At 38.8% G+C, this 72089-nt stretch overlaps 1 long non-coding RNA gene across 2 annotated transcripts; it reads left to right on the top strand.

Moving 5' to 3' along the window:
• Positions 1-36384: 36384 nt before the first annotated feature.
• On the top strand, positions 36385-64288 carry LOC108881551 (uncharacterized). 2 transcript variants are annotated; one of them, XR_001960640.2, is made up of 4 exons: positions 36385-36612; positions 36756-36861; positions 37002-37076; positions 64191-64288. It is a non-coding gene; the product is annotated as an uncharacterized LOC108881551 (long non-coding RNA). The 2 variants fall into 2 exon arrangements; XR_001960639.2 differs by lacking the exon at positions 36756-36861.
• Positions 64289-72089: the final 7801 nt, after the last annotated feature.

Below are 72089 nucleotides of genomic sequence, written 5' to 3'. Positions count from 1 at the left end.
TGATACAAATAAAAGGCAGACAAAGGATGTGAGATGTCCATGCCACATTACCCATGGTTTCCAGGAAATGGTGTTCTGTACACCTATGAATCACCACGCAAAATGAAATGTAAAAGTTTCTCCTGATGTTTTTAGTGGAAAGGTCATAAGGTTGTTAAAATCAGCAGGGTTTATTATTTTGGAAGCCACCATTTTTTTCAGTAAATTTTATTTGATTGACAGTTTGTTTGCAAAGTTGGCTTTCTGGCCTGAAGGTACATTTCACAGTAATCTGTCAATTGCGTTGTTTGGGTACAAGGGTAGATCTTGGCCTATTGTTGCCACTAGAAAAAGCCAATGGGTTATTAAAATTATTAATGATTATCATTTAGTGAGGCCATTTAGCTATTATGGTTTCAGGCTCTCAAAAATAGCTAAAGCTCCGGATTTGAAAGACTGAGTAAATGCAATGGTACAATAAAGCAATAAGCCCGGAGAGGCAAATAAGGAGTGTTCTTAGGCATGCAAAGTGGTGCCTAAAACCTCTTTTGTTGTTCTAACATTACTGCAAATCACAGACTCAAGGGGCTTATTGCTTTCCCAAAATGGTTACTACATATATCTGGCAAGGTTTCATAAATGACTGAATAAGAATAAGATTAAGATAAGAATGATTATTTATATCAAATAATCATTCTTCCACCATCCCATTTAACAGAATGGTTGCCAAGCAACAGATGTAACAACACAAAGATGCAGTGGAAAGCATGCCTAAAGATTGTGGCCATTATTAACATTAATGGTGCAACTGTTGAAGTAGTGTTCAGTCATGTTAGTACTCCTCTTTGCTGGTACAGGGGTGTGCTATTGCTCTGACGTGCTCTGACGTGCTCTGGCGTGGTGCCAGTATCAGTAACGTACTATAGATCACTGGTGTAGTTTCTCCAGGTTGGATGGAGGTGAAAGGCTGTTGGATTAGGGGCAGCAACAAGAGGTATTTCTCCACAAAGAGACAGGACACACCAGCTTCCCTGGCCGCTCAGACTGATATCCCCATAGGCTCCCACTGCTTTCACTGGTGGTATCATTGTGTTTTTTTGTGCATTTATTGAATGAATGAATGACACAATAATGTATTGATGTGATGCAGTCACAGGTGTGTCTTTAATGAGTGTTTTACAATTGCTTCGAACCCAGGTCAGCCAATCATAATCAAGGAGAGGAACAATCAGTTTTATAAGCAGTATTTTATGAGTCTGTTCTCAGTAGATTGAAGGATGGGATTTCCTCATGGGACATACATGAAAATCACCAAAGTTTTAGAATAAAATTTCCTGTGAATGTGAGAGGTTTTCTTTTCATTTCACATCATATTTAGTTGGATATCTTTGTATTTCTATTTTACTGTTTACTGTATCTTTGCTGCAAACACGTGTTGCCTGCATTGATGAATTGAGACACTGAAAGTCCACAAACAGATTAAGTGTGGAAAAAAGGCAGCAGTAATGGGGTCCTCATGATGACATAAGGATTGTGTTGGATTGGGCTCAGAGACTTTGTTACAAACTGGGAGTGTCAAGTTTGAAAGATTAGGGCACAGAGTCTAACAAAGAGATGCTATTGGTTAGCCTCACACTGAATTGCTATCTTGTTTTCATTTAATTATTCAATCTGACATGTAAGCCAATTTCTGTTTGGGAAAGGGGGTATTTTGCATTGACCATTCAGTATTGACTGATTGCTCCTATTATTATCTGGAAGTGCTAGCAGCAGTTGCCTCAGTGTTTGTCAACTCAATGGAAGAAATATGATTCTTTAAAGAATTAATTCAACATTTTACACTTACTTACTCTCTTTACAGTGAAACAGTAGGCTTAGGCTTAGCATAAAGAATGAAAGTATGGGAAAACACAGAGCCTGTCTCTGTCTATATGACATTTGACACTGTAGGGTTTTTTGTTTCAGATTTTCTTAGGTTTTGACTAAGCCAGACGAGCCATTTCCTTGTTTTCAGTCATTATGCTAAGATAACTAGCTGTAAGATATTTATGCTACAGACATAAGAGTGATATCAGTAGCCTCACATAACTTTAAACAAGAAAGCAAATCAATGCATTTTCCAAAATATTTAACTACTCATTTGTTGGATTATGGGAAATTATAGGGTTTAAAGGATTTAGACTCATACTATAAATCAGGATATCATGACCTCTGCTGCTTTAGTTTGGTCCATGATTTTCATAATATGAATATATTATATGTCTCTTGTAAATCCTCCTAACTATGTAAGTAAGTGCAGTTTTAACTTGCTGTGAGACCTTGCTTGAAAACTCATGGAGATGTGACACTTTAGGCTAACAGAGACGCTTTTTAAAGCTGTCTTGCTGTGAACCAAATAAGACATGACATGTTATTGTTCTTTCAAGGCTGATCCGGTGATGGCAGTTCAGCCACAAACCACAACCATGATTTTAACAAAATAAGTACCTCCCTTCTCTTCAAATCAGTGTGCATTTGCTGCTAAGCATCTCTCTGTGTTCTCTGCTATATGTGTCTGACTACCCTCCTGCGAAGCCCACAGCTACCACTTAGCCTGTCCACAAGAGCAGAATATCTATCAGTATTATGAAACCAAACCTTTGATCAAAGGATTTGGGATTATCAAGAACTTGCAATTTAGAGTTAAAAAGAGGCAGCTGATAGGTTGAACTGCTAAAACCGTTTCGGCTGACAAAGTAGATAAGGCTCAAGAGGAGTGCTGGGAAGAAATACACAATACCAATTCCATAGTATTAGTGTGTGTGTGTGTGCGTGTGTGTGCCTTGAGCCATTTCTGCAATAAGACAGACTGTCTCTTCTTTTCTCCATTTAACACATCCCAGTGTCTTCCAGCAAACAGGCAAAATGAGTAATTTCCATGAAGATTTGCTCCAACTGTAATTGGTAGGAAAGCTTATCAAGATCCAGATGATGTCTCTTTCTCTTTGGTTATTGCCCAAACACAACCTCTTGCTGAGCTTATAAATATCCACAGAGATCAAAGAAGCTGTTAAAAGGGCTCAGAAAGACATAAGGAGCACGCTCACTTTTCTAAATGCCATATTTTAAGGCGTAGTAATAGAGAGTAGTAATAGAGAGGATCTTGACACCTGTCGCCGTGGGGGATGGAAGCATGAAAGAGCAGTCCTCTTATTTATTGATTGCCTTAAACTGTGCAAACTGGGAAGAAATGCAAATGGAGCTCCAGCTCCAGTCCATCCTTCATTAGATGTTTGGGCACAGCATCTTCTGAAGGGTGTGCTGGCTGACTCGATGCCCTTCTCTCCTGGGGCCAGTCATCCTCACACCTTCCTCATGACGTCTCTGACTCCTGCTAGTCTTGGTTCTGACGTGTCAAACTCCACTCACGTTCCAGGGGGTTTAGGAGCTGATTATAGTCTACAGATCTTGATCCCTTAATTGGTCACTGAATGAGTCTCCTGGTTTTGGACACTGTGTGTTCCTCTTATCTCCCAGCAAACTGGTGGTGAACTTATAGGGGTTTGATGTAAACTCTGCCCTTTTCCTGCTTGCTCCCTCGTGGTTCTCGGCTTGCCTGAGGGTAGCCAGTTGTTTTCTCAGTGGTTCTCTAAGCTCGGCGAGATCTTGCTTTTCCTCAGCCTTGTGGTAGCTTTTGCTGAGCCTCCCGAGGTCTTCCCTAATGGCCTTTATCCTCTGCTCTCCCTTGCTCGGCTGTTTGACTGCAGGGCATGAGCTCTGTTGATGTAGCCCAATTTTTTCACAGCCCATGTTGTAAATGATGGCCAATAAAGCCTCCAGCTCCTTTCCTGCTCCCCCTGCCAGTGTGCTTTCCAGCACAGTATCAAACTCTCTGCTGAATTGGGTCCATTTCTGTTTCTCTGCAGCTTTGGGCCACGTCACCTTCTCTCTCCTCCCTGCTGTGTTGTGGTGTGTTGTGGCCCACCATTGTCTGAGACTGTCGTGTTCTGGCTTGGGCTTCCATCCTGCATGGTTTTTTGGACCATCTGCGTTCACCTCAACCAGCTCCTGGAGGCTCCTTGCTCCATGGTTTGTTGTAGCTTAGCTCTTGCTCCATCTTGTGCATGTAGCTGATCAGTGTGTCCCCAATTCAGGAGAGTTTAACGAGTTTGTTTATGAAAAAGAGAATTACGTCCTAAGCCAGGGGTGCCACAATAGCTCATTAGGACAGGTAACAAAGTTTATACTTATGCTTTATTTTTCATATATTCATATGTTTTTCATTTCACTAACAGAAAATGCTTAAAGGATGAAGACTAACAAGTGAATTTGGGAAATGTAACACTATCTTGGATAACGCTGTCTGAAGTGTAGTCTGATATAGGGCACAACAAACACATTAATATTACTCTAAACTTTGTTTTAGCCTCTGAGTTGCCACACACTGGATGCTCCAGTCCAGTTAGTTAATGATAAGCTCTTGGTTTTGGAAGTAGGTTACTACTGTGGCTTCTAGCATGTCATGTAAGAGCAAACACATATTTAAATACAATCCGTAAAATGATGTTTGTGTTTGGTTGTGGAAATGTTAAAACCACCCTCCAGACTCTTGGTGTACCATCTCTTTTGCTGCCACTTGTGAAAGTATAGCTATGACTGGACAGTTCTGGGGAGTACTGGTCAGTCGGGCCAGTGGCATCAGGAAAAATATTTCCGCACTTAGAGCAGGATGGGTGGGCAGGTGAGCATTTGTTTAGCTTCTGTCCTTAGATGCAGCACCTTGATACTCTTATCACAGCAGTGTTAGAACATCCACTCCTTCTGTGGCTACCCAGCTGGGAAAAGTAATGAAAAATATAATGCAGATCCTTAAAATAAATAGACATGACAGTTGAACCTGGAAGAAATACATCTGCCTCCTGCTGAGATCTCTTTGCAAATGTGTTGAGGTACACTGATGATGCACCACGATAAACACTTCATCAAAACAGGCTTTGTTTGAATGTGTACGTGATGACGCCTGTTTCAACATGGTGCAAGGAATGCCTGTTGTCTTTTAGCCAGACTGCTGATGATATGGATTAGCTGTCCCTTTCTCTGTGCCCAGCTTTCTCTCTCCTCCCATCTTTCTTGCTCGCACACACACACCTCAGTTTTCTGCCTGCTTTCTTCCCAGCGCATGCGGCCCTCTGGCTCAGCTCGCCAGTGTGGATTATAGCTCTCTCACGGCTATCATGATCTTACACAAACAACATTTGTCAGCTCATTTATCACTGTTCCCCCCCGGTTGTCCACTCTCGTCTATTCATCTGCGCTCTATTTCTGCATCCCTGCCTCCAGGGTGAAATTCCATGTTACCTCCAACTGAAAATAACCCCCAAAAGTCCCCTTTGATATTTGCGCAAATCTGCAATTGATGCTTGACTGACTCGCTAACACCCATTGTATTTCTTGGTAACTAGACAGGGCGCGAGCACCTTGCAGAAGCTTTGATGCATTTTCATCATATAACAGTTGCAGTGTCACTTTTGCAAATGATTATCCACCTGTGATCAAATGTAATAAAATGCTGAGGCAGCAGAGGGATTTAGCATCAAGAGACAGGGAGTCTGGGGCTCACATGGACAACAAGGTGAATGTGAGCCATAGAAACGATTTGATACGTGCATCAGTTAGATAAGTAAGATAAGTTACTGTAAACTATAAAGTGTACTGCATGCAGCTTTTATGGGTAAGGATGGTTTCTTTACCAAGTTGTCCAAATACTTTTTAAATAGTAAGAGATGTTGCATTTGTTCATTAGCAAAAGCCTGAAAAGTAAATTAATTTGATTTTCATTGTGTTTTGGTTAAGGTTATTAAAATTCAGTTTTTGAAATTCCATGAATAAAGAGTCTGGTTACTTTGGGGTTTACGGCCTCTCTAATCCTCTGACTGCACAACATGAATATGCGATGGTGGACTAGAGCTATCAGGTGGAAGCTGGAACCTCTCGGTTTAATGTCCTCAAACATCCTGAAGAGTTGGCAGGGATGATAGTAGGCCTGACAGACAAGACAACAGGATTGCTGTGATATTATTATAACAGATGTGTCCAACTGGCTACATCAACTGGCTCAAGGAATGTGGGCAGGCAGATGATTGGCTAGATATGGTGATGTAAGAATTTGTGAATGCAAGGAACTGTTACAGCATAAAAAAAACTTGAGATGACAAAGAAGATTAGAGAAATTGGATCAGAAGTGTCTTAAAGGGAAGTGCTGGAAACAGCCTCTTTTCCCATCATTCTTTTCAGTAATAAGAACATTGCACTCACAAAGTAATTGCTGAGATCTAGGAACATGCAGCAAAAGGAAGCTTGACAGAGCAAGAGACATAAGCAGCCAGATGATCAGAACAAGCCTTTAGAAAATGGACACTTTGTAACAGACCAAGAACCTTCTTTTCCAAGTGGTCTTGGTCCAGTTGTTTCATCCAAACCAGGGTTCCACTGACAGCTTTCACACTAACCCAAATTAACACAGTAAATAGGCAGATGCACCACTTTTAATCAAACCAAACTGGGTAGGTGTGAGGGGATCCCAAGAGACTGGGGATCAGACACTGATGGATAATTAGAGTCAGAAACTTCTAGGAGAAAACACAAGCAGCCCAAGCAGACTGACCGACAGCTTGTGTAGTGAGAGAAAAAGGCTAGGCTTGTGTCCAACAGTTGTATAGAAGAAGACTCACTGTATGTACACTGTATCTGTGACAAGGGAGCTGACAAAGAGAAGCAGCACATTTCTTCATCCTGCATCAGCTCCTTTGGGCAAGAAATGGAACAACCTGGGTCTGACAATTAAAGCACACAATGTTCACCTCTAGTTCTAATTAAGTAACAGTATGCTTTTAGATACTAAGGAAGATGAGCAAAAACCTGAAGTGCTTATGTTCTGTGCTGTTGAGTATCAGGCTTATGTAAGTGCTGACATCATGCCCACAGTGAAATACTGTGCGTCTGTGGAAGTGAGGAAGCTGCTAATTCATAAAGACTGTTGGACTAATCTCCTGAAAGGAGGGAATAATAGATCTTTCACATATCATCGTGATGGAACAGTGTAGAGACAGACTTGCATCTCATTTGTCCTTCCCACCTGAAGTGATCGAACAGATATTACAGTTCCCTTTTGAGAACTTGTGTCCTTCACTATGAGACAGCCGCTAAGATAACTGAAACCTCTTGATACCTCGATAAGAGAGATGAAACTTTATTGATCCCTGCGGGGAAATTGGATCATTGCAGCAGCAATACAGGGATAAGGTGCAGCATGGGAATAAGATAAGTGGACGACAAGCACACAAAGAGAATATAGAACAGGCAATACAAACAGTAAGGATAATACAAACAAACATATGAGGTAGTTTAAGTGGAATGTATTGATTGGAATATGGATTGACATGTATGCTTCAAGTTACAGTTAGTGTTGCACATAGCTCATATTTTGAAACACAGAAATACATGTGACCAAACATCCAAACAAATTTTAAAACACGAAACTGATACACAAAGTTACATCAAAGGAACAATAAAAACAAATAAGTGGCAAGCAGGGTCAACGGTCTACAGCCATGCTAACACCTCTTTGTAGCTTTAATAACTAATAAACATTTGCTAATTAGTACTAAACAGATTGCAGGTGAGGTTGATAGGAATGTCATTAGTTTTGCAGGTATTTGGTCATAAACCAAAGTATTGGAGACATTAAAAAATTCCATTTATTAGTTAATTCATCCTAAATAGTAGCATGAATAGCTGTAACAACTGGCAATCCATCCAATAATTGTTTAGAGATTTACATTAAAATCACAAAAGTGAACCTGCTAGTGACACACAAGAAAAAAATCCTCAGAGGATCATTACAAAATTCCAAGGTAATAACTAATAACTTCATACACTATCACCTAAAAAATCATATAAAAATTGAAACCGCTAGCTGATGCAAATTATGATCAATGTAGCATTTTGACTGCCCTACTCAAATACATTGTCAGAAGCATTTAAAACACTACCATAAAGAATGGACATAAGGAAGTAGCATAATTTGAATGTGAGAAGATGAAGCATGAATAACACACAATTTGGTTAGTATCCTCACCAAAAGCCAAAGGTAATATTATGGAAAAAAATCACACCAGTACAAGATGACCACATCAACCCCATTCTGAATGAAGATCAGCCAATGTCTCAGTCTGTTTTTACAGTAATTTCTTCTCTTCTTCTCTGTGTCTACCTTCTTACTATTTCAGTCAGTGGTGTGTGGGTGGCAGGAGTCATCCCAGCACGCCCTGCTGCGCTGGTATTTTCAGATTTCAGGTTTTGTGGCAATCTGTAGAATGTCAGAGGATTAATATAGGAGGTAGATAGATGCTATGCGATGCATCCTAATCACCGGCCAAGCCTACTGGCAAGAGTACTTTAGTTTCTGAAGCTCCCCGCCATATTAAGGAGTCACAGATGGAATAATTTCATTTGCGATGCCTGCTCCAAGTTTGAAACCTTGTTCATTACAGAGTGGGGGATGTGTTATGTGGGGCCAATTCATTTTCACACTGTTAAATTAATATGGAGTTTAGAGGAGGTTCTATTATATAAAAGCAGGGTGGTCAGTACTTTTAATTTCATGAGAGCAAAAAGAAGAATTTGACAGATTTTTTTACCTTTATTTGTTTTGTCCACTTTTCGACTGATTGCTCTCTTATTGTACAAGTTTCACAGTACCAATAGCCTAAACTAAAATGGATACAGAAACCTCATTAGTCATGTGACCCTCATCTTGCACATTAGAAGAGGTTCTTTGAGATAAGCCTCTGAAATCCTCTGAGTGTTACCCAACATGATCTTTTCCCAAGCCCTGCATTTCCTTACGTAATTTCTTTCATTGTCAGTGTCACTGCCACTTCTCTGCTTCTCTTGGCTGCACTTGAGGATGGTTGGCATCCTTTTAGTGCAACACACTGGCCAGTTTGTACAGCATTATGTCACTTGGCATATATAGCACACCATACTGATACATTGCACAGACAAAAATAGTCAATGTATAGTGGCAGTCTGAGGGGAGTGAATGTGATAAAATCGCTTAAAGTGACACTAGGACGCAGAATAGGGGTGTATCTGTGGCTGCACATCTAGCCACGGCTGCTCTTAAAACTTCTATTATATTTGCAGTTCCTGGGTCTACAATTTAATCCATCATTTACAAACAAATATTCACAACTGCACAGGAGAACAAGAGAATGTAATGTGTAAGGACCTACCAGTGTGAACAGGAGGCAGATACTCTAGCTACCAACCAAGAATCTATCTACATAACTCAACCCTAGTCTTCATGGGGTGTGGCAGTGGGTACTAGCAGCCAGCTGGCCCCAAGAGAGAAGACCTGAGAGGGGGAAAAAAGAGAAAAAGGAAGCTTGAACCACTGCACCCTAGCACTACATACACCCCCCCCAGATGGAACCAGTCCTTCAGAAAATGCACACACACCGAGATCAACACCCTCCCATGCCTCTGCCAGTGTCTGCAGCCAGACACAACTGCTGCAGAACAAAAACATGTCTCTGAACTCACCACCACCAAGAACAAATGTATTTCCTGTGCATCTCTCAGGGCACAACAAACGTACCATATATGACTTTCTACATAACAGAAACAAGAGGGAATCTCTCACCAGGTGACAATTACACAAGAGCCCAGTCTCCATATCAAAGGCATTTCACCTCTCACAGCCAATTTAACAGCAATATGTGCCCTCGTGCAAAAAATACATTTAACTAAACCAGATTTACTCAACGGAAAATGACACAGCACATGAAACAGCACATTACCCCCGTCAAAATCTAACTGCCAAATTCCCAGCTTTTCCATTGAAATTGAAATGGATGAGGATTCAGTTTGGTGTGACTGGCTTATGGGCCCCAACAAAGAAAGAAGATGTATCTCAAATTTCTCAAACTTTGTCAAAATTGTCTGTGCCCTGCGCACAGACCTTGTTAATATTTATTTCCCAAACTGCAACTCTGTTGCAATATCCTGTATCATATTATACTATGATTGTAAAAACTGAATGTTACCCAGTCTGAGACTGGATGTAATCATGGATTTAGGTAGTCTTATAATCAACACAAGTCTGAAACCTGAAACCAATGAATACACAAGGAGCACAAACTTCAGCGTGTATTTGTAGTCACAACACATATTAATGACTAAGACATACACTGAGTTATTCATTTATTTTCTATACCTGAAAAATCTAACGTAATCTAACATCCCTATAATAGTCTTACCTTTGTGACACTTCTAACATTCAGTTCATGCCGACAGTGTTTTGTAGACTGTGGAACTGGGAAGTGAATGTTGTCAGGAATCATGAAATATCAGAAGTACATTAGCCAGGAATAACACTGCATGAAGAGACAGGATAAGGATGCATTCGCAGGTCAAGATGACCTGCTAGGAATGGGGGCAGGGAGACAATTGGTCAGCAACAAGAACAAAGGAAAACAGGGAACTAACAAAACTAATACAGAAAGATGAGAGAGGATAGGATTCATGGAGTCTTCCATGCAGACTGTTTCAAAGGTCAGATCACATGTCAGAGAAGTCACATATGCCTGTGGTCTACTGATGTGGAGTGCTACTGGATCAATCTCTGGGAAGAATATTAATGATCAAGTTACTGGGTACATGGTAACGGTAGCCAGGTCATCATAAGATAGGAACATGTATAGTGTATGTCTAACTTAAATAATTTGTATATAGATATAGAGCAACACAAAGTGTGTAACTCTGTAACTCTGGCCATATGTGTATGTGCGTGTGTGTTCCCTTCGACTCTCTCAGACCCTGCTGGTATCTCAAGCATTGAACATCTCTGTGACCCACACTGCAGCTCACTTCACACACAGTGGGACGACCCTGTGTGACATGATCATGATTATTGCAAGGTGGGAAAAGATTTGCAGGATGAGATGAGCAAGTGTGATGAGATTGGCTACTCCAAAATGACACAGCTTTGTGTAGAGCAAAGCGTCTGATATAACCTTAGAGTCATTTAACATCCTTGTGTCAACAGTTGAAGGATATGCTAGCAATACCTGGCCTGTGTGAAATTACATTCCTATGACACCTGACATGACACAGCCATGTGATAGGTGTTCTGAGCAGACAGTTTCATACATCACGGCACATGACTCGCAAGATGGTCTCATGTTGGATTAACAAATTGGAGAAAATTCTGGGACCTCCTCTGTGACTTCCAAAAGGAACTATTCAGGGAACTGTCTGAAGTCTTTTAAGAACTTATTCACATAATACAGGAAATACCTGGTAACTGTTGCCCTATGTGGATTAATCATGTTTATCTCTGCAGTATATAGATGACGATGCAGTGATAAATTCATAACCATGGACTCAGGAATATTGGACTACTCAATGCCTAGAGATAAGGTCGTGGCAGAATGAGGCTTTACCATGAAAGATTTGCTGTTTTAGAGAAGGGTTAAATTGGTAATGGCCTTTACAATCAAATGTTTCAAACTTAAAAAATACAAACTATTATCTCTTTGTGTGCTGCTCTTGTCAATTTAATGGACAATCTCATTCATAATTCAAACTAATTTAGCATGAGATAAACACAAGTGAACTACATTTACATGGCTATCAAGACCATTAAAGGGGACCATCAAAAGAAATTATGCAGTAATGAGACTGAAGTGTGTAGTGTTGAAAAATCGTTAAGGACAAAGCATGTTGGAAGTTGTGGACTTAATGTGAACAGTGTTTGTTCTGTTGTAGAAAATGTGAATACTTGCATGCATGCATTACATTTACATAATATAAACATCATACATTTACTGCCATCACTTGATGAAATCCTTTTCACCTGTCATGTTTACATGGAATCTATTTAAACTCTGACAGCTTGTTTGGAACATGTAACCAAGTCATTAGCTCTTTAAATATGACATAGTGATGTATAAATGTTTTGTAAAAGGTATCAGATGTGTTATTCTGATTGTCTTGTATGGTAAGTATTTATGGTCATGCAACATGTGCAGATATGTTAATGAATATTGTTAAATTACAAAGAGATTTAGATGCAGTTACCCCTTTGTAATGATAACAGAGGGAGACATAAAAAAAGCATAAGACAGTGTACTGAGAATAACTGCCCCATTTTATCTAATATTTTAACCCTAACACTGGTAGAGATTCTCTAAAGCTGTGTGTATATGTGTGTGTGTGTGTGTGTGTGTGTTGCTTGCAGCCATAATTTTCTCAGAAAAAGGCGGAATACACCGACAACACCAAAATACAGTATGTGGACATGATCCACAAGTGCTGATCCACACTCCCTCCAGCAAGAGAACTAGGACCCACTTAATTTGGATTTCTGCTTAGGATTTGTATTTTTCCAACAAAAAATTATCCAGGTCATTGAATTGTTAGCAGTACACTAACTTAGTAGTCACACATCCTGAGGTATTTTTATTCATTTTTTCATCTTTTTTTTCCCCCAACTCTGTGTTATATACTTGAAATTGAAATTTTCATTGGGCCTTAAAAGCACAGTCACACCTTCTTTTTTCTCTAACTAAGTCCATATTTAATGTCTTTGTAAACCAGATCAGCTGTGCTCTTAAACACTTTGCACATGGCATTAAGCATTTACAAGCACTATATAAATGTTCACTAGTTTATTAACAATACACCATAATGTAGCTGTAAGCAGATATAAGGACATTTTGAGTTTCTGAGTGCACCAACTACTTAATGGACTGCTAATGCCCTACAAGATGATCCATTATCGCTTAACACTGCTCAAGTACTCGCCTGACAGGGTTAACAGAAGCACTTTTACAACTGAGTGTTCTGAGACTTACTCCTTTACCAATAGACTGTCGATAAGCTCTCAAGAAGGCACTATTGCTTCAACACCAGATCATAGAATTAAGCCATCACAGCATATACATCATTCTGAAGTGTTTCCGTAATGTCTTCCAATTAAGAGCTCCATGAGCAACAGTTTCAAATTAGCTTCTCCAACACTGACCACAACCATGACCAATATTCACTATGCTTTAGTTGAAGGGAAGAGATAAAGGTGTAAGTTTCCAACAGAGTATTCCTTTAACAAATCAACTGTGAAACGTAGCAGCAGGCAGCTTTTTTTCCTTCTTCTTCTTCTTGAAATAAAAAAGCCCTAAAACCAACTGTACACTACCTGCTGACCATCAAACAATAGAATAAAAATTCCCTCAGGAGTTGGTAGAGACCAAAAACAGGTTGACACAAACACCACTCCAAATGAATGAGAATGGCGCTCCACGACTACATGTGTGAAAAGGCAACTGTTTGCTAAATTCAACTTAAAAGGTGATGATATTGTTTCTGCTGCCCCCAAGTGGCCAAAATCTGTTATTTCGTCAATCTCTTAAAGAATTAATTTTTTACAAAAATGATTTTTTTTTCCTAAATCATCTCCTCATGATGCTGGCCACCTCTGGTAAAATTGCCTACATCCTCAGTTAAACAGATCATGCCATTCTACCCCTTTAGTATAATTGCCTATGTCAAGAGTGTGACTTTTTTAGTTTTAATTTGCCTAAGTTATTAAATTCTCTCATGTTCCATGTTTGACTGACGTTCTGGTTTGTATGTCAATATGCATCTGTTGTTATAACTGTTTTGATTAAAATTGTTAGTAAATATCATATATTCAACAAGTGGTTCAGTTTTTTGTGTTTCCTGAAAAATCTGAAAAAATGACTTAGGCAATTATTTTAAGAGGGTGACGATTTCAGATTTCAGCTTAATTAATCACGGGTGGGTTTCAGTTTGTATGAATGCATTCAAAACCCATGAAGACATCTGAAGCTTGAGGTGTTTTTTTTTTCTTTTCTTTTTTTTGGTTTGTTTTTTCAGGCACTGAAATTTAAACTGCATTAATCTGTACTGTCTCAGGAACTGTATTCTAACTAAATCACAAAATTAACATAGTCACACCCCATTAATATCACAGTCAAATACTAGTTCTAATCAAGTGTGGTCGATGGTAGCAAAATAGTATTTATTATTACTCTGAGGAAAATACCTGTACCTAAAAATATTAACTTCTATTAAAAACATTAACATTTCACCTATTGCTATAGGCATGATGGGTTTTTACTCCAAGCAAAACACAAGAGACTTTCCAGTCTGACCTGCGGTGAGACTCACTGTGGTGGCTGGGTGCTGGTAGGGGAGTGTTGGTAATAATTGCACCCATCTATCAAACCCCAGGTCAGTGTCACTATTTCAAATGACAAGATCCTATGGTGCAGCTGCTGACTAGGGCATTGTCAGCAATGTTATCATGCAGTGTTCTCGGATCGCTGTGCTGGAATTGGCAGTGGGGAAGAAACAGGCCAACATCAGAGGTCTGGAGTTTGACCCAATGCTGTCACAAAGCTAGAGACCGCAAGAGCAGCCATGAGGTTAAAGATAAGGCAAGGAGGTGGGAGGCATGGGGGAAAAAAAAGACACAGAATTAGCATAGGATATTACAGATTTTTGAAATGGTGTTTCAAAATAAATGAAAAACCAGAGGCCTAGAGCAGACTTCATATATTCAGGTTATGAAATGCAAAAACTGCCCTGCAGCCTCAAAGTTAAAATGTGGTAAATGCAACATACTAAATCTTAGCAAAGATACTGCTTTTGAAAAAGAGGGTAAATAACACAAAATATATTGTAGCCACTGGTGATTTCTTGATGCTGCAGTCTTGGACTTAATCTTAGGTGGTGTTGATATGCCTGACCGGCTTGTATTCATATTCTCGTAAGACGATAAATCATAGCCTGTCATAAATCGCTGTAGACTTATTGTAAATTTATTAAATAAAGTTCTAATCAGATACTGTGATAATAATGTCATCTTATTTGTCACTATGAAGAATGTGAAATACTATTATTTCTCCTAAGGCTTAAGTAGTCCAGATGATGGAATAATAATTAATTTTATTTTTCATTTTTTTAAGCAACCAGTACCCAGGAACCAAGAACAGATTCTATATATTTGCATTCTTTTATGCACAAAAATATACTAATGGTAGTTTACTGTGGGCTGTGAAAAACTATGCACCCTAATGTTTCCCTTTCTCCTTATGTCCCCTCGTGTGTCCTCCTCCTTGTTTGTCTGGTGTGTGTGTGAGTGTGGAGGTGTGGCACTGTTACCTGTCACCTGGCTCACCTGTGCACCTGCAGCCTATTACTCATCACTGGCAGTGTAAGAACGCTGTCCTTCCAACCACTCATCATCTGATTGTTCCACCTGGCTTATGGTATCGGAACTCTGCCGCTCAGCCTCTAGTGAATTTGAATATTATCTCTAGTGTATCTTATGTGCTTTTGCTCTCACGTTTCCCCGTTCTCCAGTGTTTGCCATTTCTGCCCATCTGCCTCACCTCCCTCAGCTTCCCCTAACTCACCTGCTTGTCTGCTGTAGTCTCTGTCATTCATGGCATACAGTAGCTTAAGTGGCAGACTGAACAACCAACATTGCCACCCACAGAATCATACAGTTAGAATGGTTTAAAAAAATAATAACAAGATAAAATAAAATCACTCATTTACAAAACTGCCTGTATGTAGTTATAGGAGAATAATCATTTTCACATGACTACAAGAGCAATGGGGCCCAAGGCACATGTCATAGCAACTACTGGAAAAATTGCCTTGGAGTCTATGATCCCCATACTATGGTTTTCATATATAGATAACCTTAGCACCTTATGTCTAGTACTATCGCCATGATACAGTGTCTTGAAATTAGTAGTAAAAATTTCTATGACATCTGTTAAGGACTTTCATGGCCCCAAGGGATATATTAGAACTGTCTAAAACACCAGGAAAACTCTAGCTTTAGGCCCATGGGGCTTTTATCTCTGGAGCTTTTAGTCTATTTTATATGCATATGGGCCTTTCCTAACCCACAACCCTGTGCCCCTGCATTGCTGGCTGGTGGTAATAGCAACTACTGCAGAATTATGTTAACTTTTAGACTATAGTGGCAGTTGAATGCCTAATAACTCTAACCTAATAATAAAATTGAATCTAAAAGGGAGGGCTTTATTTTTTACATGTACTTACCATGTTGACTAATGTCATTGAGTTAAAAGAGTTGGTCAATAGAGGCTTTTGGACTTGATGTACTGTTGGTGATGATGTCTCCATTTAAAGAACACTGATCTCACAGTGATTTCCCAATTTTGTTGTTTTCTCTGGGGAAAAAAAAAAAAACATCTTTGGAATCTGACTCATAAGAAAAATCTCAGACAGTTTGTCTCACTTCAAGAACTAATGCTCTGACACTAATTGTATTCATCTGTAGTTAAAAAAAAATGACAGCAGAAAATAATCAGAAAGACTTTGCTTGACTTGTGAAGGAAGACGCTAATCAGAGAGACACAGTATCTAATACAGTTGATTTCTGGAGACCATCATATGATCTGCAAGTAATTGCAAATTGTGCAGTATTTAATAATTGGAGCTAAGGTTTGCAATGTTAAACGAATGACTTATTACTGTCTGTACAGGACTGTATGTTTCTGAAGATAAATGTAACTTGTGATTATGTTCTTTACTACGGTTTTATTTGGTAGTAGTTCTGGCAAAAAGTGACCAAATAAATCTTTTCTACTGACACTTTTTCAAGTTCTGTGTGTACTAGGTCTGGACTGGTACTGCACAAGATAGTTATGACTGAATCTACACTAGTTGTTTGACTATTTAACAATTACTTTATTGCAAACTCTTCAAGTCATCAAAGTAGTCCTATATTATGGGCATGAGACTTTCTCTCTCACAGGACACAGAGGAGCTACACAAAAGGGTGTGTGTCTTAGAAACTCATAATTAGCACTGCAGAACCACGGGGCTTTTATGTCCTAACCTTCTGTATATACCACTTGAATTATGATACAAGACACAATTTATGGTTAATACAATTATGCAGACGATATGGTCTTTACTGGCCTTTTATGTAAGGGCGAAGTGACTGCAGCAGAAGTGTACCTTAACCAGTACTACTCCACCCATTTACGATAATGCTGCTGTAACACTGTCAGACTCACTGACAATTTTTGGACAATTTTAGAAAAGCATCAAAATCGATGCAGCAGAACCAGAGAGATCATCTTTTTCACTTCACACATTCCTCATCCTTAAAAACTTGTGCCTACATTATCCACATTATGTATGTAGTATTCATGATGTCAGTGTTGTTGCCTTGTGGTGGATGCATATGTCTAATGTTGTTAAATAAATAGGCCAAAAACAATTTCAGTCCTTGGAGGACGACATAATCATATGCTGTTCTAATTTATGCTATGCTATTATCATTGAAGGTAAATCACTTGGTCATAAATTATCAGGTGAATGAATAATTAGACTGTAGTGTGTATTTTCTCTTCAAATTCTCCTTTTGAAACATCAGTGAACAGCATTCTATTGTGCTTCTGGTTCTGTACCTGACTGTTACGTAATATTTTTTGGTGGCAGTCAGTCCTTTACTGACCAACACTGAGTTTTTCTTGTGGTGGTTTTCATCTTTCAACACCACTATAGCAAGACAGTTTGTGGCTCTCCATCCATCAAACCTGCGTAGATGACATTTCAGAGCAGTAATAGCAGTGTCAGAGTTCACTGGCCCTTTTGACACTGGGTGGAGGGGGAGGGGTTGGGCTTTGTTGTTTTTCTCAAACACTGCATAAAACTTTTTTTTTTATGAGAGAGGGAGTGCAATACATTATTTTACATGAGCAATTACTTTTCGTCTTAGATTGATTATTACAAATGGCCACGTTGAGACTAATCACCAAGCACATATCATTCATAAACACAGTTCACAACATCACAAATATTACATTCATATTCAGAATGAATTTTCTTCTCTTCCTCTGAGTGTAATATGTATTGCTGAAATATGATTTGCCTGCAGTTTATTTAATAAGGTAGGGCCTAAACATATTCAGATACTGAAGCTAAAACATATTTATGTTGGCACTTCAATATTTTAAAAGCTTAAGCATATTCAGTATATTTAATCACAGGGCACTGAATACTATTAACTTTTTAGCACCTGTTTATTGAGGTGTGTGTGTGTGTGTGTGTGTGTGTGTGTGTGTGTGTCCGTGTGCACTGCACAACTTCATGCAAATGGCCACAGCATGGCTACTTCAGTATCCTGCTCTCACTTTTTCTTGTACTCTTGTTTGATCAATAGAAAAAAGATGTTCAGCTGCAGGGACCATATTCTTCATCTCATTTATCTTAAAATTATACAGCCCTCCTCTTTTTTAATGCTTTACATTAAGGGTCACTATAACAGTGATAATGGGTTAGAAATTAAAAGAGCTAATGGACTCCTGGGTGCACTTCAAGTTGAATTGAGGTATGAGCAGATGATTACCAATTCACATAATTGCTTTATTGGAATTTTAATCATTGGGATTTCCAGAGTGAAGTTGAACTCGGACAGAGATTATGGAATTTGAGCTATTGACTTGTTTTAAATCAGACTCAGTGAGGAAGTTTGAATAATTAAGAAATAATGGTCATAAATTAAACATGTTTTATTGTTACACTATCCAGAAGACAAGAAATGGGAATTTACAGTGGGGAAAAATACTTTGAAACCAGCAGCCCACCCCCCTTTGGCAGCTCTATTGTGCATACTGTCTCTTAGGCCTGGCTTACTGGGAAACTTCAAGGATAAGTCTGGTAATATTCTTCATTTACCTAATTGTGAGCAAAGCCCATGTATAAACTCAGTGAATTGACCCTACTAACAAGTATTGTCCATGTGTTAAAAGCTTGATATATCATATTCCTCCGAGCCATAGAGCTCCATTATCATCTCTTAAAAATATCAATGAATGATTGACCCACTCCCACATAGACCATCCTGCTGCACAGTACACTCACCAGAGCACCAAATGTATATTAGTCCGCTGCTGAAAACAGTCCTCGTTTCCTCCTGTCTAGTAACATTCATTAAAAACTGCAGTGCAGCATGTTAGCATGTTCTAAGTTTGAGTGGAGGGTTGACTTTGATACACAAAACTGCAATCCAGAATTTTGCAAACCTAAACCTAGTAGTTTAAGTTGCTTCTCGTAATGCTTTTCTGAGCCATCTGGAAAGGCAATAACAAACCTCACAGGGCGAGTTATCGAGGTATAAGAATTTGTTGCACAAACTGGAGTCAGTATGAGAGGAGGGAAGGCAAGTTTACTTGTATAGCAGATTTCATACAAAAAGCCAATTCAAAGAGTTCTGCATAATGCATTAAATACATTTTTAAAAAAAGAAGGAAAACTGCATAAAAACAATGAAACATTAATTAAAAGAATTTTTTAAGGTGGTGGAATGCAGAATGTGTAATTGATTTGATTAAATCGTTTAAATCTCAGTCCAAGATTACAGCACAATTTCTGACTTGCTTTTTGGTTTTCTTAGACAGAAAGTCAAGGTAGGAGGTAACTCTGAACTTTCCTTCTTTTGTAATAAAGACAGTTATTTCAGTTTCAATTTTTTGATGATTGAGCCTAAGAATCCCACACTGTTCCATTCTATTCAGTAATGCTGCATGGTCAACTATGTCAAAGGCAGCACGTACTGTATATCTAATAAAACTAAAACCAAACTCTTGCCTTAATCAGTTTCTAAGCAAATATCATTTAGAACCTTAATCATGTGTCAATATTGTAGTCAGATTTGTTGACAGGATATTATTTTGCATGACATTGCACTTTTAATGGCTGATATAATACCTTTCATTTTATTGCTGAAGAAGTCTGCAAATGCAGATGGCAGTCCAGCCTATTAATGGTACCAAAAAGAGTTAGTGCAGTATTGGCATTACTGCTGATGTTAGAGATGAAGGATGAAGGCTCTATGGTTTCTAGAGTTTTTCTTTAAATATGCAAGGATGAATTACGTGTTTTATTTTTCACCATCTGTGCTCAGTTTTTCAACATTCCACTCTCTGGATCTTTATGGATTTGGCGAATCTTCATGGTGGTTTTTGTTTAACAGAGGATAATTTAATTATAGCAAGTGCTGGGACCCATTCTCCATTCCTCAATTTCTGTGATCAAAGTTTTCTCATTAAGATAATTAAGAACAATATACAGTTTACATTACGACAACTGCAGTCTAACTGACTTTTTAAAAGGATAATGGTTATGTTAACTCTTCAGAAAGAGTCGCTGGAAACTTTTTCATGCTGATTATATTTAAAAAGGGGTCCAAACACTGCACCATGTAACCCTTCTAATAAATAGGGAGCTGTCTGTTCACCAGACCCTCTGTTACACACACCAATGACAGTCAATTAGTCTGCCTCTCTCTGCTGGTGTTCCTACCCACAGACACATCTGTAGGTGGCCCTTCAAAACACACACACCTCCAGGAATGTTGACATGATATAATCAGAAGGTTTTCATGATAGAGATACAATTCATCACACATCACCTGATGGCTAGATAAGGTAAAAATAATCAAACAATCCCCTGTCAGTGGAGGGGGGGGGGGGGGCTTCATTTGTAATTGACCCATGTGATGAGACTAATAAGCTCCCTTGTGAACTCATCAAAGAACAAGGGAGGGATAATGAGACTGTTTCTCTTTTTATATAACTCATAATCAGTTCGCCTTTTTTTTTGTTTTTTTCTTTTGTGCATTAACCTTCAGCCTCTCCTCTCGCTCGTCTGCATAAAATCTGAGCGAGGTGCTACATGCACTTGCTAACTGATGTGTTATAAAGAATTACTCTTATTTTCAATATCAGTCAGTGACCTTCATAGTGGTTCATACCCATGATTCTTTGAGCTGGTTTCATGTCAGATTGTCTTATCAGCAGTGCTAAGAAACACTAATAGGGAAACTGTAAATGACACCGTTGTTAAATGCCAATTAAACACTCTATTTGACTTTATATGTTTTTCTCTGATGGCACAAAGTGACAAACTGAATATTTACCCTACATCCATACTGTAAGCAGTGTGTGATTGATTAGTCTTTGGTTGTTGGCTAGTAATCTGATGATTCTGGTGCCTGAGCCTTTGTTTTTTGTCTGTTGCAAAGGGTAAATCTTAGCCATCCCAGAAGTGTCTTTGCCCCATTAAAACAAACTAGCATTGATCTTGTTGGGCCAGGATACTACAGTGCATGAGAGAACTGCTTTGAATTAGTGAAAATGTACTCAACTTGGTATTCCGCAGTAGAGGCCCTGTTGCCCGCTTCTTATCTAACCTAACTGGCAACAGTGAGCTGCAGTGTAGGTGATGCATGCATCAGGTTTTGACAAGGAATCAAAAAGACAATATCTTTGACTCTGCTGCCTCAATTTTGATACTTCTTTTTAAGCCATACTACTGGTATGGTTCTAGGCATGGTAATGTTGGTCCACCAGTATGATCCAGACTGAAACATCTCAACTGCATGTTTTTTTTTTTGTTTTTTTTTTTTTTACATCTATGGTGGCCAGAGGATGAATCCTACTAATCCAGCACCACCAGCAGGTCACAAGGTTTATTTATCCAATACTTTGGCTTATGATGAAATGTTTGCTAATCTTGCCTCAGAAGAGATTTGTGTTTAGTGCTAACACTGATAACCTAAATTAAAACGGCGAACAAACATCAACAGCATCTTAGTATGCTGATATTAGCATTTAGCTCACCTTGCTGGGTGTAAATACAGCCTCACAGAGCTACAGGCATAGCTGTAGACCCAGTTTAACTGTTCATTTTGAGTCCAACAGTGTTATAAGACGTGAAATCAGTGGAGTATTCCTAAAATTAGGGAAGGATTGTGTCTGTGTTTGATTGACAGCAGCTAGCAGGCTTAGCACTGGCGGGAGAACAAGCTAGCACGGAGTACCCCTACACCTAATGTTTCTAACGACAATTTCTGTAGCGCGCAGAAATGTGGATCTAATGTCTGGCCCTGTCCCCAGATAGTTTTAGCCTCAGCAGGCCTGATACCAGTTTCCGAGTTAACTCAGACCAGCGTTTCCCAAACACACGAGACACATCTTGCGAGTTATCCACGGCCGCCCCAGACTGATAGGTTGGCCGAGTTTATGCAAATTTCAGTCTCCAGCACATCAGTAGGATTGGTGGCGCTGGACTGGGATCCACCAATCAGCAAGCAGGAGGCAGCGAGGTGGCCACACCTTCCCAGCTGGAGCCAATTGCGCACTGGGGACTGCACATTACAATTAACATACAGATATTTTTATATAGCTGCAGCCTTAAGAGGTTCTACCATATTCTATTTCTAGTAAGTCGATTATTCCCCCTCTCCCCACTCCAGTGAGGAGACCTGAGGTCAACCTACGTCCACCCTCCTCCCCATACAGGTCTTCCCTTTACTGGGTCAGAGGACACGCATACATCTTTGATCTTCAATAACCCCATCCATACACATTCTGTATGTAACTGTCTCAGCAGTGAATCTATGGATCCCGGGGGAACAAGAGTGGTCTGCTCTGTGACAGGCAGCTTGAAAAGGTTACAATAATCTTTACCTTGAAGAGGAACATAAGGAAGAGAGATACAGTAAAACACATAGCTATGAAACAGTTTTTGATTATTTACCCTACATGCAGGTGTATTGATTACACATTCAGCTCCTTGCTTGTGATGTAGCAAACAGTTTGACATAGTGATTTTAGAGCAGTCTATTTGCAAAGCTACATTCCCTCTGCCTGCTTTTTAATCTATTATAAATGTATAATTCTTCCAGGTTTAAAGATGAGGTCTGATATTTTTGCTTTTACTTTATTTGTACTGTTGAGCTGACTCTCTGTCTTTCTGCTCTCTCTGTGTCTTAATCTCTCTCTCTCTCTGGGGTTAGTCTGTTGGGTTTAGGCCTTTCTAGCCTGTTAAAAATTGAATCATTTCCAAGGAGGCACTCAGCTCTCTGATGAACCACAAGCTTGCAGTGGAAAAGGAATTAGGACTTCAAAATGTGTGTTGCATGCCACCAAAGACACATCTATAAACATGATGCAGTCTGATGGTGCCCAGATTTTCTCGCTTCAATGTTTTCAAGAGTGATGCAAAAAAAAAAGTTTTTGTCCCGTAATGCAATTCAAGGCCACAGTGTGCGACAGTTCTCAGACAGTGATGAATATGCAGTAGAGGAGTTTACATTCACTCTAAATGTCTGCAGTGAAAAAAATAACAATCCCATGCCATTTGGAATGCTTCCTGATAATTTTTTATCTTGGCTAATTATGAGAATTGAGCAAATTACTTTTTCCCCCCCTCCAACTTCATTACACAGAATACCCCAAATATGGTGATGTTCAAGAAGTCTTTCAGAAAGTCTTCAGCCTGCTAAAGCATTCCCATGTTCCAGCATCCTTTCACCTCCCTGTTGTCTGACCCTTGCTAACATGGGCTAACCTGACAGTTGTCTGTTCTGATGTCCTGTTGGTGGAACAAACTCTGGGGGGAAAAAGAAGTGGTGCTGATCAGGATGATCTCCTTTTCTGCCTATTTGTGTTTCACCCATATGAAATTCATGACACATGGTTTATGATCCATTCTAGCCAGATGTTGTAGAGGTGTAAATGTATCCGTCTCTCCATGAAGCATACATAATCTTTACTCCTCCCGAGTGTAACTACATCAGTGAGTGCTCTGTGAAAATAGTTTCCCTACAGGATCAGTCCTGTGTGATAACGGCAGCACAAGTCATAATCATGTCACACTGTCACTTGAGACAGGGTGAGCATTTACGCCACCCTCTGGACTGGAGTGGACATTACCCTGCTTGGCATGTAGCCGAGAAAAACCAAGACTAATGGCAATCAGATATATGGTATCTGGCCGACAAATATACATACACTCAGTTGCCAGTTTATTAGGAACCCGTGGCCAAAACCAACACAACTTTGACTGCTTTTGGCTGGTGGATTGATATGAAATCAATATAAGGAATAATATCCATACATCCTATACTCTATATCAGATGTTATATTATGTTATACAAATCTACATGTATGTATATGTATGAGGAGGATTAAATTATTAGTTTGAGAGAAAGAATTAGTAATGGGTGTGCAGAACTTACCAGAAGTTTCACCCCCTGCTTATCTAATTCAGGTCTGACCTAACAGATAGGTAATGAATGAAATCAAAGGCAGTAACCTCAACCTCATAAATACAATATAAGTGGTGGTGAATATACAATATATGACATTTTTGAACTCAGCTGGAAACAAGAAGTTAAATCCAAAGTTTAAGAGAGACTTCTGCATTCACCCCCAACTCTCCTGCCCTTCCCTCTCATTCATTCTCACTGCTATTCTTAGCTGTTCTCAGTTTCAGCAGGCCCAGTCCTGCCGCTGTGTTCTGTCCAACAGAATGAACTCTGCATCGTCATGCTGCATTTCCACAGACTGTCCTCTACCCCACCCTTTCCACCTGTTAGCAGCCTAAATCATTATTGATTTTTGGGATTGTCGGTGTACACTGGACCAAAATATAACTTTTTGTGCAGTTCTGTTGTAGCTGTTTCTCTTTTTCAAAATGTTTCACGTCAGTGTTCCAGCTGACCTTCATCACAGCGTGCTGTCCTGCAGGTGGTCTGGACAGGTATTAGTCATGATTTAAGCAATCTCTCACTGGTTTACAGTTGTCAGTGTTGTAGGATGTACTTTATCAGCAGGAAAAGGTTTAAACATTTTGTCTGTGTTGTGTGATGGTTGACAGAGAATCGTAGAGTCACTGCTGCTTAAATTTGGTTTAAATTTAAACCTGCAGTGTGGAACTTCTGTCTCACCCTTCTGGCAGAGAAAGTAATTACAGTCTGTGTTTGTCCTTGCCTTTAGACTGCTATCCTTCCTCCAAATGCCGAGTTTCAGTAGCTTCTCCGGGACACTTCCTAGGTTTTTCCACCCTAGGCTCCGCTATACTCCTAGTTGCTGTAGTCTACACTGTGTCTGTCACCACTGTTGCTCCCCTCTTCAATTCTGACAAACCAGCTGTTGGTGGTTGATGTTGCCACAGACAGATTTAAAACTGGTGTACTGCAAAATACAGAGAGACTTGCCTGCTGCTGATAGGCTTAATCAGCAGTGTGTGAACTCATTTGGCAATTTGGGCTTGAATCTAATTGAGTCTAGCTTGAGGCACTTGACTGCTCCTACATGTTTAAGTTAATGAGTTTAAATAGACTTACAATAGACATTTGAACTTATTATGGCAGGTGTAACAAATATGTAATCACAGCTCAGTTCATCTTAGTGTCCTTGTAAGTGATATCAGTGTGCATGAACAATGATGGGACCCTGGATCTGGAGCACTTTTACGGAATGCAGCCATCATTAATGTTATTAGTCACACCTGTGCTTATATGTCTACTGTTAAACAGATATAGAATTGAGAAGAAGATGAGAAACAACATAACTTTTAGGGATTAAAATAGACACCAAAATGAAGAACTGTAGAAGAAGAGCATAACAGCAAAATGAATCATGTGTTCATCTGCTGAACTACTATCTACAACAAGCTCGGACAGCCTGAGTGAAGCGCAAACATTTGAACAGAAAATGTTCATTCTGAGCCAACTAAAAATGCTGAACATCTCACAATAAAGATCCAATTACCAGAGTTCTTCTGACATCCTCCTCAGTGTTCTCACTCCCACACAGTGTGCTCACTGATATCTTACATCATCCTGTCAGTGACTGCTGTAAGACCTTGTCTATATAATACAACCGTATACAACTGTATAAAACCGTACAAGGCCTGTGTTTGATTACATGTTAACCAGACATGTGATGAGTTACATATAGTGGACTACGATAGTATAAGAAATGAACAATATTAGTCCACCCATCACTGACCTTAAGGCACTTCAGCAGCATAAAGTACATAATAAATAATGTATGTGTAATAATCTCGAAGACATGCTTTTTTTTAACCTTTACTTGTCCGTTGTAGTTTCACTGACAGCAATGCTTGCTTCTTCAGGAACACCCTGCTCACAGTCACTCCTGGATCATTTCTAGTACAACCAGATTCAGACCTGCTGGCCTGTTGAAAAGGTCAGCTGAAGCTGTTTGTGGGGAAAAAAAAACAAGGTATACTCAAACAGTCTATAGCTGATCTGACTGTCTTCAATCAAAGGTGGAGTGAAAAGCTGGCTGTCATAGAGAAGAGGGGAGTGAGGAGGGTTGATGTCATTTAAAAACAGCTAACTCTCCTGGAAGCTATTCAAAGTGTTGCACTTGATTGTTTGCATGAAAAGTGAAAGAAGTACTTGTATCAAAATTGAAAAAAAGGAGATCTACAGAGAAACCCTGGCTTTTTTTCTACCTCCACACAGTGGGTGTAAATGTTGGATTGTCAGTTTTGCAAAGTTCCAGAAAGTGTTGGACATAGACCTGGCATCCAGCATCTCAATAGTGTGGGAGAAGGGCTTCCTCTGTAGCTGTCCAGCCATCCAACAAGCAGTGCTGACAGAACCCACATCACCTATTTGATGTGTCGACAGTTTCCAGTTGCTTTAAGACTTAATTTTGGCAACTTGGAAATAACAGAAGGTGTTGACTGTCAGTATAAAGTGTCCTCCACTATACAATTGCCCATGAACAGTTTAGTCATGTGTACTCATCATGTAACTCTGAAAGGCAGCATAAGGGTCAACTGTTGAATAAGCTCAGTTGCAATTAATGAACAACTAGCTACAAGTTTTGGTAGAATGACTAGTGGCAATTTACTCAACTTATGTGCTCTTGTTATCCAACTTACTGTGTACAGCTGTGTCATCAGCAGCTAACTGAGGAAAATGAGAGAGAGGGAGAAAAACACAAGACTTGAAATTTGGTGATAGATGTGGGCTGAGGAATGTGTTTGATCACAGTTGCTCTCCTGCTGTGCAGATGGAAAGATTAATTTCTACATTAAAGCTTAGCCTCAGCATCTCCTCATTTTCTAAAACACAGTAATGGCACTTGGCTATGCTTTTGTATTTTATTATTAAGAGAGATAGATCCGTGCCCCCTGAGAATTCAACTTTTCCATCCTCAATAATGTATATCAGTACTACAGCTTGAGCTATACGGGCACACTGGCCCCAGAATCAATGCTCTTTTATTGTCAGCTGTGTTATGAAACAGGGAACGTTCACTGACAAAAGCTTGTGTTTATTTTGGCATCAGATGCTTCACTTGAGTACAGCGTTCAGGTGAACATGGTGTCAGTATATTGGTTTTAAAGGTCACCCTGCAGAGATAGGATGCAGGTAACAAGCAGAGAATTGCTGTTATTTATACAACAATATGTAGCAATACATAGCAATACTCTGGTGGTTTATGGAGTATCTCTCTCTCTCTCTCTCTCTCTCTCTCTCTCTTTCTCTTTCTATTTATGTGCTCCCACAGAAGGAGTTACAGTTGTCAACACATACATTAAAAACATCTGCATACAACTAACATGGTGTTAAAGCAGCTATATTGATCCTGTTAAATCTCATCCAGCTAACTTGGTTCCACAAACACAGTTAGAGTCAAGTTAGATGAGCTAATTTTGAATAAAGTTATCTTAAATAACACTGCACTCTTTGCACTCTTATTTTGAAATTAAGGCACTATGACTTTCCAATAAACTGTGTCTGAGGTATTTATATGAACAAGTCACAATTGTCATCTACAGAAAGAAGCTGTATCTGAAAATAGGGACAAAGGAAGATTCTCCACAGCTTTTAAAAAGGTGCAGCGAATTAAGTGCCCTAAGCTACAAAGAGAATAAATAACATGAAGTTAACATTTATCATAAAATATATACATCTGGATTTTGTCTTATGCACATATACTGACATTACATGTATACCCTGTGTAGAATGTTAATGGATAATTCAAACATCAAGCCACTAAACAGTTATTTTCTTGAGAGGGACTTTAAGAGCTCATTCGTTGTTTGTGTATGATGTAGATTTTGCACCATCTTTGCCTTCCTCTGATGTCATCTTTAAGTGAATTTATATGGGAATTTATTATGAACTTAAGAGTAAACAACAGTTACTTCAGAATCCAATTAACTAAAGCAAACACCTTGCATCAGTTACCAGGGGCTCGGTGTCTGTCCACATTGTAAGAACTAATATGTGCTCCACACAGACGATGCTATAAAGAGCAGTGTCTGACAACCATTCCCTGCCCCAGCACTGATCACATGGGCTCACTTCACTTTGATGTTTCTGCCATTTGCATGCAAAGCCTCCATGCAGGGAGACAGAGAGGAGGAGGGGTGGAGTTAAAGATGAGCTGATTTGGCAATCATTCCATTTACTCATAAACAGAAAGTGTTTTTTTTTTTTTTTGACTTTGGTCCATTTGATGTGATTCTCATATGGCTTTCCAGGAGTTCATCTGAAATATGATTTGTTTTTAGAATTGGCTGTGTAGTCAGAGTAAACAAGACATTTACAAAGGTCACAATTACTGTATTGTTACCAGTTATGGCTCCTGGGCTGACTGTACACGAGGCTGAGGTAACCTTAGCTACAGTGTTGTATCTGCCACATCTGTAAAAGGGAATTTGTGCTTTTAAGAGGAAAATCTAAGGGGTCAGAGGTGACATTTTCCCAGTTTACTCTAATTACCTTTAATCATATCTCTCACAGGCATTTCTGTGTCTAATAGCTTTTTATGGAACTCATAATTGATTCACAGTCATAACACGCTTTATAGACTGATGGAGTAGATATTTCCTGATGCCAAAAAAAAAAAAAAAAAAGTGTGTCAGCACAACTTGCACTCCATTTACCACCTATCAAACATGTCAACAGTGAGATGGTCTTATTCCTTCTTGCCTGGGCCTGTTGAGGTGTTTTAGGATGGCAGCGCTGTCAGTTTATAGCCCTGGATGACCAGTCTGTCTCTGCCGTTGTGGACAATGGCTTCAGGGTTTGTTAGAACACCTTATGCTTCATTACGCACGACCTAGCAGGTGTCACCTCTCTGACATTTGCCTACAGGAGACGAAATGGCCTGTAACAGCACTTATATACACAAATTTCTCAAAATGGAAAGGAAGTATTGCAAATAATATGGAAATAGAAATTGATATTTTTATTGCTTGTGGCAGCAGTTTAACAACCTGGAAACCCAACACGGATGTACTTTATTATCACCATATAAGGTTGATATGGTGAATTTGTTAGCAATCAGTTGTCTAAATTAATTTCTGTCCATTAGACGAGTTTAAAAAGAGAACTCCAAAATCAATACAACAGAAATAGAGATATTGTCTTCCATGCATGCTTCTCTCTTGTGAAAATCTGGTGCCTACTTCACCCATAATGCAATGGGACTTCTGACAGAGATACAGGTGTGTTACACCAGCAGCCAATATGCCCTGGAACCTGGATGCTCAAACCAAAATGAGTAGTGTGCAGGGGGCGTCCCATAGCCGAATGGTTAGGGCAGGTACCAGTACCACATGGGCCTCACTGCTCTGAGCAGCGAGTCCCCGGTTTGACCCGCGATCCGGGTAGACCTTTACTGCGTGTCTCTCCCTGTTTCCTGTCTCTTTCTAGAGATAGAAACTGCATTTTATATTCACTGTTCCAACCGCAGCTGGTAAAAGAGGGGGAAATAACATAAACAACCAGGTGGACAAGGTTGAAAGCAAAATTATGTACATTTTAATGAACAAAAAGCAATGCAATGCATGCAATAACAAACCAAAATACAATACTGAAGCAACAAAAGGTAACAAGGGCTCAGTGGATGCTATTCAATTCAAAGAAATATGAAACATCTATATAACAAAAAGAGGACTCCGACTCAGGAACTAGTCTACTCAACAGTGATCAAAGGGGATGCACAAAAACTCCTAATCAACCTAACAAAAAGTACAACTAGAGTTGCACCCCTAACCTAAATGTGTCTATACAACAAAAAAACTAGCAAAGTGTGTGTGTGGCTGGCCCAGTTCTCCAGCACAAATAAATAAAACAGTACTATCAAAAGCCGGCAGCCGTTAGCGACAACCACAAAACCAGAAGAGGCGAGTAGCCTCATGACAAATCTCAGCCGCCATGACTGATGGTTTGACAGCAGTTTAAAAATGGGCAGGGGTGCCGGTCCAATCCAGTCCAGTCTGGTCCAATCCACAGACAAGCAGCAGAGGGGCGGGCCATCAGCAGATCAGACCAATCCTGAGAAGAAAAATGAACTGACAACTGGTTAGTCACCTAGTCACACACAGAGAGAGAGAGAGAGAGCGTGATGAAAATGTGCTGTAACATTCACATATTGTACACAGTAGTACTCCTCAACACCTGGAAACAGACTAGAAAAAAAATCAGTGGAGTGTCCTTTTAACTCCAATATTCACTCTCCTGTCTGTTTTGTTTTGTTCTCCACCAACCCCTGAGAGGATTGTATGAGTTTAAGCTCATAAATGCTCCACTTTCTTCACCATCTACTGTAGTTGCTAGGTTTGTCCGTCATTTCAGTGCCGTTATAGTGAAGTTACAGAGTGTACAACCAAAACAATGAGCTGAAAGACAATATAATTCTCTACAGAAATGAGTTTGGTGCTACTTTGGTACTGCAAACAGCACCTCTCACATTACACGTAATAATTAGATCCATTGTTACTTAAAAAATAATTATTGGTGTAGCTAATAAACCTAGAAAAGCAGCACCAGCTGTAGTCAGCTAACAATGGACTCCAATGATGACCCAGTTTCATTTCACAATAGCAGTAAAACGTGATGTAAGACTTGTCAAACCGCTCCTGCAGTGTAATCCATATGGGTACATTTTAATTTACTGGTTCTCACACTGAACAAGCCACTGACAAATGTTTGTTGACATGTTTAGATGGAAAATTGAGTGTGTGCATGTGTGTGTGTGTGTGTGTGTGCGCACATATCAGTATGACTGTGTGTTGATCTATCACAACAATTTACAAATTATACTATAATAAGTGATACAGTGGGCTTTTGATATAGCATATACACATTATTTAAATTAATGGTGACTGAGTCATAGAGTTTTATATAAGCACATTAGTCAAAGAAAGTAACTGTAATTACAGAGAATTAGGTAAATATAAGTTAGAAAGTAATAAACAAACATATTCATTCTCTTATTATTGTAATTGAAACTGTCAAGCAACATAAAGGGCATTGGTTGACGAATAACAGGTCAATGGCAAGTTACCTGTACATAATTACGTTTCTGTGGATATCTACTGACCGTGTATTCTGTATGATGAAGCTAGTCCTTTACTCCATGAAGTTTAATGTGGCACCACCACTGGAGCAAGAAACTCCAAATAAACACAGGGGAGATCAAAACTGAACTGATACTGAGCATAATCGAGCTCCTAAAAGAATGAACTAATCTTATTCTAAAACCTTACTATTGGGGATGAAAAGACCATTGCAGATTCACAGAGCTTTTATTCCCATTAATCCACATTACCACTTTACCGGAGGTTGGTCATCGCATTTGATGCATTTTAAGCAGGGTTGCATTTTGTTTGTTGTTAATATGCTCTGTGCACCTCATTCTATACCCCATAGTGTTTGTTGTTTTGTGGAGGAGTGCTTGAAATGCATTAAGCACTTTGTTTGTTCCATGTTCCCTACTTTTAATTGAGTCAGAATGTATATGTTGGTAAAAGTGTTAGAGATGGGAAAGGTATTTACATCCTTAATGTAATTAAATGTACAAATACATTCTAAATTCTACTAAAGTTCTACTAAACTAAATCTACATAAGTATTATCAACAAAAAGTACTAAAAGTATCGAAACTAAAAGTACTCACCCTGTAGAAAAATGGTCCATGTAACTGAAAACTGTATCATGTATTACATTTTTTAATTGTTGAGCATGAGGATGAGCATGAGGCATAGGTGTCAAGCAGCATTTAACACTGACATTGCTTGAGGAAGAGCTAGTTTTAATTACTTTATAAACATTTTTAGTCCAGTCGTTCCCCACTAGAGGTTCAACCCATTCAAAGGGTCACAATGTGGGGGGGTGCCGAGATGATTAATGGGAGAAAAAGAAGAAAAAAGCAAACAAACAAAAATGTTCCCCCTATACAAATTTGCATCAGGTATAATTTGATCTCTTTGAGCCTCACACAGACAGGCTCTGACCCTTACAATCTGCCGTTCACATGATGATTTGTGTCATCTGGAAGAAAATAATTATATTTACTGAAAGTGTAAAGAAAACAGTGACAAGAGGCTTGGCCATTTCCACATGTATCTCTTGTGTATCCCCCTTTTCCTTTTCTTTCCCTTCAAAAACAACAGAGCAGCCAAGCCAGAGTTCACTTTAATTAGATTTAACATGTGTTCTGACAGAGAACAATACATCTCATAGCATTTGCATGACAATGCCCTCTAATTGTGCTTATGCTTAATTTGTTTTTAATAGCTAAAGCAGCAGTGCCTGATTATATTAAAAATGGATCACTGTCACCAGGCATGCTCCTCTCTCTCTCTCTCTTTCTCCGTGTTCCATTCTCAGTCTCTCTGCCTCTGAAAACTCACACCCAAATGGCCTACATGGAGAGTTATTCACAAGTATCATTAACCCTCCTGACTCTTCATTGTGTTGTTTTCCCTTGGGGAAATGGAATCCACACTCATTTTGATGAAGAACTGCAGCGGTTTCTTTGTTTGAGCCCCAGATGGAAAGAAGCTGATACTTGATTGTGTGAATGTGGTTATGCCCTGAACTCTGAAGTAAATAGGACTGGATAATGGTCACTTCTCTACCCCTCTCTAAAGCCTTCTTCTTCTCTCTCTGTGCCACTAAACCTAAATAAGAAGCAACAATTTACACTGGAGTGAGGATCTTGATGCTTGTGGCTGAAGGACTGATCTCCACCTCCAGCAGCCTGGTGATAGTGGTAAAGTTTCCCAACATCAAGGGAACTTTATCTAACAATTTTTGTTACGTTTTTGTGCACTTCTACACTGCAGTGATTGACCAGGTGTGTGAAGTGAAAGTAGACAGAATTTGAACTTCTCTCTTAAGCTCTCTTTTTTCATTCTACACACAACTACTCTGTCAATTTTTGAGAGACAGCAGGTTCAGCAGCTCAGCATGCAGCAGGTAGAGGTAGGCATTGTGGGGTTACAACTGATCCATCTCTAGAATACCAAGGTAAATGGAACGCACAGTGTAAATGTCTCTAAAGAAAGAAGGGTGCAGTTGTAGCAGTGGTGTGATCCTTCATCGATTGTCTGCATGGCCAAAAGTTCAAACATTGCGGTTATTAATAATTATTGCTCTGCTGTCTTCCTTACAGGGTTATTTTTAAAATATTATTATTTAAGCAGCTGTCTGGATGTTTTTGCGGTGCAACTAGTCTATGTCTAATGTGGCTGAGAGTTAAATAAGTCCAATGAGTCTGGAGTAGTGAACCTGTCTTGTTTAAATCTTATCTGTGCTATGTTTTTGCTAGCCTGTGAGAGAATTTTTCAGCAAAACTGACACACACACAAATTGCTTGACTTTCATTAAACTAGCTGAATACATGATAAAATTCTATTAACATAGTGTATCTCTATTATGTGTGAGGCATGCCTTTCTCTTTGCAGCATCGCGCACTGGAGGGAAGATCACGCAAACAGTCATACAAATGACACACACGCTGCAACTCCAGCCTGGTGTGACTGTTTCAGAAATACACTGCATGAGTCTGGAGTAGAGTGTGTCACATCTGATGAAAGCCTGTAGACATCAGACATTAGACGGCATACATGAGAGCCCACTACAGTGCACAACACCACCATGAGAAGCCCTATTCCTGACATTCCCAGAAACAACAACAAAGATAAAAACAATGGAAGGAACATATTTTATCAAGAATATGAGTCTAGAGCTATGCTAGTGACTGGAAAACCATGTTTAGGCCTAGCTGTACTTTGAGCACAGCTGTACTTGAGTTAAATGCTATAATAGACATGCTAATGTGCTGCTGATGTCAATGCTAATCTGGCAGTAGGGGATTTTGGTATGGGCGACAGGGGCAACTCTCCTTGTGGTCACTGATGCCTATGCATTGTGGGAAGCTAAGTAGGAAGTGGGAGTCACTTTTAGGGGTTAGAGTTACCCTAACCCTGCTATGTTTGAAATTATTATTCACTGTTTAACTGCAGTCCTAGTCAGTTTCCCATGCCACTCTCCTGTACATCTCCCTCTTCACTGGGACCACTGACAGCTTTGACATTATGTTATGTCTGCAGAACAATACAGAGCCAAATGCAGGTGAAGACAGGTGGAGGTTTGCAGGCATTTCATTATTATAAAAAGAAATAACAAAATAGCAGTGATACATGAGGACAGAACTCAATTATTATTATTATCCTCCGAGGCTTCTTAACAATTCTCTCAAATCTAAGAAAGACCCAAGAAAAGAGACAATTTCTAAAATGCCCTTTTCTTCTCATTTATTCAGTTCTTCAAGACAGAACACTGCTGCCGGCAATAACTGTGTGTTTAAAGGGATTTGTTTCCTACAAATTATGTAGGGTGATGTGGGTAAACTGACTTAATAGACCTCCTCCTCCACAAGACTTTTTGACCCTTTGTCGAGACTGAATGAGTCATTTCAACAGCTGTGATCCTACATGAAACCTATTGCACTCTTCTGTCTACGTCTCTCTTACTTGCCCTCCATATTATCCACTGAATGCATCTATTCTAACATGCCAAGTTATCTGGGTTTGAAATGAAGATATATCAGTATGAGTTTCTGCATCAGGCAGTCAGTAGAGAGTCCAGTGGGGTGGAGGTGTTGAAGCAGCTTCAACCATCAAGCCACAACTAAATCAGGTGGAAATGGCCACAAAGCAAAATTCTTAACTCCATGTTCAGAAGACCCCAAAATGTCCTTTACCTAACCTTATTCTAAAGCCAGTTGTGCTCAAGATACTTTATCTACTGCTATCAATCTGACCAAGCAGATAAAGCCAATGGCTAAATAACTAATATAATTCATAATATATAACTAATATATATATTCATTTGCTACTGGGCAGATTGCTTGGCCATGGCACTTTGTATAGACTAATGGTGGTGCTCAAAGACTTCATCCACTGAGTACCACCATGAGCCTGACCTTTGACCTTGTGAGTGAAATGTCTCGACAACTATTGAATGGTTTTCCATTAAAAAATTGGGAGTCAGGATCAGGATCCCCCCAAGTTTTAAGACCTTGGGTGATTGTTTGACTGATCTGGAAGTCACACGATGGCTGCAGACTCTTGATCTTATTTGAGTAAATTTTTTTTTTTTTTACCATTATGCCTTTATTTGATAAAGACATTAGATACAGACAGGAAATGTGGGGAGTGTGAGAAACATGTATCAAAGGCCACTTGATCTGTGAACAAAACTGATGAGACTGGCAAGAGTAAACCAGAACAGTAACATTGTGGGTGTTCTGCTTTAACATCAATGAAAGTTTACATTTTTCCAGTGTACATTAATGCACTTGATACTAGCTCAAAAACAACTCTCAGCAAGCTGAATAAGGCTTTAAAGATCAACAGGAGTGGTAATGATCATTGCAGCGTCATTGCATCTCTGTCTCACCCCTGACTCATTTCTCTCTAATCAGTTCTGTTGTGAGGTTGCTGAGTGAATGAGTGTGTGACTAAATCACTGCTTCCTATTCTGCTCCAATACTGGAGGTGCATTGTTTTCTCAGCCATGGTTAATGTCTTTGACAGTGAGGCAAATAATTAGAGTGTCTACCTGTTGCCTCCCAATTTCCCATCTTCTAACTCTGTGTGGAAGAGGGGATGGGAGGAATAAACGCTGATTATCTTCACTGCAGGAAATCCAAAATCACCTACTGAATGTGAGTACGCTCACTCAGTCATGTTTATTCATGTCTGTACTACTGTTGAGAAAGTCTAAGGCTAGGATACCAGAATGCAATGCAGGCTGAGGGTTAAATGACTGAATTACAGAGAAAAGAGTGTAATTCTGGCTGCAGTCACCCTGCCGCACTTAGCTGGAATAATGGAGCTTACAGCATGTGTTACTGCTACACACACACGACTAAGGTTGATCACACAGTTCGATCTGCATGTTCAGTTGCTTAACTGAGTGGTGAGTCAAAATAAGAAGTCCATGATGAAAATGTTTGTAATGAAATGGTGCTTTAAGCTTTAAGGAGAAAAAAAAATGTTGTCAGGTCAACTGTGACTTGATGCATGAGATAGGAAAGCATGATTTATGAACAATTACAGAGGTTCCTTAAATGCATCACCTGCGAGATGGCGCTGTTTACGTAATTGCGCACCTAAGCTGCAAACAGAAACTCCACCCCCTTGTGGTAACTGCAGAGCACGCCGCTCAGACAGGTGTTCAACAAGAACTCTGTAAAACATGCAGAAAGGTAAAATAATTTGTAACAGTACAATTTCAGGAGTTTTTAGTGGAACCGATTGAAGCTGGCAGTAATCCCGGGGCGAGGAAACTACTAAGCCGCGGAGCAGCTGTGAGGGAGAAGTCGTCAGCGGAGGGGACTCCGTCGCATTTTCCCTCTAATTAACGTGGATTGTCCAGGTGAGTTAGCTACCTGAGTTAGTTGATTAGCATTGAAATTTCGCTTCAAAAGAATTCAGTTGTGTGTGATTTTTACTTCACGGAATGTCGTACAGCAAGACCAGTCAGGATATTGTGTGTGACGTTAAGTGAATATATTACAGTTGATAGCAATGAGCTGTTTAGCCGCCCACTCCTATGGGCTTAATTGCGACCTAGAAGCAAAGCGCTACACGGAGCACTACAATGATAGCTGCGGCTGCAGTTCAGGTAAAGCTCACGAAGTGATTTGTATATTTGCATTGTGCCAAAGCTTATGTGTTGAAATAAAAAAATGAACTGAAGACAAGACAGAGGAGACCGTTTCATAAATGGTAATTGTAGTTAATGTAATTTATTGTTTGCTCCAGTTGGCAACGTTGAACCTCCTCGTCTGCAGTGGAGATCATCGCCCCTGCGTCTGGATGCTGATGTGTGGATGCACGGTAAGACGCAAATCACACGACAAGAGTTGTACTTAATTTGTATTCTCTGAGGTCTCAGGTTTATCTATTTAATGGCCCCACACACGCACAAAAACCGATACCTTAAAGGACTCCAAGACTGGACATAAAACTGATTTTGTGAGACCTAAGAGTACCTAATAACTTAAAAGGAGCTTTCAGAGGAACTGTAACTGATAAACTTACCACCTTTTAGGAATTGAAAGGGATAAACTCAAAGGATGAACAGAGAGCAACTTATACACTTAAGAAGATACATTTATTTATTTATTTTTGCATGAACATGTATCTGGTTTCAGTTATGCCTCATGGTTTTGGCTGTAATTGAACTTATTTAACGTAAGTTGTAAGAGGAAAGAGGAAGTGTTTTTGTTTAAGAGAATGTGCATTTTGTGTAGGCTGGAGGTCTTACTGGTCTTTACAGAGTCTGCTACTACCAGTCTCCTTGCTGAATATTAAGACAGCTATGCCATTTGACAGCACAAAATCACGTCAAATGAGGTGCAATCAACAAGCTCCAAGACTGCTAGTACTGTGAATGAACAGAGCCCTGCATGATAATGCATATGCAGCTGGTGTGATGAGTAACTGTCATGAGTCAGTATTCTGTGTTAAGTTGTGCATTTGCAATCTCACCACATGACCCGACTTTAATGTTGAGGATCATCTTTGGTAGTGAGTAGGTACTGCTGTTGCACTGCTGACTATTTTTAATAGCATCTTAGGCATCCTAAATGTTATGCTGGAGTTTTATTTGTGGAATTTGTTCAGCTTTAAATTCTATGAAGACGTGTCGTTTTACAAAGACTCATTGATCCCGAGGTGACTTCATTCTCTGGATAAAGGATTTGCTTTCTAACCAACCCCAGACAGTCTGTGTCATTGGAGAAATGTCTGACTTTCTCACTGTTAGTACATGAGCTCTTCAAGGATGTGTTCTTTCCCCTGTGCGCCAATGATTTCAAGAGTCACAGAGCAGAGTTTCTGTTTGGTTAGGTATCAGGATAACAGAGGCTTCGTTGGCCTACTCAGAAATTAGACCCCTTAAGTGAAGGTGAATATTTGGCCCATAAACACAGTCTTAAATCATGGTGCAAGAGTAGCAATTTTGAGATTAGTGTTGATAGGACTAAAAAATGGTCATTTGTGCCAAAGAGGACTTGAGTGTGTTGTGCTGATGGTCAACTTGTTTGTCACTGTTGAAAATTATGTTTGTGTGGTATGGAACGTTCCTTACAATGCTACAACAAAAGCAAACCAGTTTCATCTTAATAGCCTTTATAGTTTCAATGAGTCGGTCAAACTTGGAAATTTGGTAAATAACCCTGACTGAGTGTTGTAACTGAGCATAGTTTGGTCACCTGAACTTTAGACTTAGGAATAAGCTGGTTAGAATAGTTGACATTGGCAGCAAAATAACTGGGAAGCCCCAGATGAAGCTGAATAAGCTGTATACTTCTAAGACAAGCCTTAAGCACCCTGACAGACAGTTGTCATCCTCTGTTTCCTTGCACTGTAATGTGTTTTTTGGCAGCTAAAAATATTTTTAAGTCTGCTTGTTGTTCTGTTTTGTTTTATTTTCTTAATGTTTTATGCTTTGTGTTGGGTATATTTCTGGTAGGTTAATTTGCACTTCTGTAGTGTACTCTTGACTGTTGTTTTAGTGATATGTTGTTACCGCATTTGTTCTATTCTATGTCAGACCTAGAGAATTCATTATTCATTAGTAAACAGACCCACTGTTGACTGGGATTTTATCACATACTGTTCATTCTTATATAGAGTATTGAGAATAGCAGAGATGGCTCAGGAGGTAGAGTGGGTCTCCCACCAATCAGAAGGTCAGTTGTTCAATCCTTGGCTCCTCCAGTCCGCGTGCCGAAATATCCCCAGGCAAGATGCTGAACCCATAAGTGCCCTCAATGGCATACCACTGGTGTGAATGGTGAATGTGTGTATATGTGTTAGAAGGCTGAATATGTAGAAAAAGTGCTGTATGAATATGTATGTGAATGAGTGAATGTGACCTGTAGTGTAAAGCACTTGAGTGGTCAATAAGACTAGAGAAGTGCTATGTAAATACAGTTCGTTTACCATTTACAATGTAAAATGGCTAGACAGTGAGATATTTTTAAAAAATATGGCTCAGTTATTTGTTAAATGTCAAACTCCCAGGTCCCTGAGGTGTACAGTTAAGAGAGTAAGATTTTGTTTAAAGATTAGACACAATTAAGATAACCCAATATAGACCTGTTTTGTATGCATTCCTCTAAATAACAAATAAGCATTTTAGACAGTGCTGTTGTTCATTTTCCAGGTTTCTTCTAAGGGACACATTAAAAGCTCATTTGGACATGATTAATATTAGAGGGTGAGGTGGGGAATAAAATATCCACTGTGCTCCTCAGAAATTTAAGCCATCGTCCCAGAAGACATTTTAACCAGTGGGAATTTACAGGATATGGTCTGTACTAGATAGGGACATTCTAGAGGAGAAAGCCAAAAGCTTCTTCAGGAGAGTTGAAATGGGGGTGAGGAAGGAGAGGTGAGAGGCAGCGATACTGAGTGAAATGAATTTGTGAAAAAAGTTCATTTCTGTATAAAAACAATCCAGTGATAGTTGTCTGTAGTTGTTGTTGTTGTAGCTAAGTTGACATGGTTTCAATAGTGTCAGATTGCTACAATGTAAACAAATATAGAATAAAGAAAAATGGGTTTGAGGAGATTATAGCTGTACCTACTTGTAATTGATATTACCACAGCACATTTAATGACCTTTTACAGGGTCTTACTCTTCTGATGGCTGTAATTTCCTCCACCAAATAGACTGTTCTGTTGAATCAGATTAGCAAAAAACATTTCTGACTAATCTTGTTTCACACAAAAGTCAAATTTAATACTGAGCTCTGTATTGACGTAGAACAATCTCCACTTCAGATCCACTTTAAAATGCACTCTGGATAGGACTTGTGGGATGGGAGAGCAGTCAGATCACAAAAAACACAGTAGGTAATTGTAGCTGTAATTATTCCTGAGGTAGGGGTGAAAATTACTCACATATGTGCTCTGGATGAGATTAAAATCACCAACCAGCACAGGTAATGTTAAAATCACCCCTGGAGAAACAAATCCAGTCCAAATGGGGTTTCAGCTACAGAAAAAAAACATGCTGGTCCATCTCCGATATATACAATCTAAAACATTTACATGTATGTGAAGCTTGGTGTAATCTGGAAAAGTGGCTAGAGCAGCATTGTCTGTAGCAGTAAAGCAACATAAGCCGGTGGAGTCGGGGCAGGCTGCAATAATAGCTAATCAAATCAGCTCTTCTCATTTCACTTTAAAAGCAATGAACCTCCTCAACATGGTGTTTTCATTTCATGGCTGCGGAGTTACTGCACACTGTTTCCTAATGGGAAGGGAGCAGTTAGAAGGACTGCTAAGAGAAAATGGCAATTATTGTCCAAGGTGCATAGCCTGAAGCACAAAAACCGTATACACCACCTGAAATTGCAACTCAGATATTCTCTCCTGATGTCAAAATGTCAAATACTCTTTCCTCTGTCCTGATGTTTCCTGTCCAAGTTGAATTTATATTTCTCAAAACAGTAACAGCTATGGTGTCCATCCCATTTGTACAGCAGATAGCTTTGATTAACCAGCTGTGGTTAAGAAAAATGTCTCAAAATGGTTAATAGACTGTGATGCGCTCTTCTGATCATTCTGTATGACCTTGTGGAATTGTTTGCCATTTTGTGTGAAGAAAAGAACAGATGATGCTGTACTCACACTCACCAGCACAGTCTGTGGTTGCAGTAGCAGTAGCTGTGGTACATAGCTCATAAAGGCAATTAGGGTACTTTAAAACCCTTAGCTCCTGATTGCTGCCATTTTCATCAAATTTGCAATTCTTCTTAGAGTCACAACTCCATCATGTTTAGATTCACTGTGAATTACACTCACCAAGGATATCATTATCTCCATCGCACATACTCGTCCATAAACCTGCGTAAAAATAAAAAGAACCTCCAAACCTTGAACTTTCTTTAGTATCACAGTAATCCAGTGATAGTGGGGCTACAACATCTCCCAAGTCTGAGGGAAGATTCACAGTGTCAGACAGAAAACAGTGGAGTTAGAAGATGAGTGCTTGTGTATGTGTGTGCGCCCACACTAACTAACATGTAGACATTAACATGTCACATGGTGATAATCTGGTTTTGGAACACATGCTATATTAAAGATTTTGAGATGCTTTTCTTAACCACAACTCTAAAAATGTTTTCTCTGTTAAATCAAAATGTTATCTGTGATGTAAATGAGATTGTAACTGAAGCTTTCTATATTGACCATCAATGGATATGTCAGTGGACATGTCTCACAGTGCATTCTAGGACCACAGGTTTTAATTGATGGCCAAAGCTTTCAACACATTGTTAACTTTTGTCAAAGATACAGTATGAAGATCCTTTAAATACACAAAAAATGGCATAAGTGTAAGTGCAATTTAAAGGAAAAGGTTGGTAGCATCTATTTTTTATCTGTGAAAAAAAAAAAAACCTAAACTAAATCCAACAATGTATTAGTCCATCTATCAGTTCTGTGACTTGCCTTTTTTTTTCTCCGCAATTTTCTAGCAGCAGCAGATTAATCTACATTTTGTGCTTTAGAGAGTATTTTGGGGCAGCAGGACAACATATAAACTATAGTGTCTGTGTTCATGATAATGGTAAGGAATGTGTCACCCAATTAAACACTGGCTCACTGAATATGTTTTTAAGGTTTTGGATAACATGGAAGTCTATGGCACAGAGGAATAAGAGAAATCAGGCTTTGATTACATACACAGTACTTAGTAAACTTAGCCAGACGCATGCATTGTTGGTTTGGCACTGTTCATATTATTTGTTGACAATAAGCAAGATATAGAATACCACAATAGATGTATCCTATTATTCTGTGCCGGCTCATCTACATAACCACAGCCTCAGGTGTGCCATTCCAAACAAGACCTTGAGATTTGTTAATCAGCCTGTGTTTGCACTTCAGCCAGATTTGCACCAGCATGGAAATAAACAATTACCTTGAGGCAGCAATTTACATTATTGATGACACCAACAGTGCTGCATGTGTCCATGTACGCTGTGCAAGTTCATCTTCTGTTTTGTCAATTTACAATCTCACTTTTAATGAGTTGTGCAGAGGATCTGATTTTTTGGGGGGGAAAAGCTAAAATGTGTACAGTTAATTTGACTAACTGAGAGTGCGTAGATAACAGTATCTTCTCTGTAAAATATCAGCAGTGGGTGAGATAAAATTCAAAGAGAACCACACAGCGAAAGTATAACCCAGAAAATATGATACTATCTTCAGCATTTTATAAAGATGTGTGTAACTAACATTATCATTTTAACTTTGGCAAGGTTTGAAAAAACACAATAGTATCCAACTTAATACTAATATTACACACGTAGGTTAGCAAATGCGCTGTTAAGGTCTAAATTGTATTTGGTGATTTTATGTTTCAGTTTGATTTCAGAGGACATATATCACTATTTCATGTGGTGTTATGTTCTTGGTCTCATTAGGTGTGAGGTCTGCAGTTGGACCAGTTAGATTTGCTACATTTCCATTTGTCAAATCTAACTTGTATAATTCACATAGACTTGACACTGGTTCTCTTTCTGTATGTTTCGAAGGCAACTTGACCACAGGCTTTATGCATTTATGCACACGCAATATGTATATTATTTTTACAGCCACTCCAGGGCTCCATTCTGGAGGCAGGCAGTTAAGGAATGTGCTCTTAGCTGGCTGTAAGGCTGTATGAGGCAAGTTGGTCGAGGACTGAAGGCCTTGGCCCACTTTGATCTAAGTGACAGGCCTGAGAAAAACATTTGGCTTTGACGGAAAACACTAACTCAGGGAAAAGTGCACCTCATCCCTTCGCCCAGGCAGAGACGTACAGTGGCTGTCTGTACGCTTTAACATGGTCTGTTTCCATCACCAGCACTCAGAAACCACACGGTGAGCAAGGCAAAAGATTTCCTGTCAGAGAGAGGAAAGTACGTGTGTGCATGAATGTGTGTGTGTGTGCACCTTTTTCTCACCTCGTGCCTCACTCTCCTTCCACTCCAGCTTCTCAGGGATTTCTTAATGACGTTCCACTTTCAGCTTTCCTGTGACCCGTCAGTCATTAAAGTTAAAACAAAAGCACCGCGCACTTGTCGTTTAACAGCAGGGCTCTTCAACTAATGTTTTTTCCGCTTCCAGAAACACTTAACCAGCAAATAAATTCCTCTTTCAACTGAGCAGATGCATCCTGCAAAAATCACTTATCTATCATTCTTAAATGGTTATCCCAATCTCACATAGAGCAGTTGGCATCCTCTTGTTAAACAGTCACACTTCCTTTTTTCTTCCCTCTTTCACCCCCCTGTGGACCACAGAAGACTGCGACAAATGTCTTAATAGCTGCATTTGTTCACTTCTCCCTTCCACAACGTCATGAATTTTAAATGGCTCCTGTTTAATTCACTGCTGCAGAATGTCTGGTATTTTGCAGAAAATGCTGAGGGCAAGCAGTCTCTCTGTGGAAGGTAAGAGGCAGCGCTTGATTTGGAACTTGCTTTATCACTCGGCACACGCAAAAATCTCTGCTATTCAACAGGTAATCAGAAATGCTAAGAAAACCTGAGGCAAGTGGGAATATCTCAGAGGCAAAGTCACCTTGAGACCTCCATCTGGTGGAGCATATGCTCTGTGTGTACCTGTCTGCATGGAAAATAAGCAAAGGCCTGAGAGCTGTTGCATTGTTATTCTTTTTTTACTGCTTCATTCTGTCTTCCACTCTTTCCTTTTTTACACCTGCTCTCTGGTCTCTTCTGCTACATCTCAGAGCCTGATCATATCAAAGGTTTTTCATCTGAATAGGTTGAAGAATTTACTTTTTTTTTGCCTGTACTGTTCAGTTTGGCAGTCATGGTATGGCTCTGAAGTCATGACAAAAGAGAGGGAGTTGGGTTAAAGGGCAAATAACTAATTTCGACAGAGCATAACAGTTAACACAAAACAAACAATACCACAATTATGTAGTGATGTGTATTTTCAGTAGTGAAGATTTGTGTATGGATGAGTGAGATGTGTAGTGTCAGATGATGTTAAAGGATAACGCCAATGTTTTTAAACCATGTTTTTGGGTATAAATGATTGATGGGGACAAAAATCTTTGGTCAGTGCAATGTTGAACTGGAACGGTGTACCCAGCAACTGCAAACAGCTGCTGCAGTGTAATGCAATGGGCAGTTGTCTATGTCAAAGTACATCCACTAAAGTGCTTGTCTTTGTCACTGACAGGCTCAGTGGCGGTGGCTGACTGCCACCTTGTTGCCTCTGCTGTTCTTCTACTGTGCTGCTCCGTTTTTAAGTTGATTTCTGCTATTTAGTCTTATCTATTATTTAATATTTCTATTAATGTACATTGCTGGGCCTGAGTAACAAATTTAGTTTCCCCCGTGTCAGCATGTTGAAGGACAATAAACAAAACTTGAACCTTGAACCTTGAACCTTGAGATTGTTATTGTACATGTCAGATAACATTATGGGTAGGATCCCCAAAGAGAAGGAACTTTTTATTAAAAAGTAATATCCATTTTGTGGAACAGTGAATCTGCTGGAATACTGCTCAGAGAGTTAGCTTGTTTGTGTTGTTTTGGTTGCAGAGGTATTCAAATGCGGTACTCCAGCAATGCACGATTATGCAAGAAATTAGTTTTTTGTCAATGGAGTCTGGTGGTCCAGTAGTGTTTCTGATTAAACAAAAAGGTTCTTGCTCTTTAATGGAGAAAAGTCTGTCTCTGTAGCAGTCTTATTCATAATGATGTCAGAAACTTGAGTGGGAGTACATTAACACCTGGACAACTGCCTGGTTGGTCTACATTTCAGCTGGACACTCTGGGCCCAGGTGCCTTCTACAATTACAGACATACAACTCATAGTACAACTAAATGTAAAAGTGAGTAAATTAGTTGTCTTAGGCTGTCAATTCGGCTGTGTCCACTGGGCTCCAGGTGGCTTGCTGAGTCTGGCAATCTTACAGTGCATTTAACCATCACAACTGAGAAGAACAGGCTGAAAAACTGGCAGCGGAAGTCACAGGAGTCCACTGATCAATGTGTGGATTCTCCTTTATTCAGTCTGCTGTTTGCAGCTGTCTGTCTGCAGATATCAGTCTTGAAACATAAACGGCAGGAAATTAATTGACATGCAGACTTTTCTGCTCTCTGATTATTAAAGTGGAGGTTTTCCTCTACTTAGTTGAAGTATCTGGCACTGACAGTTCATAGCTCTGTGGGATAAACTGCATATTTTCAATGAATATTTTGAAAAACAGCCTTGCAGGTAGTGCTGATTCTTATTACGAATGCTCAACTATTTTGCATGTGAAGTCCTAAAAAAATCTGATGTTTAAGTCCTTTTGCATTTTGCGAGAAAAAAAGGAAAATCATGAATTGGCCTTAAGCTTGAAAAAAAAAAAGTTGAGATTTTACTTTTTGGTCATATTTTCCAGCTTTCAAGTATCTTATTTATTTGATGGTGTTAGAAAATTGCCATTCCAGCACATCTTCATTAATGTTCAGGTTCACATCTTGATCCTGTCTCCCCTCTATCCTATAACTAACCTTTTTTGGTATTCCTACTGGGTGATAAGAAATCATCATACTCGGCATGAACATCACTCCGGACCTGATTTTGTAATGCTAGGCTTTCCAAGCATGAGGGACTGGTGCCATTATGCTCAAACTCTTTGTGTGTTTCGTCCCTTTCTTGTATTTGGCTCAGATTTCATTCACACTTCATTTGAACCACAGCAGTAGAATCCTCTTGGAAGAAGACTGTGAAGCATATTTTGTCAGTGTTATTTGGTAGCACTTGACTTTGAGTGTCAGTGTCTTTCATCTATCCAAAACTACCAAACAAGCATAAACTGCTCCTTACATGGCTGATTTTCACTTACACCAAGCATTAGCTCTTGTCTGGCTGAAACTTCTTATTTGGTAAAAGTATGCAGTTTCAGCCCATCAGTTCTCAATCCTCTGAAGGCCACACCATATCTGTGTGTTCCTTTTAAAGTGTACAAGTGTTGCTTATAACATCCATCAAGGGGAACCGCCAAACATTTGTTGGTTTTGGGGACTTGTAATGGGAATTTTGGGCCTATTATAGACTGAATATTTACTCCACTAATCAAAAAATTAGAAAAAGCAGCTGCTGCAGTCTGGGAGTCTAGTCCATACTGAGATTGCCAGGTGGGATTAAACTGAAAAATGTGGCTGAAATGTGTACCATGTAGATATTGTCATCCATAAATCAGTCATCTTAGCTAGCTTCACTGACAAAGACAATGAGGTGCGTTGAATGCTCAGAAAAGCTAGAGATTAGACATTTGGCCTCATATTATTTTAAAATTACATTTACACCACTCAAGCTGGAATTATGCTTCTGTGAAGATACAAGCGACAGTGGTGTTATAACCTTAACTCTGGAAATACAGTGGTTGTATTACCAAAGGTATATATAGTGCCTGCCACTCAGGCTTGCTACCAGTTTGTCCCAGTGGCCAAAAAAACATGTTCCCCATAGAGAAAAAATGGATTCTATTCTACAAGCACACCCCTTGGGGCACAGCAAACCAACTCCTGTAGAGGTACTTCTCTGTGTGACTGTCTAACACTTCAGATCAGATAAGTCTCTTTAAATATAATGTGTCACTAAGAGAATCAAAAATGCAATGCATACAGATATACACATTTCTAACACACACACTCACACGCAGACTTTTCTCTCTGTATAGAGACACTTGATACAATAGTAATTGTTTTGTCATGCTGTAGTACACTGTTTGGAAGAGCTGATTGATTTTTTGTTTTCACACTTCTGAGAGCAGAACTTGCTGGTCTCCACTTTCCCTGCCTTTCACAGAGGTTGTGCATTAAAAAACCTTCAGCCATATTGCCAGTTAGGCTGAAAGAGAAAGTTTGGGCCCTGCTTACATATTCTTCAGGCGTTTGTAGAGTTAGTTGTGATGAATGGTGCCTTAGATATACCACCTATCTGTGTTCACCCTGCACAACAGGAGAGTATTATCACTCTGTTCCTAGCTGGTCGAACACACTCCCAGTCTGTTCCAGACATCATTTTGCAAGCCGAACACATTCCGTTCCATCACATTTTGTTGTGGCTATCAGATAATGGGGCTTTTGTGTGAATCAGGTGTTGGAATGTCAAGATGGATCATTACCTCTCTATGGATAGATTTACACCAAATCCCACAGGATTGGGAAACTCAGAAAACCCATTTTGGGTGACACTTTCTAATAATCCTCAGTAAAGTAATTTATTAGCTATTGTGCTCTTGTTGAAATTGACTGTTCTTGTTCATTAGTCAAGTTTCCATCCAAACTTTAACCAAATTTCCAGAATTCCAATTTCCATATTGGAATAACTATGTGCTTCCATTCGTTATTTTTATGAGAATGTGCTGTCAACACCAGTCAAAATTTTAAGCTTTCTCTAACCATTATCAATGTAATCATACTCTAGCTACACTTTATTTGCTGCACATAACTAATGGACCAATGACAATTTTACTCTGTTTATTTATTTATTCACATAGATCATTGTAGATCGTTAGGCTGTCACTGTTGACCAGTGCTTGGTGGCATTGTAAGATTTCTTATACTCATTTAATGGACTCCACCTTATCTACTTTATTTTTGAATGTCAGCTTGTATTTAGTCTCAAAATGGTCATTTAACAAGTAGACCAGAGTCACAATAACTATACCAATATTTGTGTGTTGCACTGTATTCACCTGAGCATTATACATGAGGCAGAGTCAAGTAGTCTTTATCATACATCCTGAACAGATCCTAAGCACAAAAATCCAACAGAACACAGTATACCATACCCACTGTATACTGCATACCAATTTCTAACCCAGCTGTGGCACCCTGAAACCGTCTGAATTTGCAAGTCACATTTGAACTTTAATTTGTCCAGCAGACAAAGGACTTCCATCTGCCAACTGTGTGCCAAAGAGGTCCTCAGATCATAAAAGACAGGGTGAAATATGATGAGTCTGTAACTAAAAAATTCATTGGTATTGATGCATAATTTAAGTTTAGGGTGTGCCAATGGAGCTTTAAAGTCCTGATTTACTCCATATTTCTGTGGAAGAGTTAGATGTGTCTTATCCCTGTTGAATTGCAAAGATAAAAAATTAGATGAAAGCGAGGGCACATAAAACATCCATTGACACATACAGTCTTAAGGTAGGTAGGTGATAGAACATCTGGTTTCTAACATCGTAGTCTACACTAATTTGGTTTCAAATCCCATCTCCAGTTGAAGCCTAAAACCAGTCGGAGCATAATAATTGTATAAAACCTATTTGTTTTTGCACATTCAATCTAGATAAATGGATGTTTACCTTTAGATTGTGTGCGCCATATCAATGCCGTCATTTAGCCTTCCCTTGACCCAGGCAAAAACCTGGATGTGCTGACAACTGCAAAACCTCAATAGGTGGATTGAGCCAGTAAAGCAGGAACACTGCTGCCTACTGCAGCTGCAGGAAAGTCAGCGAGCCGTAAGTAACAGCTTGCCCTTAGTGAAGTTGCCATGGACCCATGGGGCCTCATGCTAGAACCACTTATATGAACATCATTTCTTTTTAGTTGGCATGTAATCATTTAAGAGAATTTGAGGCTGTCCTTTGATAATAATTTATTGATGAGTTTATTTTGATTTCATTGGCATATTTCTGCACAGCAACAAATATGTACATTTCAGTAGTTGTTAGAAGATGCTTTCATTCAGACAGCTGCCTCAGTGTTCTTTTGCATGTCTGTCTAGTATCATTCTCTGTTAACACCAGCCAGTGTAACATCACCAGCTGTAGGCTATAATATTCTCTCATTTGATCTCCATGGCTGTCATATTCTCTTGACCACCTCTCATGTTAGACTTGGACTGCTTGTATTCATATAAAGAGGTGTTTTTCAGCATAACCTAAACCATACCCTTTTTACAGAAAATACATGAAAATATTAATACATGAAAATATTGTAAATAACAAAATTGTCCTTTAATATGACTATGAACTGACGCTGCTAAACATATTGTTTGCTGATTTCTGACAGCAGGACTATAAGACTAAATTGCCTACATGAGTACAACAGGTAGCCTTTATAGCAAGTTGGGGCCATTCATTGCATTAAAGACCACATCTCATAAATATTCACCACCTTAAAAAACAGGTAATAATCATGAGATTTAAAAAAGTAATCTATGATGAGCTTGTGCAGTTTTAAAGAACAGACACTGTCATCTCTGCATACACAGAAAGTATGTACAATAAATTAACCACTATAAGTCCCAGCTACATCTACTGGGCAGCATATCTTATCATTTTATGAACTTACACCTAAATGACTGATTCGGAGCTATTCTTTATTTGAATAAATAGTTACTCAAGGTTTTGTTATTTAAAAATATGAAAAGTTTGGTGTGATGTGAAACATAACAGAGAAACGCAGTTCACTGCACCAAAAATCAATTTGACCATTTTAAGTGCATATTTAAATTTTTCTATTAATTTCCCATATTTGAGATGTATAGTACATAGTCCTAGCAAACAGTATGCCTTGTGTACTACAAATGAATGACAGGAGAAATAATTTGAATAAAATAAAACTGCAATGATTTGGCTATCAACAGCAGTTTCCTTTTTGGATTCAGAATCTGAATTAAACATTTGTTGATTGGCAGAGGAAAGGTGCACTGAAGGCTGGAAGATGTTTTGCACACTGTAACTGAACAAGTGAGGGTCATGATGTGTCTGCAGTGGTGGTACTGTGTCTGATGCAGCCACTTCAGCCAGTCAATTCTAACGTCTGCTTCATGTATGAACATATGAGTGGACTTTTCGCTGAAGCCAAATCCCATGTAGGTTTTGTTCTTGTGTTTAATTCACCACAATGTGGAGCTGTGTAAAAATAAAGTGTAGATTTTCTGTTTCTGTGTATAGATATGTCTCTGCCATTGACATTACTGTCACATTTACAAGAAAACATTTCCTTTGGATGGATGGATGGACTACAAACAACTGATTTACTGATGATTTAAAATAAAATAAGTTAAATTTGAAGATGGCTCATTATAGGGGTCTTATTTTACACAGTATTTAAAATGGATCAATGGTCACAAAATAGGCACAGTAGGCATAAGATAAGCTACCAATTCCAACAAGTGGCTGTGTGTCTGATGTCTACTGTGTGGCTGATATGTTTGTTTACTGAGGCAGTTAACCTTCACTATCAACAGTTGATCCATTCAAAGCTTGGTATCGTTAAAAAACAACAAAGGAGTGCTAGCACTCTAAAATTCTGCTTTCCTGTTTAACTATGTCCTCCATATTTGCTCATTCCGTAGTTTTGCACAACATACTGCAGGTCCAGCTAGCTTGAACACAGGCACTCACAGGCAAGTTGTCAAAGAGTATGACCTTGCTCACAGCTGACATCGTATTGCTCACAGCCAAACTGTTGGCTGTGCGGATGCCCCTGCCACAACTTGCTCCTCTCTCACCCTAGGAAACATTCTCTGTGAGGACCTTTACACCAACAGAGTGCTTTCTATGATGGGGCAGTTTTCTTAGTGTCATGCTGGCGAGAGATCGCAAAAAAAAAAAAGAAAAAAATGGAAATTCTAGGGGCATGCTTTATAAAATACAATTAAATGCTGCAACAATTCAGTCCCTTGATGATTTCATACATTTATTTATAATTTCCTGTGCAAGACAAAATGTGCTTATTTTTACTACTTCACAGAAAACAGAGAATCTGTGATGGAAAAATCACACTTTATCTTACACAACACATATGCGCACTAAAGAACTAGCAGAAACAAACAAAACTTATGGTACAATGTGACAAGTGATTGTGGATTTATTACTGACTTAATTGCAGTTTACTCTTACTGATGACTAACGGTTGCAGAAGTGAGTTAACTATAGAGTTTTAATTACACTTATCTAAACAGCTGAGTGGTTTTAGCAACCTGTCAGGCTAATGTTAATATCAGTCTCAGTTGTTGACTAGTATATGCCAACTGGTGCTCTAAAGATGAGAACAAAGGTAGTGGTCAGAAGTCAAGTTATTTGCTACAAATGATGGTAATTTTACTCCTGCAGTTGCTTTGGTAGTTGGTGATATACTTCATCAGTGTATAAACTTAGACAATATTTAATACACAATAAGCAAGAGCAAGACAATTGCCTGTTTGTTTGGTCCACATGGGGTTATATTGTGATTTGTGAGAAAAGGGAGCCTTTGTCCAACATGGAGGGAGCACAGCTGTTACAGTTTAGGACATACAGTATATTATATACATTGTGAGGCAGCAGAGCAGGAGTTAGTCTTGGGAGTTTGAAGGAATAACCACACAGGACACAGCTCGTCTTCCAGACTCCCAGAGCCTGTATGTACATGTCCTCAATAGAGCAGCAGTGGAGAGAGTGTTATTAGAGGCCCTGCTGAGCCTTGGCTCCTGATCCTCAGCAGGCTGATTACGTCTACTCAAAAAAAAAGCCTACAATTGTCTCTTCTGTCCTACCAGCAGCCACCTGATAACAGTACTGTGCCAAGGCAATACTCTTTCCTAGAGAAACCACATGTGAAGAAGAAAGATACATGGTGTCTTATTTTCTACATCCCTTCCTTATGGTTAATTTTCTTTTTTCTTTCTCTGTTCTCTGTGGGGCATAATATGACGATGTTGGGCTGTTAGTCTGTCTGTCTAGCAGATGGGTCAAGATCACTGACTGGTATAACATTTGGTATGGATATTAATGCCCCCTAGGAAAGTTACTCCTATTGATGTTGGTGACCTCATGATCAGTTTAAAATTTCCCTTTGACTGACACCTTCACACAAAATCTCAAAATATCAGAATTTCTTTTAAATTATCCATCATTATTCATGGTATTCATGAAGGAATCCTAATGTTTTGATGACCTTTTCTCTTGTACAAACACAAGGCCAACCTTTATATTTGTAAAACTACATGAGATGCTATCTTTTTCTGTTATGTGAGCATCTTAGATGCAGAAGCCCTGGAAGGCAAAGAAGAAAAAATGTCATTTAGATGTGATAATCTTACAAATTGACCACAAATTTTTGCTAACTAGCACTCCCTATCTTCATCTCAAAAATTAATTATTTTTATGGTCAATAAATAAATTTAAATGGAATCAATAGACAGTGGAAAAAAAATTATTCTATTTTTTTGTTTGAAAATAACCAAAAATGCAGAAAACCCCCAAAAGATGAGACAAGTGGGCAGTAGTTACAGTAAAGCTGCACTAACAAATATTTTATAGTAAGAACAGACGAGAAAGGCAATTTAATGTGAAAGTGGTTATTCCCATTGACGAACCAAGAATTATCACAGAGTCTGTAGTTCCCCTCAGCTCTACAGAGCTTTTAAGCATCTTTCAGTGCAGGGTTTTGGTTTTACTGCCTGCAACTTCCCGCAAGTTTTGGTTCAGTTTTAGCATCCTTATCCTCATTTCCAACAGCAGCAGCAGGCTGCAAACTTTTCAGTGAAAAAACTGTGATAAGCCCCATTACCCCAAACTAAATGGCAGACAAAGTCAGCAACACTGGTGAACATAGTGGAACATTTAGCAGCTAAGGAGATATTTTTCTTAGGAGTTAGTCCTGGACCTGGCTATAGGAAGAGTGGAAATTGGACTCACCGGGTGGTCAGAGGTGTATTCTTAAACCTGCAAAGTGGCAAAATTGATGAAAATGGGCATGTCCTCATGACCTTTTACTAGTCTTCAAAATGGACACACAGACTAGTTTTATACTTTCCCAAGATTAAATGAACACACGCTTTTTTCCCATCTCGTAGTTAACCTTTATTTAGTTAACCTGGATAATTTTGAACATGCCTTTTCACTTTTAAATTCAAACTTCTATTATGATAAAAGTTATTGTTGAATCAGACAAATACCTCGGTTTAAAATCAGACCTTGGCTGTTTGAATGAAGTGACTCTTTGGCCAGTGGTGCCAGCACTGTAGTGTTCAGTCCTCACACAACAATTCACTCAGAGGGGAAAATAATGTCTATATTTCCAGGAGAAATAACTTGAAGTACTGAAAGACTGTTGGCCATTGTGTGGGCTAAATCTGATTGATTGATTCACTCTTTCACTGTAAAGTTGGGTGACAGCTGCATTTGTTTGCTACAGTCTGCAGTTGTCCATTTCACAGAAGACAAAAGTAACAGGTAACAAGCCTGTTAAAATTCAGTAATAAAAAGTAATTATTTAATAATGTCTAAGATATGATATGGAGTATACCCTGAGTATACTCCATATCATATCATATTGCTGTATTTTTTAACAGGTTATCCAGGTTACTGATTATCTGTGCAGGAGTGTCCTTCACAGACAGTCTGTCACATCTGTACCATAATGCTCACAGTGTGTGGCTGTGACAAGACACTGATGAATGCTGTTCAAGGAAATTCAAGGATTCAGACATTGTTGAGTCAATTATAAAGGTGCAGATGTCCTTTTACAAGTTCAGCAGTTTGAGCCTCTAAAACATTCACTTTGCTGAGATGACCATGGGATGTCAGCACTGAAACAGTAACAAAGGTTATGAGGGAAAAATAGATACACTTTTTCACAAGGCAATACAAGTTGTAATATTTTAAATGCATTTGTTGTCACTGACTCAGGTGTGGTGTGCTGTGTGAGGCATTCGCACTGTGGTGTCTAAAGCTGATTCAGGAGATTGGGATTTCTGATCATGCATCCCTTGATCTGTAAAAAAAAAATACATATAACAGTTACTTTATTCTGTGTCATATAAGTGTGAATTTATATATACAATACATACAATACTATACTATGTATACATAAATATATGCATGTGTGTCATTCTTATAGGTATTCTGTACAAGTGAGTTGGCCGGGTTGCAGTGTTGATTAATTTACTTCTGCTGAAACAATCTAAATGTAAATTGGACCTCTCTATCTGTGTCTCCCAGACTATAATGAGAAGAGAATTTAAATGACCTGGTTGCTTTTCATCCATTCTGACGCAAAGTTGAAATTTACAGAGAGACGACTTCTGTGTAAACAGAAAGAAATTATGTATAGGAAAGGGAAAACACCTCACAGGCTTTACTGGAGACCTACAGTGTAGAGTTTTGTAAGGATGGTGGTACATAGCAAGCACTTGGTAATGGTTTGAGAAGAGCTATTGCAGGATCACTTGTGTCTCCAGTTGATGTCTCTCAATGGACTCTAGAGAGGAACTTTTGAGTTTTTACGTCACCTGAAGGCCAACACACTGGTCCTTTAAGCATTTACTATTCTTATAGATTTTTACTCTGATATTTATAATGATTAATGATTAATTGCTTTGGTATTTTAGTCTGGTATATTTAGCCTGCTCATGATTAATTGTTCATTTTGATGATTAATGCCAATTCCTCAACAGCTGATTGATGATAATGAATTACACATATTTTGCATACCAAGTAATTATTGCTCAGCTCTGATTTAGATTGAATGAATGATTGATTATTTCTGTGATTCAGTTTCCATTCATTAATTGGATTGGATTCATTGATCAGTCAGTTGTTGATTAGTTTGTGACATTGGGTTTCATGTGGTCATTCAACCTATGGATGATGTATCATGAATACATTTAAAATCTGTATCAGCATTTACATACATATCATAATTTTGATGTCAAGTTGGTCGTTTTGGTTGTTAGGCCTCTCTAACACTATTATAGTGTGAAGTGTAAAGATCATGACATCTTCTATGGCTTACCACCTGGCAAAAGAATCTCTTCATGCCAGCACTGGCCATTGTTTTCCAATGGAAACAGCAGGGACACAGAACTCATTGCTTTGTGTATGGCATGAGGCTTAGGTTTAATTTTCCATTTCAACTTTGTCACAAACCTTTAAATATCCAACCAATAGCCTGAATAGAACCTGTGTGGACAAAAAGGTTAATGCAACCAAAATATTCTTGATTATCAAGACCTGTCCTCTTCTCGTAAGATATATTACCAGTACCTATTTCTCCTTTTGCAGTGAGCTTTCCAGATCACTCTGATACAAGCACAGCTCGTATTGGTGATCACAAAGTTTTTTACTTGGGGTTAGAGGAGATAAACTTAAATTCATCAGGTTGCAGCAGACAGGACTCCAAATGAATACTAATGTTGCTCTGTTTTGCGGAATGCAGACATACATGACTATCCTACCAAAAATAAATGAATGCAGCTTTAAGTTTGATTGACAGGTTGCAGATTGTTTTGAAAGTCGCTGACAGTTATTTTATTCAATACATCTTTAAAATTTGAAGTGCTGCTCTATTTACGCCATTTTCAGCCAAAGTATGTGAAGTTTTTGAGGACAAACCCTGACGATTGTAACATGATGGCTACTACCAGCATAGGAAAGCTACATCAATATAATGCCAAAATGAATGAATTTAACTAGTCTGCTATCTGTATTTCTGTGCTGAATTAGTTAACTGAATTTTTTTTAATGAGTCAGTCAGTCCAAAATAAAGTTTCCATTATGTTATGGCCTTACAACATAATATGAAAAATATATGCTCTGGACAAACACTGACATTTCCTCAGTGCTGCCATACTGACATGCTGCTTTACCTGTTGTTTCTTGGATTCACTTTGTTTTTTACACAACCAAGTAGAAAATGGTGATTTTAAATCATTCATCTAAGAGAAAACATAAAATACCTCAGATTATCCCCCATTTGACACTATCTGAGGCCAAGTCAATAAACATTTTCAGTGGGAAACCATCAATAAGCTGTTAGAGGGTGTGATGGACTCAGCATGGGGCAAAGGATGTACTGAGCGCTGGCTTGAACTCATTTGGGTTTACTTTATATTTCAGTCTTCACTGTCTGACACAATACACCTGACCTCTTTCCCTCTATTCATTTTCTCCATCTGTTTACGTTTCACCTGGAGTTATGTCCTCATCACCCTTTCCTTTTGTCTTCACAATAACTCTTCTTCCCCAACACTCCCACTGCTTTCTGACAATACACACAAACACATATGGATAAAATCTGGTCCCAAAATCAGTTTTACTGAAGTTTAGCTCATTAATGTGCTAATTTGGTTGAGAAAAAGAAAAGTAGTAGTCATACTGTAGAATAAAACCACTACCACCACCAGTAGTAGTAGTAGTAGTAGTAGTAGTACTGAAAGTATGTTATTTCTCACAGATTCACTTATGGTTATAAATATATGAAGGGTACCATTTCATCTCTAGCCCCAACAGCCACAAGGGGGAACAAAAAGCTCATTCTATGGTCAAACTAATTTGGACAAGCAAATTAGAGGTTGTGCTTTATAAAAAAGTGTTCATTAAATCACTGCAGGTTTTACAGGAAAACGACTTCCAGGATGGAGATTATCTACTTGGTTTTGGCAAATGCAGATTGCTGGTTAACTTCATCTCCTCTCTTAAAGAGCAGTACACAGAGTTTTTCTATAGAATCATCCGGCAATGTCTCCCATTGGATGAGACGGTTCTCAAACAGTTTTAGATCTTAGTATCCACACAGCAGAGCAAAGCATCCTGCTGAATTTTCTGTAGAAAAGTGTTGGCATCACAGTTGGCACACTGCAGTGGTTCTATATTTAACTGGTAGAATACAGAACACGTTGCTGATTATTACTTTCTTTCCTGTGGGATACCTCAAGGCTCTGTTCGAGGCTGATTATTTCTCAGTGTAGATTCTCCCAGTTGGCAATATTCTCTGTAATTTGTAATAGTAAAATGTTGTCTTTGCACTGATGACAATCAAATTTACATTCAATAATCTAGATTTGTGTAATATTTTACAGGATAACACATTATTTTGATACCGTCAAGGCTCATGAAAAGATACAACACCAACAATGTTTTAGTCTCTCAGTACTTTCTGACTTTCCTAAAACAGCTTGAATTTCCAAACAGGAAGAAACTGTGCTTTTTGACAACTATTTTTACCCATCGATTACACTTTACTGAGCATTTATGGTACTTGGACAGTTTGTGGGTGGCAAAATAAATTTAATGGTAGTGAAGGAACCTGTCACCCAGTGCAAGAGTTTGGCACATTGACATGGTTTTAATAGCTGTGGACAACAGTGGCGCTCCATGACACAAAGGAATAAGATATGTCAGACTTGAGATGCACACACAATACTTGTCCTTAGGATCTATTCAATAATGGTATTGGTGTTTTCATGGGATTTGTTCATAGTATGAATAATACAGGACATGATTAGACAATATTTTAAAAGATAATATTTACTAATATGCCAGCAGTTAAAAAACACACATGCTCTACTCACCAGACATTTGGCTGTATATGTCACAGAAGCCCTATATTTCCTTATCTCATGTTTTAAAAGCTTTAATGTTTTTATTACAGTTCACAGGTGCACTGACCCAGTTTTTCCACATGGATCAGTGAAGTTACTTCAACACCAGACCCCACTGTCATTTTAATTTTCTAAAAGATGTGGAAACTTCCTATCATAACTACTGCTGTAGTTTTTAAAAGTGGTGATGAGAGGCCTCCTCCTCCTCTGACTGGGGACGTTTGACTCTGGTTTGCTGATAAATTGCAGCTGCTATTTGCTCCTCTCTCTGTGGGAAGAGACTATGAATTCACTTCATTAAAATTCCACCGGGGAAGATGACACCTTTTATTTAAGGTCCCCCCCCACCCACTCACCCACCCCTCTCTCTCTTTCTCTGTCTTTCTCTCTTGCTCCCTCTCTCTGCTCTTTTTCTTTTTACACAGGGGAGATTGATTTGAATTTTAATTTGCCAGCACAATGTCACAGCGTCTGTTTGTGAAATGAGGTCAAGGAGCTCAAGTTGTTTTACAGAATCAATACTAGGGGATGTAATGTAATAAAGGAAAAATGCTGGACCTTGCCAATACCCACATGACTTCAAATACAGTCTTCCTATGGAAATATTAGTAAAGATATCATGCTGATATAACCAAGGTCTTTTCATCATTTGCCTCTTTTGTCAATGGGAAGCCTCATATCAACCTCTATATTTTATTCAGTGAATATGAGGGCAGCTTGTCTGAATGACTGAACCACCGACAGAGAGAATACAGAGGAGGATTTCAAGGAAAATAAGGCGTCTACCACCTTCATATGCACCAGCAGAGGCCCAACCTATGGGATGTGTCTGTTGTGAGTTGTTGATTGAAACAGACATGCTCGGCTAAGCTTCAGAGAGCATCTGGCGGATTCACTGATTACTGACTTCATGAGGCTTTCAACTCCCACTTGACCTGTGGTAATTCACACACATACACATATACACATACACACACACACACACACACACACACACACACACACACACACACACACACTGGTATACAGTTGATAGTCAGTGTGCAGTACTCTGCGGCTTTGTGTCTCATTAAATCTGATCCCAGTTTACTCTTTTCTCTATGCTGTGACAGTATAAAGTTGTTGACAGTTTGTGATTACAAGGTACTCCATAATATGTACTCCTGTCTAGTTGAACTACACTTTTTATTGCTTTTAATTTAAAAAAAAACACAGATTAGGATACATTGTTTTTGTGAGGCAGTCTGAAAAGGCTAGCATTAATTGTTATTTTTTTTTGTAAGAAATGACTTCATCTACAGGAAGTCACATAACAAAGACCATGCTTATGAGTTGGCATACACTTATCAAACACTTCTAATCACCTCTATTATTGTCACTGCTGCCAGGCCCTCCTTCTCTGCTACTTGTATTATTTTTCTCAAACTGACTGGGCATTGTACGGTGTTGCTCTTCTCAGATCAAAGTTCAGTACATTAAACTCTGCAGGAAGCAAACACAAAGGGAAGAAATTTGGCAACATTTTTGTTTTCATTTGCTCTTTTTTTCTCCTTCGTTGCGGGGGAATGTAGTACTTCTGATTACATATAACAAATGCACTCATCAGCGTCATAAAAGGAAACACAGGGAATAGATTAATCATCTTTGCCCTTGGTGCCCTCAAACCAGCATGCCACAGCAGGCGGACCAAACCTCACCAAAAGAGGAGCAATTGATCCAGAAAGAGAAGGAAGAGAGAGCCTACCTCTGGCTGATGTTTGGTCGCAGGAAAGTAAAATGAACGGAGTAAGACTCTGACTCACTCAGCGGCAGGAAATCAGAGACTGTTGTGCTTATACCATTGCAGAGACTTATTTCCAATACAATATCCAGGCTATTGTACTCAATGAGCAGACACTGTTATGCTCTGACAGAGCAGAGGAGTCCAGTGGGGTGATGTGGTTAAATCAGCGCAGTGAAGATGGATGAACAGTGTTTACCAGATGTTGAGTTTTTGACGTTGGATGTCGACCATGTTGTCTGCCCAGAGAATAGACCAGTGTGTACGTGTGTTTGTTGCTGCATAATGATGATAGAATTGATCTTGAATCTTGAATTTTGATTAGAGCAACTGCACATAGAAGCATTTTGACACTGGCCTCAGCATTTAGTACTGGTAGCTTTGTGGTTATTCTGTGTAAGGTTTACAGAGCAAGAAAAGGCAGGATGAAAAACAGGAATGCAATAAAATAGATGATGAGATGAAATTAAAGAATTCATTAAAGAGAAGATAAGGTAAAATGAAACTAAACACGCTCATAAAGTGCTAACACTTTTAGGAAACATTAATCTCATTCCCTCCCACCCCACTCTTCCATTTCCCCAACGCACACACTATTTTATATGTGTTTCAGGTGCTGTTTTGATGGGAAAACTCGATTACTTAGTTGGTGAGATGAAGAAAACTTTTCATCTTCAGTTTGTAGCAGAGTTCATCTCTCTAGGCTTGGATTGCAATCACTGAGTGATTGTCTGACAAGGATATGATGTGAATAGTAAGCACTGGCCTATACTTTTCATCATTGTTAACCACAGTGGAGATTGACCTGGACAGAGATAGGCCAGAAAATATCTTGGGGGCTGCTGTTTGATCTTCACAAGCAATAAACAAGACTCAAAGTCTTATTTAAGTCCTGCTAGCACCCCCTAGAGGCTGCAATCATCATTACACCCCACAGTACAACTGTTGGGCAGAGTGAATAAAATGCTGATTGATTGATGTTAGGGCCTTAGTATAGTAAAAAATATTTTATACATGAATCCACATTAATATCCATCTGCCCACTGAAGCAAAAACATGATGTTCAAATGTGAAGCCTGTAATCCCTCCGTAATTAATACGTTCAAACTCCCTCTGATACAGTTTCTGACCAGTGCTTCAACTGGCCAATCATTTGTTCCCTTCACCCTTCACTAATCCAACCATGCACTTTTGCGTCCATTCATCTCTTTATCTCCAAGTCTTCCCAGTGTTGTCCCTGCTGGCACTGGTGTCAGGAAGAGTTAGAAGTATTCCTTTTGAATGCCACTCAGCCCCAACTTGTGCAGCAGCCATTGAAGATTATGAGGGCCCTCATTAAAAGATGATGTAAGACCACTGGAAGGCCAACGTCTCCTTATATATCTCTGTCTTCTCTTCAGACACTCACTCAATCACACTTTTACATCCACCCTTTCCTCTTTTTATGCTTCCTATAATCTGAAACCAGAGTATGCTAATAGAACATGGACAGTGTTGTATTTTCATTAGATCTAATATGCCTTGTAATGACTTGTATTCATAGACAAGATGAAGTACTGTATTGCGAGTTACCGCTGGCACTAGATCAGTTCACAAGTCAGACATTCGTGTCATACTGAATTGGTCTGTTATTGCATTTCAATCAGAATTGTAAACTGTAGCTGTCAGATTGTCGTGCATTTCATATAATTTAAATTGAGCTGACTCATAATGCAATGTGCATGTGAGGAAATTTTTAGCAGCTGACCTTGGCAGTGACTTCAAGGTTGTCATGGCTGGTCTTCAAAAATGAACCTACTCATTCTCTACTGAAATCTGATACTGAAATCAGACAAAATAATAATCAGGATAGATAAGAGAAGAACAAAGAACTGTACCTGTATGAGGATTTGATACCTATGCAGATTCCTTTTGATCTGTACTCATAATTCTCTGCTTCCATCTGGTTTGTGTCAACATATCCCTCCAGATCCACCTAAACATTGTTAATTAGTTGTCTTTATGCATTCATGTGCAGGACAGCAGTCAAAACCCTTTCACATCTTTTGTCAGAAGAAGTCCTTGCTTCATTCTAAAATGAGCCTTTTTCATAGCAGACATTTTGACTTGGCATAGCAGGAAACCAGTTTCATTAACAATGAATGAATTCCATCAAGTTTTACACTAAGTCATACCGGTGAGCCAGAGTTCACAATGCCAAAGCCCTACAACTATCTCATCTATTTCAGTTGTTGATATTATTTGTTATTAAATACAAATATTGCAAAAGATGTAAAAACGGCAAAGAGATATTAGGACATTTAAATGACTTTATTTTCAGTGTTTACAGGTAGTATAGGTTATCTTTCTTAGTCTTCTGCCACCATCCACACTCATAGTCTCTATTCTTAATCTCTCCTAAACAATGGGAAATAAAAATATGGCAAATGACTGTCCTTGTTTTGACAACTGTCTGACAAAGTAAAAGTAGTAAGTAAAGTTGACATGCTGACGTGTCTGGATTATAATTTGTTTTGACAGATTAAGGCAGGCTGCTGCACGAAATGCCTGTGGTATAGAAGTTCCTGTCAGTAGACCCTTGAGCAACAGGCAACATTAGGAGCGTTATTGAACACATCTCCTCCAGGCCAGAAATGTGGTGTGGACACTGAGGCTACAGCCTGGGTAGTGAATGAGCCCACAGGATCAGACCGACAAAGAGAGCACATTTGGACAGAAGAGACGATGATTACATGAGAGCTCATCCTCTTTGTTGGTGACTACAAAATGTTTGATTTGGGGTTACTCAATTCAGATTTATTTCCATAGTGGCTGTCACTCAAACATGCAGTGTGCTTCACAGAACAAGATCAAAATGGCACAGACAAAAAGGTAAAAACAAAAATTTGGACATAAAAATTACAAAAATAAAATAATGAAATAAATAAGTAAACACAAGGGATAGAAATAAGTATGAAAACTTATGATTAAGACTTTAAAAATTAAGGCTACAATTGACCAGGCAACTTATATAAAAGTCTGTGAAAAAGAAGTCTTAAGGTTTCTTATAAAATGTCTACAGAGGTGGTGTCTCTCAGATCTTCAGGCACACTGCTCCAGAGACTAGAGCCACAGTGGCTGAAGGCTGACACTCTTTTTTTTTTTTTTTTCCTCATGAAAGCCTTGGGATGACTAAGAGGCCAGCTGTAGAGCATCTAAGAGATCTGCCAGGAACATATCTAAAAGGCATGTCTGAGAGATAGATATCAGTTCTAAAACTGATGGGCAGCCAGTGCAATAACTTTAAAATAGATGTTATATTTGCTCTCTGTCTCATCTTCATCAGTTCTTCGGCAGCAGCATTCTTAACAAATTGTAGGCAGTCAACAGCTTTTTTTTATGTAGACCAAAGGAGAGCATTGCTGTCATCATGGCAAGAGATTATGAAAGCATATTAGTTTGTCTGTGTCTGTGTTAGCTGGCTGCATTGCTGACTTTTTTTCTTCACTTGCAAGCAAAGTAGTGATGCCCCATTGTCCAATTAAACCACTACCTTCAGTATTTAGCTACATATATAACTTTTTAATGGTATTTCTTCCCAACAATTTTGTGGCCACAGTGCTTCTCTCCTGACAATACTCCATGCTCACTTTTTCTCTCAACATTATATTTTAAGTGGATCCAAATGCCAACCCAGCCATCATGTTCTTTTTCCGTCATTGTATGATGTTCAAGCTCCTACAGCTGTAGCATTAAAGTGCATAGCTAAGTCTAACCTGGCATGGTTGACAGCATGGATGGACTGCTGTGTAGTCACTGGGGTGATGATTTTTGTGTGTTATAAGAGGAATGTAAAGTGCAGCTATTCAAATAGAGACATTTAGGTTATGTTGTTGTTGTTTGAAAAAACAAGATAACCAATCAATGTAATGTTGTCCACTTTTTCTTCAGCAAAATTATAGTTTTTATTTTTAAAATCAGTTTTTGTCACCTCATTTTTCATCAACAATATTAAGCCAGGTATTGTTAAATTACTTAAGTTTCATTTTATCAGCTTCTCTTTGCTCCTCACAAACAAGCAAGATTCCCCTGATGTCTCTTGACAAAGCTGCTAATCCTCAGTTATGACAACCTTTACCGTGTGCTCTTTGGTAGCACTTGTAAAGGAATTAGAGGAGATAATGTGATTAGCCATTGCTGAAACATACCAAAATGTTGATACTGATTTACTCCCACTAATAATGTAAATTGTTAAATGAAATGGAACTTCTCTGGTCCCAAAAATATTTGTCATATGCTCATGTCCAGCTCATTTTTGCTTGAGACTAGTTTTAGTAAGAGCAGGCAGGCCACTGGAGATATATTTAGTATATATATAGTACAGTAACTGTAGCACAGGTAAAAAATCATAAAATTAACACACCAACTGACACACCTTGTCACATTCATTTCTAACATTAGACTCTTTAAGTTACTGGTCATACTGGACCAAGTAAGGCTGTAGTGACAAAATCACAGTGTATTAAATTGAGCAAGGGTACTTTTTAATCACTTTGGGGTATAAATTTTAGTCATGAATGTGATATTTTTCCTTTCTAAAGTACCAGTCTCTCCTTGAGTAGTATGATTGTCAGAGTCCACAACCTATTATTCACACATTTCACATATTGCATTTATTTGAAAGCCGTAAGCCTTGTTGCCAGTCCCTTATGTTTAGCCATGTCTACTATTGCTGTGGGTTTGATTTGCCCAGGTTTAGAGATATAGATCTATAAAGATAATATTTACAGCATATAGATATAAAGCAAAGCTAATCATGTTGTTACCATCAGGTGCGTTGATGTCTGCAACACCTACTACTGCCTGTTGATGTTGGGAATTTGTGGGTGGTGCAAACGTCATCTATGATGTCCAAGTGCTTCATATTTCTGAGGTGAGTGTTTTACTTTCTTGAGATTTCTGTTCTTCCATAATTCTCCAAACTAGTGACCTTTTTAAGATTAATTTTGTGTCAGTGTAGATAGGACTCCTGAAGTCATAAAAGGGTCTGTTTACTTTTGAATAACTACCTTTAAAAATGGGGAATATGGAAATGAAGGAACACTGGTCCGTTGTCTCTTTTAACTGTATGACATTTTGCTCCAGAGTGAATCTAAACACACTTGAATGAGGTGAATTATATAAAACTGCACTAAAAAAAGACCTTCATGACATGGTATTTTTACCTTCATGCGTTGGGACTGTTAGACTACCCTGAAAACATCTAAATAACTATGTAATCAAGAACTTGTGGGATTTGTAAAATGTGCTCAGTTTGTCTTTTCTGTTTATATTTGTGACATACTGTTTTAACAGGGAGTTCATTGCCTGTGTAGGTCAAGTGGAGGAGTCATTTTCTGTGGAGTTTCTTCTCTAGATGAGTTGCACAGAATTATGTTAACCCATGTCCTTGGGAATTTTGATTTCAAAAATTACTTGAAATTCACACAAGTCATAAGTCTATTTCCAGAGAAAATCAAGTGATTCACTTACTTCAGCGATGGAGGCATAAACTCTCCAGTAGTGAATTAACCTTGACCTATGAGTCTTTTTCCCCAGCTACCAAAATATTTTTAGCAATCTTCCATTCCAGTCCATTAGTATTGATGTTTTAGAAACTGAGTAGCATCTCTAGTCACTGTGTATAGAGTTTTTCTGAGAGCATCTTTCATATTAGTTCTAAGTTTGTTTGTCTGTGCTAAAATGGGACAAACCCAGTCAGAAATCTATAAATTAACATGTAAATTCTACTGAAATACAACTAGTTTACTCCTGAACAGTGTGGAGAAAAGAACAGAACTAAGTACTTTTTCAAATAATTATTTTTCATAAAATAAGTCATATTTATTACACATCAAATCAGTCTCTATGATTTTCCCTCTTCTGTTGCACAACTTGGTTGCAGTTTTGAGAATCATCATTACTTTGCTGAGATGTAAAGGTTAATTAAAGTTGCTGCATATTTTCATCATGGTTGGCAGTGGCCCAAATGTGGACTGTCTACCTCCAAAGATGGTGGTTAGCTGTAAACCCAAACCCAGGATTTAAAAGTAAAGTATCACAGATGCGCCACATATTGTATCATATATTTCTCCAGTCTGGATCAGCATAACACTCAGTTCATTGTTTGTGCAAGTACATTATTCCAAGACAAAACATAGTTAATGAGCTATTATGGATATTCGCTATTATGTAAAATCATCAAAAGTTGTTTAAAAAAAATATTGCAGATTATTTCTTGAAAGCATAATGTTATTCCTGCAGTAGGGAGTACTGAATGAGTGCAGCAGCAGTGTGCGATGACACTGCAGCTAAAAAATAAGTGAAAAGAGCTGAGAAGGCATTTGGACCGTGGCTTCATTGTCCTCTGTCTATGAACCGAACAAAATGATAGCACCTGATATGATCCTTCTTATTCATAACACTGCAAACAAACCATGATAGTAACATCAAAGGTGTATTATATATTTTGCTTGCATGTGGTAGCTGCCTGCGCCCGCGCTGCCTCTCAGCTGCTTTTGTGTATCCCCTGTTGTATTTGTTTTGTTACTTGGGAATACATTACGTATTCACATTTCTGCAGTAAGAGAATCCTTTGAATATTAGCAAGGCATGGAGCTGTCTGACTTGATCAAATATTGCCCTGCAGTCGTTTCTTTATACAAGCCAGGGTTTTATTTCTGATTCACTCTATGCTTTTTCAAGAGAGGAGCAGAAAGAGAATATGTACTGTATGCATGTGTGTGTATGTGAAAAAGTGAGTGTTTGCAAAGCATGAGTGTGTGCATGTTTGTACTTGACCAGGGTGCAAATCAAGACCCAGAAAATCTTTCATCTGACTTATACATAATTAATGTCCAGTGTGTTTGCAGTAATTATGGGTACTGTATATGTACCATGCCTGAAATATGCATATTTGTCCCTCAGTCCAGAGTTCGCTGGCTCCTGTACATCATGTTTAGGCTGTAGTAGCAGTTTCAAAGTAAAAATCCATATCATGTCTTTGCTTCTCACAGTAGTCCTTATTTAAATGCATGTGTTTTAGGCCCTAGTGTTGACACTACAGCAGGAATGAAGACATGGAACACTTGGTTTGTTCAGACATTATAAGGGAGGAGACAAACCACTTAGACAGGCTTGAATAGTCCGTAACACCAAAGATGGTGGTTTTATGACACATGTCCCACCCCTCCTCTGAAACAGCCAATCATCTGCCAAACAGGGAAACATGTTAGGCCAATCATGATTTTGCACTGACGCATGCACACAGTTGAGTTTTATCATAGTTTCAGCTGTTAGTGGCATTGGGTGCACGTGGACTTCAAATAAGCATGGAAGAGGATATGAAGATAAACACTTGGGTGATGCATCAGGTGTATTTATTTAAACATTAGGCATAAACTCTTACATTTGTTGTGTAGTGCTCTGGTGGGATGAACTGATGGTGTCACATAACAGCTCACTCGATTGAGCTGCATGCATAGTCCAAGTATGACATAAACTTTTAAGTTTTTTTTTTTTTTTTTTTTTTTTTTTTTTAAATCAAATATGACTGGTTATTGTCCTGGTGACCATTCAAAGCAAAGTTAATGTTCTCTTCACATTTATGTAGACAGAAGCCTGGTCTTGTTAGCCTGGAATAAATGCACAAGGGTGTTGCCAAGATGGCTGCCAAGTGGCAAGACTTACCCTAAAAGTTTTTTTGTCTTGTAGTACTCTTTAACTTAACGTCACATAAAGTGCTCAAAATGCATTTCTCTCTTTCTCAAACAGCCTCTGTTTCACATTTCTAGTGTATTTCTTGTGACAAGTGACATTCTTGTACATATCAGATGTATATGAGTGAATCACAGCAACAGTGCAATTTACAGCCATCTTCAGCTGTGTTCAAAGCAGGCTGCATTTAGCTACATTTTGCCTGAAATTATACTGAAGCTATGGAGTGTGTAGGAGCCTAAATAATAACCATGTGCAAAGTAAATTGCCCTAGTTACTTGGTAGTTAGAATTAAGAATTTTATTCCTTGTTTTTCTGTAGACATTGAAACTGAGAAAGGGGCCTGAAACAAACAAAAAAATCTAAATATCAGCTGAATCATCTCTTAAGATTAAGATTTAAGATTTTAAGAATCAAAATCAAGTTGACATTTGCAAGAATAACCATGGTCTTGACTAAATCCACTTTTTCAGTCAGAACATTAAATGTTTAGGCAATATATTATTCTATCAATTGATTCTGGTCCTAATTGTGTTGCAATGGCAGTTCTGTCTTTTTTCCAGGGAAAACCCTAGTGAAGCTGCCCTTTAGACCGATAAACAAAAATCAGTGAAAAATCTATGAAGCTGCCTTGTACTCCAGGCCCCTGAGGCACCAGGCAAACATGTTTACTCCAAATGTGAATTATGTATGTAACTTCACTTTAATGAATTCTGGTTGACTGTTATGCTTGTTAATTAGCCTATTAATTTCACTGAAACATGTCAGTGCTGTCAGGGAAAATAAAGAGTATTGCTACAGAAACTGTTGGACCTGTGAAGCAGGTGGAAGTGTCGATGGACATGACAAAAAGGGGACTGGGGTTAATAGGAGCCCAGAGAACTTCTAGCAGGCTAATCCGGCATTGGGGATACCTCAGTTTGAATAAGTAGGGTGGGAATGTTCAAGCTACAACAGGGTTTGAAGTTCCTCTTAACAAAACGTCATTTGTGACGCGTAGAAAGCATTAAATTAACATGTAATCCACAATAGCAACATACAATAATGACCAGTCATTTCTCCCCTGAACATGGAATGTATCATCAGACTAAGGTGTGACTGGAGAAGTCTGTAGAGAACAATGCATCATGCAAGCATGTGTCGGTTTTAGTTCATCTGAGTAGGTGAAAGACTTAAAACTTTGAATATGTCAGGACACCAGCCTCTGTGTCTGAAACAGTCTCAGCTGTTTCAGTCTGCCAAAAAAATCCCTGGGGTCCTTGAGGATCCCCTGGGGTCCTGGTTACCTGATTGTACACGTGTACTGTTGCATGTGGCCTCTGTGTTATTTTTTGTAACCTCTGAAGAATTCCATTCCAGTTATATCCAAGCACATGCAATGCACACTGCAGGGTTTCCACAAATTACCCAGGGTCAACACATGGCAGTTGTATTTTGAAGAACTCTGTTATTCCTGCAGTCCTGCAGCCCTGACACCACAGATAAACTTTAAACACAGGGCTACTGATGCTGACATTGACATTACACTCAGAGAACATGCTTTTAATAGAAAACTGGAAATTTCTCTGGCTCTGTTTTGTTCAATCTTTAGTCTTTATTTTAGATGCTTCTCAGCAGCATTTGACCAAATGACTGACTGACAAAACAGTAAATTATGTAATTAAAACCCAGTAGTTTGGTCTTAGTCACCTGCTCTACTGATATCCCATCTATAGACAAATTGAGTGCAGATGCTTTTGCAAGAACATACCTTCTACCATATACAATACAATACAATTTAGTTTTGGCAATGTTCAGAACTATGCTGTTGTGCAGTTCAACATGTAGATTCTCTCTGCACTCTACTAATGTCTGTAAACCACAGAACAGTGTTGAGTTATCTGCAAACATAACTACATCTAACTACATATTTGTTTGTTTAACACAACAAATGAATATAGATTACAGTAAATACATTAAATGTCTCAGTTCTGTTTTTGTTAAGCTTACCATCAATGCATGAAAGCGTTATGTTTTATTTGTTTATATTTATAATGTGTTTTCCCACTGAGAAGTGTCTTGGAAGTCCTTGTGGGCTGGGAACCTTTGGGGGTTTTCGTATTTGCACAGATAAATAATGAGACCAGAAGAAAAATAATCAATTGGTACCCAGGCCTACAGATAAAAAAGACCTGCAAAAAGTTCCATAAAATATTAATAATGTATTGTGACAGTTATGTGGTGTTCTTTGTATGTTTTAAGGCTGTCAGATCTCCTGACATCTAAGATATTAAGTTTGTCCACAGTGAGATGCACAAAAGACCCTTGTCTAAAAGCCTACAAGGAAACAACCCCCCCCCCCCCCAGAAAGACGATTTTTCTACTTACAACAAAGACTCCTTGTCCAAAGGCTTTGTGGGTAAATGATACAATAGGTGTAAGTCTCATTTATAAAATAGAAACAACAATTCATTTTTAAAAAGACTAAAACCTGAACTCTGATTACCTGTCTTTCTGCTTCTTTGAGCAGAACTGTAACTCTGGTTGGACCTGTAGGGGCAAGGTCAGCTCTCAACCACATTGACTAACCCGTGGGTGATGTATTTTGAGGGGAAGGGGCAGGGGATGAGCTGTGGTTCACTGCATCTGCCATGTGCTGATGTGACAGATGACACTTACCTGGAAAGCTGCCAGTTCCATCTGCAGCCTGTCTAAGCCGGAGCACCTTGCTTGTCCCGGTCAGACCATGACCACTCCTGCCCTTTAGTGCTGGGACAACATGTGACAGTGTTCCCCTCTGCCCACCAACAAATTGCTTTCATTGGCCCACCCAGATGTGGGTTCCAAGAGCTGAAAAAAACTAGAGGAATGGTGCAAATACGTTGCTTCTCCAGTGCTACCAGTGTCTGATGCTTTGCTGGCAGCTACCAGACACTTGTGAAATCTTCTTCCAACCTGCTCCAGGAGGAGACACAAGCTTACCTGTCTCAGGAGAGGTCATTCTTTCCTTTTTGGCCAGTGCATGAGTGTTCTTGAATCTCTTAGTCTGCTCTTCACTCCTGCAATGATTCTAAAGGGATCATGGTAATTTGCCCATCCAGTCTACTTGTGCTTTGTGGGCTTGGAGAATGCTTTTGATTGCATCTCTAATGTGTCTTCTGAGGGCACTAGGGAAATATTGGGTTTCAGGGCCTTTGCTTACCAGTTTTTGTTGTAACAAAGTGAGAGCTATGTTTGCATAATTTGAACTAAGTCGAAGGCATTTTCAGTGTCAGTCTTTGCCTAGAACTTTGCCTTGTCATCAGTTTTGTTGGGAATTTTCATGGACAGAATCTCAGCCCAGGAGTATCCATTCCTATGCCAGGGAGTGTCCAGTTGAGTAGCCTCAAGATAACATTTCTGCTTTTTGCCAATGACATAGTTCTGCTGGGTTCATCAAACTGAGACCTCAACTGACCATGAGGGGTGGTTTGAAGCCAAGTGTGATCTGGTTGGAAATAAGTTTCCTTTACAGGGTGTTTAGACTTATCCTTAGAGACGAGGTGAGGAGCTTCACGGGGCTCAGAGCTCTTTGAGGTCTTTTGTGCATTTAATTATATGGCATCGAATAGTTGTCAGTAATGCAGCTATGAACTTGAAGTCACGAAGTTGAAGAAGTTTATTGTGTGATGGAATCAGCCTGAATATAATTATTCCAACCCTGTCTCCAAGAAATTACACTGTTACACTGTAACTATGTATGTATGTGCAACTGCAAAAAAACATTTCAAAGGAAATCTAATTGTTTTTAGATTAAATTTGGATAATGAGGAAATGTTTTAAATGAACATCTTTCAAGTCCTAAAAATTTTGATGTTGAACATATCACTAAAATATTCACTGACAATGTGTTTTCGGCAAAAGTAATTTGCAGTGGTTGTCGATCTGCAATGCCCACTTGAAGTGACTACAGCATTATTAAATGTTTTATGGTTATGTTTAGCTTCACAACACCTGGTTTAGGTTAGGAACAATTATGGCTTTGGATGAATGTTAACAAACATGTTTTGTCTCAAAACAGAGTAAACCTTTTCTGAATCAAACCAAACCACAGTTTTTCCTAACATTAACCAAAGTGCTTTTGTTGCCTAAATATAACCACAGACAGGAGTCAAGATGCAAACCCCACAATTCTGGTGTGACAGTTGTGCTTTGTACACTTGCCATCCAGCCAGCAGTTCAAAAATGAGGTGCCTCATTCATTAAAAAAAAACAAAAAAAAAAAAAAAACATGCTTCTGAACATAACCAGTCAGCACTGCATATGCACAATAACATAACTGGAAAAACAATTAAATGATATACAACTGTAACTTGTAAGAGACAGGATTGAATTATTCATGTCCAAACACTTCACAATTATAGCAGAACCTCCACAGATGGTTATCTTTTAATATGAAGAATTATTCTTGATGAGACTGCATAATTATATCCTGTATCTGAATAAATATTAATCATGTCCTTCCATCAGTTTAGAGAAATACATACAGTATATCCTGGTAAAGTACTTTCTTTCCTTCAAAGTTTTTTCAGACTATTCAGATATGTAGATATATAAAAATACATATATGAGATTATATGTGTGTTTTTTTCTGTATAGTTTGCTCATTTGCTTTTAAACAATTTAACTAATTTACAGTTCCAGTCCAGTTCCAAATGTGCGTTTGTTTTCCTCGTCGTCTGATTGTACATGCTGTGTGATTGATACTATGTCAACTGAGCCATGTATTTATATTTGCTCAGGCTACAGGGTGGCTTCATTAATAAAACATTCTACTGAACTTCTGTACATTTCTGTCCAACTGCACTGTGGCAGTTACTGAATACTGTATGTCACTTGACTACTCACAAATACCGCAAGTTTACACACTGAGATTGACCCTGCATATCCAGCCTGGCCTGAAAACACTATGGGGATTATAGAGGAAGTGGAGGAAACACCTTGGTACACTAGTATCT

The sequence above is a fragment of the Lates calcarifer genome, linkage group LG24, assembly GCF_001640805.2.
Source record: "Lates calcarifer isolate ASB-BC8 linkage group LG24, TLL_Latcal_v3, whole genome shotgun sequence".
NCBI lineage: Eukaryota > Metazoa > Chordata > Actinopteri > Centropomidae > Lates > Lates calcarifer.
This window is presented reverse-complemented; position numbering and strand designations above follow the sequence as displayed.